Source organism: Thermobia domestica, chromosome 13 (assembly GCF_964235325.1).
Source record: "Thermobia domestica chromosome 13, izTheDome1.hap1.1, whole genome shotgun sequence".
Classification (NCBI taxonomy): Eukaryota; Metazoa; Arthropoda; class Insecta; order Zygentoma; family Lepismatidae; genus Thermobia; species Thermobia domestica.
This window is the reverse complement of record NC_137466.1, coordinates 88,025,707-88,097,436: the sequence shown is the minus strand read 5'-3', so window position 1 is coordinate 88,097,436 and position 71,730 is coordinate 88,025,707. Positions and strand designations below refer to the sequence as shown.

General features: G+C 35.7%; 3 protein-coding genes across 4 annotated transcripts in view; 2 read left to right on the top strand and 1 right to left on the bottom strand.

Moving 5' to 3' along the window:
* Nucleotides 1-18,082: 18,082 nt before the first annotated feature.
* LOC145668302 (serine beta-lactamase-like protein LACTB, mitochondrial) lies at nt 18,083-67,005 on the bottom strand. The gene is made up of 5 exons (XM_081736029.1): nt 66,445-67,005; nt 56,367-56,557; nt 50,167-50,419; nt 23,822-23,987; nt 18,083-20,033 (listed from the first exon to the last, which is right to left on the bottom strand). The coding sequence occupies exons 1-5, from the start codon at nt 66,776-66,778 to the stop codon at nt 19,436-19,438; spliced, it is 1,542 nt and encodes a 513-aa protein (XP_081592155.1). The 5' UTR covers nt 66,779-67,005; the 3' UTR covers nt 18,083-19,435.
* LOC145668301 (uncharacterized) lies at nt 31,570-40,743 on the top strand. The gene is made up of 2 exons (XM_081736028.1): nt 31,570-32,892; nt 37,729-40,743. The coding sequence occupies exon 2, from the start codon at nt 37,740-37,742 to the stop codon at nt 39,720-39,722; it is 1,983 nt and encodes a 660-aa protein (XP_081592154.1). The 5' UTR covers nt 31,570-32,892; nt 37,729-37,739; the 3' UTR covers nt 39,723-40,743.
* A 2,104-nt stretch (nt 67,006-69,109) lies between the features above and the next one.
* Nucleotides 69,110-71,730, top strand: part of RpS27 (ribosomal protein S27) — a 21,775-nt gene continuing 19,154 nt past the window's right edge. Inside the window, exon 1 of one of the 2 annotated variants that reach the window (XM_081736027.1) lies at nt 69,110-69,262. In XM_081736027.1, coding sequence (XP_081592153.1) covers nt 69,257-69,262 — 6 coding nt within the window. In that variant the 5' untranslated portion in view covers nt 69,110-69,256. Of the gene's footprint in view, nt 69,263-69,982; nt 70,034-71,730 lie in introns of those variants that run through there. The other variant, XM_081736026.1, reaches the window with a different exon arrangement.

The following is a 71,730-nucleotide window of genomic DNA, read 5'->3' as shown; positions in this document are numbered from 1 at the left end:
TCATATGTATGATTCGTGGCTTTTTGTAGCTAATGTTTCTCTGAGATCCTGACATTGATACCTTTATCTTTGTTACATATGCCCATATAGAAGGCTGATCGGGTTATATCCGACCGATCTTGCAATGCATCTGTCACCTTCAGAGCCATAAAGTCGGCGTGCCTCAACGTGTTAGTGCTAGTGAAATTCTGCCGAAAGTGAACTGTTTTTGGGAAGGGAACATCATAGTTCTTTTCCATGCCCATTTTTTCGTACAACCGAATAGTGAAACTATCGGCAGAGGTGGCATGTAAGGAAAGTTACACTGATAAAAATTAGAGTTTTACGCTTGAAACTAAGGAAACAAAGGTTATCTAATGTGGTAATTGTTGTATACAACAATTAGATCCTAGAGTCCCGTTTAACCGAATTTGATGGGAATGATGATGCTTCGGTTAAACTGAAATAAAAGCTTATTGATTTACTGTAAAGCATATCTGTATACAAATCTCAATTGGCAGGTGTTTGTTGACCTCTTCAGTTCAGAATGTGTTAAAATAAACACGGATGAGAAAGTGGGTGAGTACAGTCAACGCATACAATGAACTTAAACTTACTCTTCAATAAATAACTTAGACCAAATCAATTACTGTACTCTTTTATGTCACGCGCGAGTAAAGGCTTTTGTTCAGCAATTCATTTCGGCTAATCGGGGTTCAGTTAAAAGAGATTGTAGTTTATTAAGGAAGTTTTTCTCTTTTAGTTTGAAGCAAGAATTTTTTTTTTACCGGCATGACTTCCCTCACGAGCAGCCTCTAAGTATCGGGTAAATGGTTATCAGAGTAACAACAGTTACAGATATCGTAGTCCAATAAACAAATGGAACCTATGCAGAAACATTTCGCGAGGGTATCTGAAAGTGTCGCTTGAGGTACTTTGTGGAATTCGTTGACTGGCAGACAAGAGGAATCCATAATCCAACATGACATGGCCCAGAGATTAAATCTGGTGCGCACACAAGAACCGGGTTCACGACCTCCTTTCACATTACATTGTTGAACATAAGACGAATTTCCACGAACTGTACGAAAGATACCCCGCAGAGCCAAACTCGAAGAAACATGTCACATTGCATGAGACCTAATTATCTCACGCATAATGGTGACATTCGGGCTATTTCGTCCTCTGACATTTCTGGCAAGAGACATACAGAGTTCTACCGCCAGGGCCGAGTTTCCCGAGGAATACGGATTGCAGCTGGATACGGTTACAAGGGAAAGTTCGAAGTGCACAAAAATAAGATGAACGTTCTGTATTTCTAGAAATCCATAATCATCTCAATCGGAAAGAACTTTGTCGTTTGTACGGATCTAAGAAGAACCAGATGTGGATACACATCGACAAAACATCCATTCATACTCTTGGGTTTTATGATATATGTAGGGAATGGGAATTCGTGTTATTCCTTTTAATGACATTCCTGTCAAAAGTCCAATAGATTTCTGTGCAGCTGTTATAGTGATGTCTACGTACAACCAGTCGTGACTGGCCTATAGGAAACTTGCTGGAAGAAATGGGACAGAAGTCGTGCTCCAAAATAGTTTGTTCTAGTGGAAATTGCAATGTCCGGTGATAGCCCATAAAGTTGATGGTCGAACAGAAAATAGTGATGGCAGCAGGCTATTCCCAGGGTGAGCACATTTTGAAAATTGTTTGGATAAACCCGACGAACCTTTTACTGGCCAGAAAGGCATTTCCATGGCCAATCAGCGTGACCAATACAAAAGATGAAAATTTTATATTTCAAGAATCACCACACTGCACACTCTTCTTTAACGTCTGTATCTTTGGTTCCTATTTCCGCTATACTATTATTGGTAGTATACTATTCAGGATTGTAACCGCTCGCTTTTAAAACTAACTTAACTAAAAATGAGTTAACTCATGTTCAAACTCAAGTTTTTTTTTTTTTTTTAAAGCCAACGCTTAACATAAGAAAAACATATTTACAATGATGCAGATTGAGAACGATCTGGTTTACAATTGAAAATATTCGAGTTACTTTACAAAGAAATAATAATAATCAAGGAATTCATTTAGACAACCAGCGAATCTGTAATTACAGTACTAATGACCTCTATATATGTCTTCATCTTATGTACCTTAACACCTCATAAGCACTTGTCTGAAGTATTGTAAAGCTGTGTGAATTCCACGCCGTTACATTATGCCATTCGCTTGCCTTTGCTTCCTCAGCTCTTGCACCTCCTTGTGTGTTATGAAAAATATCCTTACCCAACAAGTTTAGCGAAATGACTATCTGCTAACAGAATAAATGTATTTAAAAGCATCAAGAGATTTGTTTGCCCGAAAATAAACACTATTATGCAGCCATGCTTTGTATGCTGGGCAACAAGATTAAATCTCTCTATGCAAGGTTTCAAGTACCATAATACATGCTTTAAAAATCGGTCAATCCATATGAAGTTATTTGGCATCAAAGAGGGTTGCTTCACTATTTTTAAATAGTATTACCATATGCCTTGGCAGCATTATATATTTTCAGCCAGTTTGTGAGTGGCGGTCATTTTTGTTGAGCACTGCGTGCCAATAAATGACTGCAGACGTTAGCATATGAGGTGTGGCAATTAAATAATGAGACTGGTATCATAAATATGATGTATTGCAAAGAAAATTACAATTGACTGTTATCCCCTTCCATATACTCCCCTCCCCTATCTATACACCGCTGCATACGTGCCTTCCATTGTTCAAAGCAATGCTATAGATCATCAGATGTCACACTGTTCAACAACTCTGCCGTTTTTCGGTTCACCTTTTGCACAGACTGAAAATGCGTTCCCTTCAATGAACTTTTCACTTTTGGGAATAGATAAAAGTCACAGGGAGCCAGGTCTGAGGAATACGGAGGATGGTCAAGCACAGGAATGCGCTTGGCTGCTAGAAACTGCTTCACAGAAAGGGCATTATGGGCAGGCGCATTGTCTTGGTGGAGGATCCATGCATCGTTCTTCCACAAATCCAGTCTCTTCTTCCTTATTCTTTCTCTCAGCTTGAATAGGACTTCTTTGTAGTAGGTCTGATTCACCGTTTGACCCTGAGGCACCCATTCAGTCATGATGATACCCAGTAGCGTAGCGTGATATTCCGAAAGGGGGATGCCAAAGTTAGTCATTTGTGCGATATAGTACTACTGCAAGCAGCAATACATAGCTATTCCGAATAGAAATATAGGGTTATACAAAATTTAGGAGGAAGCCCCCCTAATTGGAGGTCTAGTGGGGCATGGAGAAGCGAATGCGTGGATTACGTTAGAATTTAAAAACCAATTGTGTCAGCTCCTTCTTGTTACTACCGTTGTGACGAGAAAACTAGGCCCCACTTTTGTATGAACATTGTTTCCAGTATCGTTCCCTTCATTTCTTTCTCGTGGGCGGTTTTTTTCTCCACATACCACACGTCAATCTCGTTCTTTCAAAAATATATATATATATATATATATATATATATATATAGATATAGATATAGATATATATATATAGATAGATATATATATCGCCCCTAGAAATTTGTCATCTTGGGTCCGGAACTCAGACGCCCGTTCGTGAATATGGTCCTGATTGTATATATCTTTGAAGATGTAAATACAAAGCACTTAAACCAACTCTGGGGGCCTATTTCTGTATCCAGATACTGAAGTCAAGGGCGCAAATATGTCTTCAACGTTCGTGGGATGGGTAAGACTGTTTCCATAATCCTTTCCTTTTTTAACGATGTTCAAAATATTTATGAAGTTGAAAAAAATGCTGTGGAGGATTAGGGAAGCAGAGTTGTTTATAACATCGGCAGGAGGGTACATTTTAAGGCTTATTGTGGGGGGAGGGAAGAAGAGACTCATATTACAGTAGATGAATCAGATTTCTGAGGTAAACCTGTTGTACTCGTATATTATATACCAAATGATGTAGATGAAACAGTGGTACATATCATTATTACAACTCAGTGCCGTGAGCACATTCTGAAATTTGAATATATGCATAATAATAATTGACATGTTTCTACTTACGCATCCACAATGATCCACATTAAAATTTTAGGGCATTTGTTTTATAACAATACAAATAATGACTTCCCCAAAACTATGAAAGAAAATCAATCAGGCCTATATTTGGTGCAACAATACTCTTATCTGAGCAAAATTATGATTACCACAATAGCATTATAGGAATTGTTACAGGAATTAAACAAATAGTTGAAAATAGACTACTAATAATTAATGACAATGAAATATTAAAGAATACGATTCTTTTATAAAAATGAAACAAGTCAAAGGACATCAGTTTCGTTTGTGGCAGTCGGATAGAAATCATCATCACAATCTCAAATCGGATATTGGGGGGGACAAGATTGTAGGGAACATGCTCCCCTTATGTCCCCGAGATTTGTGCCAGTGACTGAAGGGCCCTGACACAATCTTTGCGAGTGACGGGGAGTGGTGGCTCTCTTGTCCTACCAGATCGGTGATCGTAATTCTACAGAATGCTTTATATTTATGCCTATGTCTTTGAGCTCCTTTACGATGAAGATTACAATTACGATGCATTTAGTTGTGATTAAGGCATAACTATTTTAATACTATTATTTACATAACCGGCATGCTTCAAAAATGCGTTGAACTAACCATTTCCGTTTTATTCTATTTCCTTTATATTAGGACTCGTACGTTCTGTTCAGAAACTATAGCTTAGTTCAAAATATATACAGTTGGAAATACTTGAATATGCCAGCGTATATCTAAAGCAAATGTAGGGTTGCAAGGGATGAGGAGGAGTGAGAAGGGAAGTATTGCGCATGCGCATTCAGCAGAAAGCAGACGAAAACCCCGATGCTTTCAGTAGGCCTGGAAGCCCGAGGAAAATAGCATACGACAGGAGGAAAAACTGAAAATGTGCATCTAAGCGACGCGCATGCGTAGGTTCCTCTTGTCAAAGTAAGTCGAGAGAGCGCGCCAGAAGATTACAGTGGAAATAATTGTGATAATTACAAGCAAACAATTTATATATAATGAGATACGTTACTTTTTCTTATTAACAGGGGATGCCGGGCATACCGGCGTTCTCTTACGCTACGCCGCTGATGATACCCCTGGTATTGAAAAAAAATGATAAGCATTGCCTTAACTTTGGACTTGCTCATTCGTGCTTTTTTCATTCTTGGCGATGTGGGAATCTTCCAGTGCATGGATTGATGCTTAGTCTTGGGGTCATACTGGAAAATCCATGTTTCGTCACATGTGATGACACGTGTTAGCAAGTCTGGTTTTGCTTTGAGTCGTTTCATGACGTCACAGCAAATGGTCTTTCGAATGTCTTTTTGTTCCTGAGAGAGATTTTTCGGGACAATTTTTGCACAAACTTTTGTCATGCAAAATTTGTCTTACTGTCTCTTTGTTAATGTTCGTCATGTCTGCGATCATCCGAATGCTCAGACGTGTCTTTCCGCACAAGTTCCTTAATTTTTTGAATGTTCTCGTCCGTTCTTGAACTCAAAGGGCGGCCGGGTTGTTCATCATCTTCAACCTCCTCCCTCCCTTCTGAAAATCGTTTGTGCCATTCGAAAACTCGCGCACGTGACAGCATTATCACCATACACCTTTTTAACATTGCACAACATTCCGTTGGTGTTTTGTTTAATTTCACCAGATATTTGATGTTAATGCTCTGCTCAACTTTGCTGTTCACCATGATTCCGGCACTACTACAGAACACTGTCCTCTTCATGCAAGCCTGCAAAGAAAAGAAAAGCTTTCAGAATCATGAAACAAACAATGGCTGCTCATGAAGGTTCAAGATCACCACACATCATTAGCTACCTCCCCTCCCACGATCCTGCGCAACAGGAGATGGGCAGTCTCGTTATTTAATTGCCACACCTCGTATACTTGTACATCTTAAGACTGGGCTATTCAAAAACATTGCAACAAACACAATTTTCTTCAGCACACTCTTTTTTAATTTTGCCTCGAAGTACGAAAAGCCTAATTTAACCCTAATAGGTGAAAATTACTCGCTAAATTTAGTATCGAAATTTAACAAATTCTACTTTTTAGAGCTGGGGTTTTTAACGAAGAGGTGATTTTTTTTTTTTACTATAATTTCATGTAGTACTATAGTTACAGTAACAACACAATTTTTTCGACAATTTTTATGATTTTCTAGAATTCGAAATTTTGTAATTTTTGCAATGTTTGATGCATACCTCCGATGGGACATAGAATTAACACCATATATTATATTATATTATATTATATTATATATATAATTTTAACTTTGATACTTGGCTCTGAACGAAGTTGTGGATTTTCAAAAATTCCACGGAAAACTCAACCGATTGTTTTTGAACTACATACTTAACCAACTAAAATCATAGAATACAGTGTTTTGATTTATTATTTCTATTTTAATGTTGAATAATGCTTACAACATTCAAATCAAGTTAATTTTGAAAATTAAATAAAATTGATCAATAACAACGAATAAAAATAAAATAAGGTATTAAAGAATTTAAAAATTAACAGAGCAGTGGAAAATATATTATTATAATTGAATTAAGAATAAGTACAGTAGATAGGACTATGTCTCTGCACGCTCATTATTAACCTTTCGGTTGGAAGTGGCAGCAAATATAAGAATAGAAAAAGAAATCAAACATTTGCAACCACAAAACAGATTGTGAACTAGAAACATTTGTTGGCCTCTTGCTATGGGAAGAATGCCTACAGCAGAGTAGGGGGAATAAAAAAGCGTGAAGTCAGTCAAGCCAGCTTGCAAAGAATAACAGGAGATTAAATGCTCAGTATAGAGAAAATGTTCGAATTCTGCAAATGAAACATTAAATGTATTACACATTTTCTTGTCCCAGAAGAATAATTTGTTAGTCATATCGACTTTACAACCTATTAGTTTATTTTATTTTATTTGTTTAAAGTCATAAAGTAATGATGTGATTACACAATGAGGGTTAATTTACACAAATTAATGGTTAGAATTTCAGGAATTGTATCCAATGTGTTGACTTAAAAGAATATTTTAATAGCCTACAGACATCGGCTTGTAAAACGACTAGTAAGCAAATGTATTAAAACGCAGGAAAAAACTTAAAAAGTAAAAGATAGCGCCTACCGCACTGAACTTTCTCACTCCAATTTCTTAAACTAAATAAAGTTATGTTGTATTTATTACTGAGACATTTATTTATGAAACACTAACAAAATTATAAGACGTTTTGAAAAAAAAGACCTTAGTTTGAAGAAAATTCATTCCTCGACTTTCCTAGAGTATTATTTATGATATATGTGTTTGTGAACTACCAACAAAATTGCACGACTCATATTTGAGGAAATGTATTTAAAAAAATCACCAAAACAAAACACCCCTTGTGAATATTTTCATGACCAGCAAATTTATGCATCTATAGAGCTATTAATAAATAGTCCAGCCAATATATACATTAACTCGGAAAAAATCATAACAAGCTGAAATTTTCTACATGCCTTTGGGAAGGTGTATACAAGAACATACTAAAAGTCCTGAAATATCTGGTGACGGGTTTGGCCGCCATATTGGAAAATGGCCGATAAAGTGTGTTTTTTCAACGCAATGACTGATTCTCACTTTAATAGCTATAACTCACGTTGTATTTGCACTATTGATGTTATTTTTACTTCACTCGAATAACAAAGGACTATTCTTACAGATCACATATTACATTTACCAGTTTACTTCATATGCGGGAAGTATCGGAGGGATTTCCCTCCTTCCAAATAGTTTTATTATTTATTAGTAGAGATGCAAGGGCTCGGAAAAAAACCGGCTTTTTTGGAAAAAAACTCGGTTTTTTCTGCTTTGCTTTTTTGCTTGGGAAATTTTGGGCTTTTTTCAAAATACTGCTTTAAATTGATAAAACAGACTTTGTATCGCTTCTCTATAACACAAAAAATCATTTAATTAGTGGTTGATGCTGATAATAATATAAAACATCGAAAATAAACTATGTATTTCGAAAAAATATTTCAAACAATTTTTCTTCAACATATTTACATTATGAATTCCACAGGATTAACCAATGTATATAATAAGAATTTTTTAACCTCCTATATACAAAAGTAAGCAGAGTTGGCAAGAACCGTGGTTGTTTTTGAAAATGCCAAAAACCCGTTTTTTGGGGGATGTTTAAACCAGGCTTTTTTGACTTAGATTTTTTGCTTTATGTATTTATATTACATATTCACAGAAATAAGTTTGTTTCGCCTTGATGTTATTATGCAACAGCGGGGTTATGCCGGAAGAACTCCCATAAGCTTAAAGAAGTGAGGTCAGTAAATTTCTTAAGTTGAGAATCTCCCGCCCTAGCCATTGGGAAAATCCCGTCATTACTTGAAATGTAAGACAATAACGGGAAATTCTGTTATTGCTTTGCATGTAAAATTTAAAGGTCAACGTACCATAATCAGTACGCTAAAACAGGTATTAAATTACAAATTTAGTACCGGTACGTAGATATCATTGAAAGTCTAATCCAAGCTAATGTTGGAAGCTACGTAGGCAATCGATAAATTTTGCCAATTGCTATCAATATATTTAAGCAATATTGGCTTCTTTATAAAACAACACGCATTTAGGCATGCAGAAATATACAATTTGGTTTGTTTCGTATATTTAGGCTTAACATCCTTACGAAATACCGAGGTTATCAAGGAGAAAACTTTCGCTTAAACTGACATCCGAACCGCTACTTGGGTTACGCATGAAAGAAGGTTTGTGGTTCGATCGAGAATTGAACATGGGACACCTTGATTAAAAGGTGAAAGGGAAATAAAACTATTGCAGGTGATTTGATATCTGGAAACGTTACCATGAAATTCACACGATTCGCATTTTTCATTCTTTTTATTTTTGTGGTTTAAACCAGTTATTAAAAAAAAAAAAAGTTGGTGTAAACCAGCCAACCCTAAAAGTAAACACTTCTTTTTAAAGAATACACAAATAACTAGCAAAATAGTATGTAGTATTTTTACTTCAAAATATTCCATACCCTCTTTTTGAAACAAAATAAAATTAAAATAAAACATAAGAGAAATACTTAGATTTATATGATACACTTAAAGGCTGCACATCTAGAGCTTTTGGTTCTGTATATTCTTGAAATTCTACAGTTAAGTTTTATAGAACCACCATCACAGTTTACCCAATCCTCAAATTTTCTGAATTTTTAACAAGAGGGATTCAACATATCATTACGGAACTCCCTCCCCCCCCAAAAAAAAACTACGGAATATATTTCAGTTAAGCTAAATACAACTCCACAACAAACATGACTGAGTGATTAGCTTTTGCACTTCTATCGGGAAGTCCGGGATTCAACCAGCATTCGACTATTCTGACAAAGCTTTTCTTCATTCCATCTGTGAATGTAGAAATAGTGCGTGTACTGTGAGTTGGGCGACTTCCTTTTTTATTGTTTTTAAATCGTTATTATTACTAATTACCAGCAGTGACGGTTTTGCGAAGGTTAGGGGGGCGGTCTTTCGGACTGAAGCCCGTTCCCCAAAGTTACGGAATGTCTGCAACAAACGAAATATCTATTATTTATGCCTTTACTCATAAACTTTAAGCTCCCGTCAAATAAAAATTACGAATGTTTAAAAAAACTAAACATTAGTAAGAAACCCTTCCCAAAATACTTTTCTAAATCCGCCACTGATTCTCAGTATAAAATGATTTTTAAAGTTGTATCCGGAAGATTATTGCTAAACATATAAACGAAACGAAATATTATGCCTGTACTCATAAACTTCAAGCACTTCCCAAATAAAATTAGGACTTTTTAGGAAACGAAACAATCAGAAAAAACCTCCTAAAGTACTTTTCTAAATCCGCTACTGATTATTTGTATAAATTGGTATTCAAGATTGTGTCCGGAAAATTATTGCTAAATCACTTCACAGCTACAGTATAACAGAAATATGGAAGTACGGCTTGACGGATATATTGAAAAACGTACGCTTTGACGGATAAATAGAAAAACGGGCAAGTTTAACTTTTGCGCTAGAAGCTAGAGTACTAAAAGCTCTTAGAAATGAAACACGGATGACAAACTAGAGAAGAAAAGAGATGTCGATAACTCAAAAGTTAAAATAAAGTTAAATAGCCTCTAAAATTACCCTCAAATACTACATTCTTCATGTTAGCTTTAATTCGTAAAACACGTGCTCCATCCATCTTGATGGTGAATTTCAGAGCGAAATATCACATTCAGGTCATGGAATTCTTATCTAACTATAGAATATACTATAAGAAAGCTATTTAGATAGAAAAATCACGAAGTTGAAAAAAGCCAAAATTTCCAAAATTCTAGTTTTTTTCCCAAAAAAGCCGGCTTTTTATGTGAAAAAAACCATCGATTCAAAAAAGCCGGCTTTTTTGCATCTCTATTTATTAGCCCAGAAAAAATCATAACAAGCTGAAATTTTGCACATACCTTAGAGAACGTGTATATAACCACATACTAAAAGTCCTAAAGTATCTGATGACGGGTTTGGCCGCCATATTGGAAAATGGCCGCAATATAGTGGTTTTTAAATGTAATAACTGTTTTTGATTTTGATAGCTGTAACTCACGTAGTATTTACATTATTGATGTTATTTTCACTTTATTCGAATAATAAAGGTCTATGCTTACAGAGTACGTATTACACATACCAGTTTACTCGACACGCGGGAAGTAACGGAGAGGTTTCTTCTTAAAAATCACCAAAATTTCCCTTCTGAACATTAGTTTTCTTATATATTAACCCAGACAAAATCATGACAAGGCGAAATTTTGCACATACCTTTGGGAAGGTGTGTATAACAACATACTAAAAGTCCTGAAATATCCGATAATAGGTTTGGCCGCCATATTGGAAAATGGCCGCAATATAGTGGTTTTTAAAGGTAATAACACGTTCTCACTTTAATAGCTATAACTCACATTATATTTGCACTATTTATGTTACTTTCAGTTCATTCGAATAACAAAGGACTACGGTTACAGACACTTACCAGTCTCCATGAGGGAAGTTACGAAGGATTTTCTTCAGATTCCTTTTTCTTAATCAGTTAACAATCTCGTCCTCTGAGAGTAGCAATTAATCTTTCATTAAATACACTATAATACACACAATATAACATCCAAGTTTCATTCAAATCATAGTGATAGTATCGGAATAACAAACAAAACTTCGTTAAATACTACAGTGAAACCTCTCTAATGCGGACAGCCATGGGGAATCAAAAATTGTCCGCTATAGAGAGGTGTCCGCCTTAGAGAGGTTTCAATATTTTATGACGTAAATTAGTAAACAAAGTAATGCGCAATTAGAAAACAAATATTTTTGCATGAATCATGTATTTACGAATATTACAAAAATTCATGAATGATCCTCCGCCACCCAATACTCTATGTTCGAGGCACAATATGGAAATAAGATATTATAGTTCTCTGCTCTTTACACTTGCTACTACTTACTACATTTTCGTTATGTTGTTTTAATTTGTGGGTTAATTGCAGTCCAGTAGTGTCTTTTTTCAGACAATATGTGTACCCCCGAGCCAAAAATACCAAACTTGTCTTCTGCTTGCTTACAGATTCTAGCGGAACAGTACCATAACGTGTCACTCCAAATTGTGGGTAACTGTCAAACACTTTTCTGTCTAAAACAGTTTGGGTGGGAGTGGATGCAAGCAAAGGACATGAGAGTGTTGTTAAACAGAGACTTCGTCTGGGTTGCTGAGAAGCCAGTTGAGGAGGCAAAATGTTAGAATGCTTCCTTAATGACACATGTATGAATTACTAAAAATGTATTTTTACTGCACTTTCCAACTTGTTTCTAGAGAAAGTGTCCGTAATACGGAGGTAAATAATACCTATAAAAGACAGGAAAGACTGTCCGTGTCCGTACTAGAGAGTGTCCGCTTTAGAGAGGTTTATCAATATGTTTTTTCCTATTAGAATGTTTGGGGATTACAAAATATGTCCGTTAGGGAGGTGTCCGCTTTATAGAGGTCCGTTGGTAGAGGTTTCACTGTACTACTTGACTACGCATAGAGCGAATAAGGCATTCTGTCAACTACATTCCCCCAACTGTTATGTTTACTTCTTCAACGTAGTTGTCACATCTCCAGAGAAGTTCTTTGTGAATCTGAAGGCCAAATCTAGATTTATTGGAATACTTTCTAATCATCTCACGGCTGCTGGCACCAGTGTTCTTCAAGCCTCTGGAAATGCACATACCCAGATTTGCGTACAGCGATAGAACTCTCTCTCAAAGAGCCACATCCAATATCAATTATTGGGGAAGATATTGATCTGCTTGTACTTTTGGCCTCATTAGAAAGTGAGGAAATATAAAAGTAACCAAGAATGTTCTGTCGCTTTTTGTGGAGGTCTGTGTGCAATTGGCCCTCACACCGTGAATTGAATGCGAATAGAGATAAGGCGAAGTTCAGTTGTTGGTGTGGGTATATCCAAGATACTACCTGGTTGTGGCAGTTCAGGTACACCGTGAACTTGCGTAAGGACAGAGTGAACATGAGATCTTCACAGAGTGTCATAAGGGCATGTATGCTGTTCAAGTTGAAACTGGGGTCAAATGTCGCTGCAGTGGGGCGGAAGATATCCCAGGCTTTTGGTGAGTGTGTCGTGACTACGCAAATAGTGCAGCGGTGGTTTAACAAATTTAAGGACGGTCACGAAACACTCGAAGACGCACCACGTGCCGGAATACTAACGTGTACAAAATGATCTTCAGGCAGCAATTGAGGCTAACAGTGGCCAGATATGTGAGGAAGTGGGATTACACGTGGTACAATTCAGAGAGTGGAGAACCATTCGGCATAACCGCAATCAACTTGGGATGCACTACAAGTTGAGTCTATGGGTCCCACATGATTTGACTCCGGGCCAGAAGGCAACGCGAGCAGATATCTTTGTTTCTTTGCTGTCTCGTCTGAGGAAGGAGCCATTTCTGGACAGGTGTTGACATGTGATGAGAAGTGGGTCCTGTACGAAGCTCCACGGCGCCGTCATCATTAGTTAGCATGCCATGAACCAGTTCCAAAACAGCCAAAGCCAAAACTGCACCAGAAGAAGGTCGTCCTGTGTTTGGTGGACTGCTGCGGCATCGTGCATCGGGAACTACTACCAGCTGGTCAGGGTATCAATGCAACTGTGTACTGTCAGCAGTTGAGCCGTGTTTAGGAAAAAAAACTCAAAACTCTGAAGCCAGCACTTCTGAATCGCAAAGGGGTCCTCCGGTTACAGGACAACACTAAGTCCCACGTGGCGAGGATGACGCGGGACACCATTCTACGCCTTAGATGGGATTGTAAGATCTGAGAAGATTACTGGTCGAGCTCTTGCGAAGGCTTCTCATATAATAATTACAAGTACTAAGACAGCGATGAAAGAGAGGAATGAGCCAATGCTTGATACTATATTTCATGTAGTATAAGCGTCTGGGTAATCTGAATATCGACGTGGTATTCCTCTTAGTCCTAAAAAATGCTGAGGGAAGAATGTGATATTTACTCCTATAAATATTACTAAGAATTGAATTTTTAGTCATGTATCCGCCATACTTCCTGGACATTGTACCGTCCGATTATCACTTGTTCTATTCCTTGGCCAATCACCTTAGAGGACGCCAGTTCAAATCTCAAGTAGAGGTGCAAAATACACTTGATACCTTCTTCGCTTCACAACCCACCACGTTCTATCCAAGCGATGGAATCCATGCCCTTCCATAACGTTGGCAGAAGGTCGTCTATGCTGATGGGGACTATTTTTCATCTTCCAGGTACGTCTTAGATGACATATCGATGTTCGAAGGTGGTGGGTGAAAAATTGACAGAACTTTCTTGGTTACTTTTATATTTCCTCACTTGCTAATGAGGCCAAAAGTACACGCAGATCAATATCTTCCCCAATAATTGATACTGGATGTGGCTCTTTAAGAGAGAGATCTATTGCTGTACGCAAATCTGGGTATGTGCACCTCCGGAGGCTTGGAAAACACTGGTGCCAGCAGCCGTGAGATGATTAGAAAGTATTCCAATAAATCTAGATTTGGTCTTCAGATTCACAAAAAAAAAAAAAAAAAAAAAAAAAAAAAAAAAAAAAAAAAAAAAAAAAACCTCTGGAGATGTGACAACAAGCGTTGAAGAAGTAAACATAACACTTGGAAAATGTAGCTTGACAGAATGCCTTATTCGCTCTATGCGTAGTTGGATGTTATATTGTGTGTATTATGGTTTATTTAATGTAAGATTAATTGCTGCTCTCAGAGGACGAGATTGTTAACTGATTAAGAAAAGTTTAGGGATTTAAAAAAAAAAATCCTTCGTAACTCCCATCATGTGTGTAGTAGATTGGTAAGTGTCTGTAACTGTAGTCCTTTGTTATTCGAATGAACTGAAAGTAACATAAATAGTGCAAATACAAATGTGAGTTATAGCTATTAAAATGAAAACGTGTTAATACCTTTAAAAACCACTATATTGCGCCATTTTCCAATATGGCGGCCAAACCCGTTACCGGATATTTCAGGACTTTTAGTATGTTGTTATACACACCTTCCCAAAGGTATGTGCGAAATTTCACCTTATTATGATTTTTTTCTGGGTTAATGTATAAGAAAACCAATGTTCAGAACTGAAATTTTGATGATTTTTAAAAAGAAACCCCTCCGTAAATTCCCGCGTGTCGAGTAAACTGGTAAATGCAATACGTGATCTGTAAGAATAGTCCTTTGTTATTTGAATGAAGTAAAAATACCATCAATAGCGCAAATACAACGTGTTATAGCTATTAAAGTGAGAATCAGTCATCACGTTGAAAAACTACACTTTGTCGGCCATTTTCCAATATGGCGGCCAAACCCGTCACCGGATATTTTCGGACTTTTAGTATGTTGTTATATACATCTTCTCAAAAGTATGTGCAAAATTTCAGCTTATGATTTTTTTCTGGGTTAATGTGTAAGAAAACTAATAGCAAGAAGGGAAATTATGGGATTTTTTTTAAAAAAAAATCCCTCCGTTACTTCCCGCATGTGGAGTAAATTGGTAAGTGTAATACGTGGTCTATAAGCGTACTCCTTTGTTATTCGACTGAAGTAAAAATAACATCAATAGTGCAAATACAACGTGAGTTATAGCTATTAAAGTGAGAATCAGTCATTACGTTGAAAAACTACACTTTGTCGCCCATTTTTCAATATGGCGGACAGACCCGTCACCGGATATTTCCGGACTTTTAGATGTTGTTGTATACACCTTCCCAAAGGCAAGTACAAAATTGCAGCTTGTTATGATTTTTTTCCGGGTTTAGCCCCCCCTTTTTTGTCTAATTTGACTGGACTTTAAAACATTTATCTGTGATTTATAAACAAAATCGCCTGATTCGTTGAGAACATTATCCGGGAAAATACTCTCTCTCAAGAGTATATTATTCGTTATGGATTTTTTTTAAAGAAAAAGAGTTAGTTATACCCTATGTCATATTGTCAGGGTATTAGTGAGTCATTTTACTTTAAGTGAATCCCAAAGTAAAGTCCGGGTAGGAAAATTTTTGTCCACGAGCTTCCACGTCGAAAATGGCCTGAAACAAGGAGATGCGTTGTCGCCATTATTATTTAATTTTGTGCTGGAATACGCCATAAGGAAAATCAAAGATAGCAACCAGGGCCTAGAGTTGAACGGCATTCACCAGGTTATGGCATATGCTGATGATGTAAATTTAATAGGAGATGATAGGAGAACAGTAGAAATAAATGCAGAGATATTATTAAACGCTTGCAGGGACATGGGTTTAGAAGTAAATGCAGAGAAAACTAAATACATGGAAGTGCGTCGGGACCGTAATACGGCAAATTGTGGAGGCGTTAAAATATTAAATAATACTTTTGATAAAGTGGATACTTTCAAATATTTAGGATCAATATTAACAAACGAAAATCATATTCACGAAGAAATTAAATGTCGACTAAAAGCAGGGAATTCGTGTTACTATTCGGTTCAAAATCTCTTGTCGTCGCGAATTCTGTCGAGGAATTTGAAGCTTAAAATATATAAAACGATAATCATGCCTGTTGTTCTGTATGGTTGCGAAACATGGTCGCTTACTCTGAGGGAAGAACATAGACTGAAAGTATTTGAGAACAAGATCCTGAGAAGAATATTCGGACCCAAGAGGAACGAGAATGGGGAATGGCGGAAGCTTCATAACGAGGAACTACATAGTTTATACGGTTTACCCAACATTGTTAGGGTCGTCAAGTCTAGGAGGCTTAGGTGGGCAGGTCATGTAGCTAGAATGGAAGAAAGTAGAAACGCTTTCAAAGTCTTGACTGGTAGACCCATAGGAAAACGGCCATTAGGAAGACCTAGGCGCAGATGGGAGGATAATATTAAGATGGATCTCGCAGAGATAGGAATACAAAGTAGAAACTGGATCCAATTAGCTAAGGATAGAAGTCAGTGGAGAGCTTTTGTGAACGCGGCACTGAACCTCCGGGTTCCATAGGCCATAGTGTTAGTTAGTTAGTTATCAGTGAGTCATTTACAAGTAGTATGCGCGTAAAAGAGTATGTGTGTTAGGAAATGACAACAATCTGTTCCGTGCTTTCCATCGTGTACACTACTGACACGTCATAACCCTCATGAGGGGAAGTTCTGTGGAAAGACTACCACGCCAATTATAGCCCTACAATTGAACACACTCCAAATAAATTTATTGTACAATAGGAGTTTGCAGGAATGAGAAAAAGGAAGATATTTAATATTTCGAATTTACATATAACAAATACATATATAGTTTTACATAAATCGTGGGACAAACTTGATGGCGCGTGGTCTAAAGAGTGAAACGAAGGTCGTGACTACGCAGACACAATATAGTGCGAGCAGGTGGCAGATAGACTGACATACAAAGAGGCGGCAACACCGCAGTCCTTTCATTTGTTATAAGTGCTTAAAGTTTAAAAGGAACTCGGAGCACCGACTTCAAACACCATAACGTTTACCTCATGCTTTAGTAACGTAAGATATTTTTAATTGGAAACTGGGGCAGTTTCATAAAACACACACACAAACACACAAAAGTCTATTACAATTCCCGATAGGAGTTTATGTGCTTCATGTTAAGCTGTAGGTCTTAGTCTCATATAGCCACTACGCTGAAAGGAACGCTAAACTCAAATCCAACCAACAAAGTATCTTACACAAATCTTTGTTGCCTTTTAATTGTATTTGAATGAATACTTAGCATATCTTAACAGTCCCACATCCTATTTATACATTCAAAAGATCTTTGCAGACATATCGAAATGTCAACCACTTGGAGTTCTACTTTCATTAGTCCACAGCAACTTATGTTTCTGACATCAGGATATCACGATCGATCAAAACTGCGATATGATTAAGACGATGATGACAGACGAAGATTAAGATATTAAAGCCAAATTATTCATAAACATACGGTTTCGTGCTGGTTAGATAGGAGAAAAAAACGTAGTATTTTCTCTCTGAATACTGTTACATCGTTGGCTTGCGTTGTTAATAGCGTATGAGAAATAATTTCCTCTAATTAAATTTTTTCTCACTAACTTAAAAACAATAAAGGTATCCAGAACTATTATTGTTGTTGTTATTATTTGGTTATTAAGAAAGCAGAAATTGTTTTACGGGAGAAATAAAAATGTTAAAACTTACAGGGAAAATGTAAAACCTGGCAACCTTGGTGTTCGCTGGCAACGTCTTGGCATGGCAGACACACCAACATGCAGTCTATACACACATTCTGTGGTGCGAATTTAGGTAGAATCGGACGATGTTCGATTCTAACTAAATTCGATATAGGATGTTCTTAAATATGTTCCACCAGTATATATGATCAAACATTGACGTTGACTCCTTTATCCTCCATCGATTCAACCCATAACAATAGGAATAATTGTAAAGCATCAAAGAAAGTGCACGGCAAATTTCTTTAAAGTTATATTTATTTAAAATATTTCATTGTTCAATAATAAAATATTCGATGTGAATCACTACATTTCACTCCTTAGGACAAATAAAGTGCATAAAACTGTATGCAATTCTATTGTAAGGAATAAATTTAATTTCAAAACCAACAAACATAAATATCATAACAATCAATAGTAAAATATTCGAATTCAAATTATTACAAAGCACAAAACATCTTCTGAGCAACCGAATTAGGCACTTTATAATTAACAATAAAATTATTAAAAAAATGGAAGCTGCTTCAATATGGTGACATAAAACATACAAAATATAGTAAAACTACCAATATTGTTACTTGTAAAACTTAAACAGTTGCCTGTTGAAAAACTCTAATCAACATAAGTTTAACTGTATAAACAAATATGTCATACGGAACACAGTACACTTTTTTTTTTTTTTTTTTTTAATTATGAAGTCTGCAATATTACTGCTAATAAAAACATTTAATATTAAAGGTTTCTTCGCAATCATACATATCGATCTCGAACATTCATATTAAATTTCTGTAAAATACGTCTTAAAATATAGAGATTCTCCATTTTAACCTTTGTAATATTTAAACACAACAGAGCATTGTGTTTCAGTCATACACAGATATGAGGAATGAATAATACAAAATTAAAGCTTTAAGTATGTTTGGTCAGTCACATGTACAAGTTAACTGTACTTTTAAATTACTACAAAACAAAAATACTTTTTAATGAAAGATTTTTATACTAAATAAAATATTTGATGAAAAATGCAAATTTGCATTTTTATTTGCACACTTGATTGCATGACACAATGTTTTCCCTCCTGAATACGTATTGGAGTTTTGATAGTGACCTGTCACTAATTATCTTGCCGATATGATTAGAAAGGAAGAAAGGAGAAAACAGAAGGCTATTTGTAATGAATGAAATGAAATGAGAAAAAAAAAAAAAAAACCCTACTTCCATGCCATTTTTAAAGAAATGCATTACCCTACACTCATTGCTTCTATATTACTAACAAATAAATAATAAAATATCCGATTTCTACAGTAAAATGACTCTGAAAACCAGAACAGACCTCTGAAGTACAATCCACAATTCATCATGTATATCAAATATTCAACATTTACATAATTACCCATTTATGTTACCGATAAAACTTGACAACTAGAAATAATAGATAGAAATTGCATTATACTAAGTTAGCTACTCACAACTTCATGTTTCATTTCCGAACAGGAAATAAAAACGTAATTGAACAGGAACATCCGCACTTTTGATTCTTCTCTTACACTAGACAAACGGTGCATTTGTTTTTTGGATTGGATTTGAATACTTTTAGAGACTTGAGGTTTCAGTTAATTTGGAAAACTCCTTAGCTATCTTAAAAGCTGTCGAGCTTAAACCAACATCGTTTATATTACAAATAATAGCAACTACGACGCCTTTTGGTGGATGTTCTATTCCCTGCGAATTCTTCGGAGGTAGTATAAGGAGTACACTGCTTGCACCCATAGCACCTCCTGTATGAGCTACGTGGAACGGTTGATCTGCGCCCACTCCATAGGGCATTCTACGTGGAACCACCACCCAACCCTTTCCGTATCCATCATCAATGCCAGTGTTCAGTTTTTTCGTTTTTGGCGTTTTTGTCCACAACTCCTTCATTGTCTCTGACTTCAAATAACCAGGTTTGTGTGTATCTTGGCTTTCCACTTGCTTTCTGGCGCCTGAGTTTTGTTTCTCTACGTAATCTCCCTCCTCCACAACGGGTATATGCTCATCGCTGTTCACATACTGGTAGCTGTACAGCATTGCATTTCCGAACTTCAACAAGTCACCAACTGTTGATAAGAATCCACCACCAGCCCACTTATAAGAATTGTCGACATAAGGAGCATTTACGATTTTTCCTCTTTTATCCTTAAGATAATACCTAAAATTAAATATAAACACATGCTGGAAACTCTCTGATTACCTGATTACATTATCAACATAAGAAAAATGGTAATTATGAGTAACTAATATATCTAAGAACATGGTTTCATACTCCCCATTCACATAATTCAAATCATTTTACTTATTTCTCAAGTGATCATTTAAATTAATGTCAATGGTAGTATAGGCCTAGTATACAAACGATTTCTGTAAGATACTTAACTAACTATGATGGTATTGAGCTAGATATATGAAATTTTGCACGCAGAACTTATAATGTTTGCCTTACTGGTATTTTGGTACAGGGAAACGAATTCGAAATGGACTAAAAGTAATATCTCAATAGAACTAGAATACTAAAGCGTGAATAATTTATCTACAGTTTATAATTGACACACATGTTTATGATGAAAGTTTTCTATGGGGATAAATGCCTGTCCTATAAAGTGTTAACAATGCTGATATCTCCGATCGTGCTAAATGTAGATTATCAGTATTTTTGCAGTATTTTTCATCCCTGAATATTGAAATTTCCTCCGGGGAAAGACTAAAATAATCACTGAGTGCTAACACTTGGAATCATTACTGATTGTTCTTCAAGCACTAAGGACAAGCCGAAGGGTATTACTCATATATTGATGATAACATGATTGAAAAAGTGAGATGTCTATTTTCTTGGATAAACAACCACTCAACAGTTTCGATCAAAATTTATGATCAACTGTGCATGTTCTCAGTTTTTGCCCGGTGAGTTCTTACAAGTTCCTTGACTTAATTTCAGGATAAAAGTGTCCTTCATTGATCCTTCACACCACACGTTTGCGAGTGTCATAATAAATTAACTTTTTTAAAGACGGGTTACGAAGGGTCAATGCTGCGTGCACCACTTTCGAAGTGAAGTGACGAGCATAAGCATGGATAGAAAGCACTTCACATTACCCTTCCTAAAAACGGCGAATACAAGGAAGGGATTGTTCTTTGTGTTTTGGAATTGGGATGAGGTATTTCTGACAAGTCTCCTAAAATTTGGATACAATATTACTCACCGAAACCAAGGGATTGTTTTTTGTGTTTTGGAATTGGGAAGAGATATTTCTCACAAGTCTCCTAAAATTTGGATACAATATTACTGAAGATTAGCACCGAAACCATAAGTGTTAATACTCCCAGTTACCACATTCACATTATTAGCCAGACTTGCCACCTTTACACTTCTTTCTCTTGGTCGTTGATGTGAGGCTTTTTTACCTTTGGAAGAGTCACTTCTAAAAGAGTGATTTTAAAATCAAAATCAGGATTTCTACAAGGAACAGCGGAAAGTGGTATGTTGTCGGGAGAAATAAGCAGCTCTATATGGTATTACGTAACATTTTTAGGTAAGTTTCACGAACCTAGCTCAATTTCTTCACTAGTGATACAGGATTGATGATTCAAACATGTAAAGGGTGGAACATAGGTCCCCGTACCTCTAGATAGTATTTAACTTACCACCTAGTGATCTAATGGATCTGTGTGAGCTCTGTTATTGTCTCTGCACAATTAGTTACGTTGCCAAGTCCTTCGTGACGTTTTACGTAACATCTCTAGTGTTATAGTTGGGAACAGCTGTCACAAATTCTCTTTGATTGATAGTGATCGTTGGTCGTTTGATTGATAGTGATTAGCAGCTACGTTCTCTTTGATGTATTCCCACGGGCTGTTGTTCGCTATGACCAAGTCGAGATTTCATAGAAACCGTGGTACTGTTCGAGATCTACAGTCAACCCGTCCTTTCAGAGATGATGATGTTCAGGGACTCACGCTCGAACACTCACCACTAAAAATGGCATGTTTTCGAAGGAAGGATGAAAACTGCTTCAGCGATAAAGCATATGCTACACACCATTCTGCGTATCATCATTATTAAGTTCACTGACGGGTTTAAGCCATTCTTCTTGTGGCAACGCAGTGTTGAACGTAATAGTTATATCCGTTTGTTGTCGATTCACGAAGTGACCACTCAATGGATTCGGTAACGAGAACATATGTGTTAAATTTCGTGACCGTTCGACCACTTTGGATTGCCTTTGACATTACAAACGCTCATTATTCCCAATCTAAACTATTGGTTTCCTTAAAGTGACCATTCAAATCTATGTTCGAACTATGCCATAATTTGTTCTATCGTCTCCTCTTTATACAGTTTTTCGTTGACCAAAACACTTACAACCGAATGCTCTTCAATCGAATTCTGCAATATTGTCCAATATTCTGCTTTCGTGACATTAAACTGTTTATTTCTTACCTATCATTGTTAGTAGTACCAACTGTTATTTAATTGTCCATCTGTAACTTATAGAGAAAAATTAAATGTTTTAAATGAAGTAGTTATGAGTAGTGTAAGTTACATAATCAAAATAAATACATAAAAGTAATATCTAGGGCTACGATAATTTAGAACTCAACCTTATACAAGCTTATATACAAGGTTCCTAAATTTCTTCCTACACACCAAATTACGCCAAAATAATTAGTGTTACTCACTTCACTTATAGTTCTCATTGTTTCTGTTGGACGGTACCCTTAACAATTTTATCTGTCGCTATTATATTTTATATATATATATATATATATATATATATATCATCAGGGAGGATGATACTGCATATATATCAGGGATGCAAATAAGCAACAGAATTTTACTAGGCCGAGAGAAAAAGCAACTTACCCACATCCCACAATAGAAATCATTTACATACCTTCGGTACGATATTTAAGTACTCGCCCGCACTGATGCAAGCGAGTGGTTATTTACATCCCTAATATATATATATATATATATATATATATATATATATATATATATATATATATATATACAGTGGCGGATCCAGGATATGTTCAAGAGAGGATCTAACCATAATTTGCCGCTTTATCCAATGTAAAGCAGGATTGAAGCCCATTTTATCCGGTGTATACCTGAGCGTCAAGGGGAACTATATCCTCCCTTGGATCTGCCACTATATATATATATATATATATAGAATTGAAGCATAATTTAAAAAAAAAAATGTGGTCTAAGCGAATGAACATCGACTTTAAAGTGAGAGAGTGTATGGCTATTCAGAAAGTGGGCTGGATCTCATAGTGAAACGGTGCAAAACAGTGGTTTTCAATATTTTAATACTCGCGGACCGGGAAACACTGGAAATATATATATAGACATATTGGAGAAGGTTTGTCAACGATTACCTTAGCTGCAGCGATTTCGAGTTATCTATGTAACGAAATCGATAGTCCCAGTCATATTAATTGGAATAATTCTCCTCATGTGGAAAGTATCTCTCTTCCAGCAAGACGATTGGATGAGAAAGAACAAAATCCAAATAGATCGTAAATGTGAACTTTGAAACGGTTACATAAATAGAACCATTTCCAATGGTTTGGTTGGGAGTTCAAACATTTCTTCTCAGCACGGTCTACAACATAAGTTTGATGTAAGGTTCGAATCACGTGGGTTTCAATAGAGGGTCGATCCAGGCAGAAATAAGGAATGCTACAACAAAGTCCTGTTTGTACATCAATGGTAATGAATCTAATTTCCAATATCGACCAGAATATATTTGTTCTCAAGGGAACGATTACTGTCAGTGAGAAATTAAAATTACTGATCAACATTTTCTCAGCTAATCATTTCTTATTAATTTTTTACTAAAACTGTGAAAGTCGACTTAGACTGACCTAAAGTGCAATTGCGTTTTTATCTACTTATACTAGAAAACAACCAAACACAATCACAAACACTACCTTGAACGATTGTAAATTATCGGGTTATTTTCGTCCAAGTATGTATTTTTCATCCCCATTAACTGAAAGAATTCTTTCATTAGTTTTGGAAACTCTCTCTTTGTTACTGCCTCAATAACTGCACTAACAAGCGTCCATCCGTGAGTGGTGTATAAATACCTGGTACCTGGAAATAGAAACAGAAGTTTTACATTCACGTGCTGAATTAACAGAACATCGTCAATAGGACGCATTGCGAAAATTTGTGCTGTTTTCCTCCTAAGCTCTGTGCTACGCGGATATTCTGTAAATTTTTAATGACATAAATGTTTCGTACTCCAAGTGTGTTAATTTTTAAAGAGGTATGATTGCATCATTTTTAACTTAGTCAATTTATATCTATGAAATATAAAAGAAAAAAATCAAGGCACAGCTGCATAGGGAAAAAGACTTAAAATTAACACTTTTTTATTGTCAGATTCGTTATGATGATAGAATTATTTTATAATAGCTAAAACTATCGTTCACTATAGAAATCTTTACATTTCCATAATGCTAATAATTAGGTTTTAGCGCAGAAATTTGCTATTCTTGAATGTCGGTATATTTCACTTTATAAAATTACTTTTCATTATTCTTGTCTTAAAAAGCAAGTTTTTTCTTCAGAGCTAAATAACATCTGGGTTGAAAAGTATGAAGACTGAAATCAAGTATATAAAAAGGAAATTAGAACATTTTGAAACTGAAATGGCGACAAGCTAGATATTTCATTATTATTATTATTATTATTATTATTAATAATAATAATAATAATAATAATAATAATAATAATAATAATAATAATAATAATAAGTAATGGTAATTCACACGAAATGAATGAGAAATACCATACTTTAAACTCTATCTATATACAACTATTTTTGTAGTCACCAGCAAAAGTGTATATTCACCTCACTCTGCGTGCTTATTTATTAATAGGTCAACAGGTACGAAACGGACGGACCATTCTGATTAGAGTTTTCAGTGACTTATAAGTAATCAGGGTTGGCAAAAACCATGGTTTGTATTGAAAAAAACCAAAAAACCTGGTTTTTTGGGTTTAAACCCTTTTTTTTTTTTTTTTTTTGGTTTAAATAATATGCTCTATGTATTTATATCACATCTGGACAGAAACAAGTTTGTTTCGCCTTGGTGTTATTATGCAACAATCGGGTTATGCTGGAAACGTTCATATAAGCTTAAAACGGAATCCAAACCGCTTCTCGGCTTACATTCGAGAGAAATTGTTCTCCATTTGAACACGAAGCTCGGACTAATTAGCTACAAATGCGACACGTCTGCCGACTCACTCACGTAGCACTCCTGATGAAAAGACGTTGTACTAATCTTTAAATACTAGTTAATATAATAAGAGTCATTCCAAGACAAAAAGATTAACAATTGTACAAGTGAAACCATTATACAGAATTACATATAGACAATTTCAAAATACTGCAGAGTACAGAAGAACTAATTTAGTCCAAGTTAGTTCACTACGACTTTTATTTGTCCAAGTTAAAGAAATACGACGACTTAATTTGCATATCAGTAAGAAAAGTGAATAAAGTTACGAAATTATTTGAGTCCACTTTGGCTCTGACCCATTTATACATACCAAAGATACTTTTGATTTCAATAAATGCCTCTCGTGGGGTTTGTATGACCCCATCCAAAAGAAAGTACGACAATTCGATGTATTTTACCAATAGTAAACATTATTAAAAATGAAACAAAATTTAGAATTTTCCTTTGATTGCAATTGCATAACAATAATAACAAACTATAAAAAAAATCACAAAAGAAACATTCATAAACTTTATATATATATATATAAAATATATATAAAGTTTATGAATGTATATATATATTTCACTTTATATATATATTGTAATATCCCATGTGAAGTTGTTTAAAAACAAATACATGCATCAAGTGTTTATAAACAACACCACGTGCTTCATCACGAGGAACTTCCACCAGGGGGACCTGCAATCACCTGCAGACGACATTTAGTCCCTCCCACGGAGCAGAAGACGAAATCGAAGCAGAAGCGCCACCGCCACCTAAGGGACGCTATAAATTGGGCAGAAGAATCCAACTCAGTACCAGTTTTCTGGTGACCCTCCTACTTCCCTGGGGAAGGGACAGGGCAAGAGCACCACCGACATAAGATTTTCACGTTTTTTTACTAGTATACAGATTAATAAACAATCGATTAAAGTATCTGTATGTCTCAACCTCTTGGGGGTTAGGCAATTACCCCCTACTGCCCCCCATAAATGATGCCCCTGGCAATAACTGTAATAGTTTCCCATCCTATTGTTGTCTAAAGTACAATACATCCCCTTTTGCAGAGGTCCGGTTAATTCGTACATTGTCCACAGATATAGGCACGAAGCGTCAACAGTTTTTACATAACAACAGTGGTAACCATAATATCTCTTGATATTAATATTTTATGGAATAGTTTACATTTTGTTACCATACCGTCATTTGGTAACTTCACGCGTCGTATCGAAGAGGCCCCCGACATTTGATCATTGACTACTCGGAGTGAAATTCTCATTTGGAACCAAAACTTTAAGCCAAAAATTAAACTTTTATATCAATTTGAATTGACTGGGTTCCGGTTAACCCCCTATTATGTTTAGTTAAGTGGTAATTTGTGACAGTTTCACACCATCAAAAGAATCTTTCACTTCACCGCCCCCGTAGAAGTCCGTGCTGGATCCGCCACTGGAATCAATAGACACTTTTCCTATTCTTTTTGTCTCATTTGGTTGTATAGGGGCTCCCTCAAACAAATAAAGAAGCGGTAATATTACAATCAAGGGGCGCTATATATTAAGAATTTCTTTAATTACCTACCCCTAACCACACAGAGCCATCTTCAGTAGAATAAAAAATGCTACGTGATATTCCAATCATGAAGGGGGAGAGGATGCTGTAAATATATTTCTTATTCATTTTGTCTGTCCTGCTTATCGGAAATTACTTTCTGTTGAGAGGGTACTGAAATGAGAGGGGCAAAATAAAACGTCGTGCCCCATCCTATATGGTTGCTCAAATTATTACTAAAGAAAGCACTTTAAACTAAGATTTCTAAGGTTACTACGTTATGTAAGGATGGCATATTCAGTATTATTATTATTATTATAAGAATGTCTTTGGAACACCGAAACTGTGAGACGAACCATGGTATGTAGAGGTTTAAGATGGGTGGTCATAGGATTTTTCTCTGTCTGATTCTCTAACGTAAATATTATATGCTGAAGGTAAGAAGCATCATCATTCTAAAATAGGCTGATTTTACGTAGAATATCAGGTACTTCAGTTCTCCTCCTTCGGGCTACTTACCTCATGTGCTAAATTCAAAACAATTTCAATTCAAGACAAATACACTGTAAAACTTTTCCGTAATTAAACATTAGGGAAAATTAAACATTTAACAGGGAAATCTGTTATCAAAATATCCAAACAAGTAGATAGAAGACTATTTAAAGATAAACATTGTGAAACTTTATAAAATTCTCTAAATGAGAATTAACATTTACTGGAAAACATTCGTTATGCACCAGCGAGCATATAGTGAGCAGTGACACAGGGGAAATAATTACTAAACTGTTTGCAAACAAAATTAAGGATACTAATGCAAGTGCGGCAACACTCTTTTTGGTATCGTCATGACTTTTACACATATGTTACAATTTGATTCTTTCCCAAATAAAAATATAAATAAAATAACCATAGTAATAAAAATGACAATTGCACTTCTATGGGGTTCGAACCAACTACCTCCGGCATTCAGACACGTTGCTTTAACTAACTGAGCTATTTGTTTTCTTACGTGAACTGAACCTGTTCTATGGTAAAGACGATTTTTCATTACGATCGTGCTACCAATTCGTCCTTTTCCATAAGTAGTTTCCACTATTTGCTCTATCTATACGTTAATACTTGGCATAGATTCATATATTTGGAGTTTGCAGATAATGCACGTAATAATACATATTAGAAATGTTTCGTTAAAAGTTTCGTTTGTAGATTTAATCCACATTTCTCTCAATGACATAGATGTCGCTGCTTCGTGTTGAACTGCAGAATTCCCTTGCGTTCTTGAAAATTTCCCACTTTAGTAGAGTTGGTAATTTTTGTGATTTCGGTCGATTTAAGGTCCTTCAATAGGTACTCACGCATCTGGAGAATTTTGTTGATGGACGAATGCGCCACGTAGTGGCACTTCGTGTAACTCACACAAATACAGCAAACACAGCAACGGTGCAGGTCAAAACTCATCCGGCCTTACCCCCTGGAGTCACAGATCTTGTCCCTGTGCAGAGAATGGTGGTAAAACAAAAATTCTTGTCCATTATAAACCCTCTGTTCGATGTGTAGCCTCTCTGTCTGTAAACATCGTTCTCTTGCGATGATTTACACTACAAATCAGATGTTATTGGCTCTATATGTAACACGGGTCATAGGAAAATTTTCAATGCATATAGACTTATTCAATATAAAAACTAATAGCAAAACGCTCATCTTTCAACGTAAATCACATTACACAGAGTTATACCTACGTATATGTGCAATTCTTATGTAAAAATGACTAGAATAGCAAAGGACCGAAGCACATGAAAGGCTCCAGCCAGTGGCGTAGCCAGAAAACTCGTCAAGGGGAGATTCAGAAAGCATTGCTGGAACGCAATTCTTGTATTCATATGAAATAACCAATAGTTTTTACTTTTACTACAGATAAGCTTTCCATTTTATTCTCGTATGAGTCTCCTTCTTCCCACCTATGTTAACTACATAAAATACATTACCCAAAGTTTGTATTATTATTATTATTATTATTATTATTATTCAAGAAAGCGTTGTATGTAATGTCAACCTCCAAATTATCCTTACATACCTTATTCAAAATAGTAGTACCAACTCTGGCGTATTTGGAGGGCTATCGGGCTCCAGTCCCCTCCCCGGCTCGAAAATCGTTAAAATTTGCTGGCACCCATAAGGGAAAATTAAGTGCTTATTGACATATTGTGCATAGCCCTACGTCCCCTAAACAAAATCCTAAATATGCCACTGAAACTTACTCAATATTTCTGATAAAATATCCTATTGTATAAAGTATACTCTTTTACTTTATGAGTTTATTTCGACTTTTTTCGTTGCATCCCTCTTCTAAAATTCACAACGACGCAATTTGAGTCATAATTGCAACCTGTATGTACAAAATTTAACAAAAGTAATAAATAAACTTATCCGTAAAGAAAATAAGTTAAAATACAATAAAACTCTGTTCATTTGGCTATATAAACTCTTCTATGTGAGGGGAAAATCGTTAGTAAAATTACTGTGGCAATAACAATTTCGTACTTTCAGTGTTCTAGAACTAAGCAGATCATAGTGTCTTATCGATACCAAGAAAATTAATATGAGATCCAAGTATACCTAAAGTTGTTCTTTTCTCCAAGATCATGAACCTTAGATTACCCTTTTTCTTTCTTTCCTTTTGTTTTCAAAACGTGACATTTCTAGTAACCAGAAGGAAAAGTACAATCCCAACGTTAGATTTTGTTGTACAAAAATCTTTGGAATAGATCGATCAATTCAAATGCTAGTTCCATCTCGATTTCTCTAAGCGAGGAAAATTACCTAAATTGGTCTAGAATAAAATCTTGCGGTGGCGATGAAGTTCTACTTATTGTCGTGCCGTGGAAAATTAGCACCCGGAACGAGAGTATACGACGGCGCCCTCCGTATATATGAGTGAGGTCGACAGACCAGCCGTGAAGCGCCATGTTTGGCGGGAAGCGTTAGAAAATTTTCAAAAATAAATCCTGCTTTTCATTGGTTTTGAGCCCTTTTTATTATTTTTTTTCTTCCATTTTATATATGTGCACGCGATGCGGACTGGTAGTTCACAGTCTCTGTCCTTGGTTAGCTGCCAGTCCTGATGGGCTTATCCACGACGATGGATTGTTGGAAGTGAAGTGTCCAAGTTCAGCTCGTGATTATACCCCAACAGAAGCGGCTACAAAATTGAAGAAGTTTTACTTACACATAGACTCTCTCACAAAGGAGCTGAAACTGGAAAGTAACCATAATTATTACTATCAAATTCAGGGACAGTTACGAGTGACAGGTAGACAGTGGCAAGGGTGCCGGTTTCTCCGTAAATTTAGGGGGGTATTCAGATGCAGAAGGTATATTTTTTCTATATATGAAGATTTTAATACAAATTGCACTCAAATTTATGCCAAAATATTGTATATTTTACAAATATAATAGGGGACCTACATGAGCTTTGGGGGCCCGGGCCCCCAGGATCGGCGCCTTTGGACAGTAGTGTGACTTTGCTGTTTGGACACCAAAGGGACTATCCATTGAACGTATCCGAAGAGATTATCATTTTTTGAATAAAGTGTTTCCAAAATTACAAACATTTTATATGTGTTATATTTTACCAGAGTTGCTGGATCCTCGAGTAAGATGAAGTCAGAAGATACAATTTCGTGATAGGAGGGATAATCTCAAATCGTAGAAGGAAACGTTGTAGGAGTACCAAATACACCCATGTAACTATGGGAAACTCATGCATTCTGCTGTGCATTTCTTCATATTTCTTTTTTTACAAATTATAGTATACCCGTCTGCCTCAAATAAGATTTTAAAAGGTGAAAAATAAACAACATAAAACTTTACAATTCTTAAAAAGTTATATCTAAATTTTCCACCACGAAACAGTTTACATTAAAAAAAAAAAAAAAAAAAAGTTGGTAGGCATATTTAATGTAATATTATTTGAATATCACATGTAGAAACGTTTGAACAATATTTTCATTTGAGAAACAAGTGAGTTTCCTTTCAAAGTGAAAAACTACAATAAGTAGCTTCCGAACTATGGGAATTCAATAATAAAACCGGAAGTAGTACATCTATAACTTTTGTTTTCAATAGAATTATCCTCGTGTTCTCGTTTGGCAGAATCCTGTTTCGCAGATAGGGATTCCAACTGGTTTTCAACGTTCAGTGTTGCCATGTTTCGAAGAACAGAAAATACGCAATGAGTGTACATTCCCGTTTTGCAGAATGAGAGATGTAGGTTTTTGGAAAATCTGTACTGCACCTGAAGCATTCCGATATCTTTTATTATACGCTGAGAAACGCCGATACTTGTAATACATGTAGAGAACTTGATCCTTCGTTTGGAAATTGATTCCATGGAAGCAAACGTCACGAGGGAAAGATATTTGCTCATTGATGACAGACAAAGGCAAACTCTATTCCGAGTCGCACCTCTTTCTTAGATGTACATTCGATGTGTTTTCCTTTCACGCGAAAGAGGAGGAAATTGAGGTGAATTACTCGTTGACATTTAGCTGCTAAGACACTTCTTCAGAACGGGAATGAGTAAACTTGGCAACGCTGTACACTGATTCTGCAAAAACACCGAGTAACCAGAGTGATAAGATAAAACATAGAACCTGTTCCTCCGACTCTGTATCCAAATCAAATCGCAATTACTTACCCGCTATCTTGCACTTCCGGTTTGAGTAAAAGAATATGCGTGAAAGTCGAATAAACTATTGGGACATGGAATCAGTTCCCAAACAATGCTTTTAGCTATTTTACCGTTTCTGTTCTATAGTGATGAAATGGGGGACCGTAAATGACAATTTCTAAAACTACTTGTTGTTGTATGAACGTATATTTACTGTTATTTTTTTTCTTTTTCTTATTTTGTTTATCACCTTCGATGCACCTCCCCTCTTAGCAGTACTTACCTGGAATGTCACTGTATATAGTGTATATAAAAGATCGGGGTTCGATTATAAGTTAGTGTATTTTATAGTTGTTATATTATTATTTTTGGAAGTCAATATTAATATTGTATAAAAGACGAATCTTTATTCTTTAAGCTATTGATAATGTGCCAGCCAAGAACAGGATGTAGGGTCACTGAAGGGTCACACATATGTGATGATAGTGTATGTACTTTCAAAATACTCTCTTTTGTAATGGTTTCTTTTTCAAGGAAGTATGATAATGTACGCGCGTGTACATCACGCAGTGAGAGCATGGATTACTAAGTCCAATTTCAAAGTCTGTATGATAGGTCTCCACGTGCGTCCACGTGTCGACCTAAACTCATGTGATGATTCGATCTTTGTGCTTACGATAGTTTTATATACTAGTTGCTATACAAGGCTCGGCACATTTCGGGAAAGCACGTCGATATTACTATTCAACTCTTTGCGGTCTGTATCTAGGATTACTGTATCTAGAATTATTGAATCTTTGTCCATAGTAACTTGTTTTATAACATCTTGTATTTTAGTCTATCTTATTAACGACATTTTTACATCGTATATTCTTATATTTTATCGTATCTGGTGTCTTGTTTTCTATCTAAAGTGGAACTTTAGTAATTTTACTGAAAGAACAGTCAGTGAGATTTTGTAGTTGTTTGTTGTGGAACTTGTAACTTCTAATTTTCTTATTAACTTCAATAAACTTATCACGCCTACCAAAAAGAGATCCTATTTTATTTGAAGAAAAAGAAGAACCTGCGCGAGACGAAAACGTCAATCATACAACAGGAAAATAAAGTGGTGGCAGCTAGGCAGGATCTCAACCGAAGTACTCGAAGTTCGATTCCAGTGCACGTTCCACAGTTACTACGTTGAACATTCATCATTGTAGTCAGAGTTCGTTCTTCGACACGAAGCTGATACGTTTTAAAATATCGTTACGTCCAGATACAGACCGCACTGCGTCGACAACACCTTTTTTACTGTGAGTGCAAGAAGCTTGCCTGTACTAGGTGTAGCGGATACCTCGGCGTACACACCGTTCCAGTGTTCCAGTTTTATTGCATCCAGTTCCAGAGATCCAGTAAGCAGTACCATTCTCAAGTGTGGCTGGTCCCAATTGAGCAACATTCCAAGCGGAGATCTTGTGGAAATCCAGAGGCCTCATCTTTAAACCAACATCGGAAAAGTACCAGGATCGACGCCAGCAGCACCCCCCATCACAGGAAATTCAAGGTTGATTACAATTTTCATTGCTTGTTTGAACTTCCAAAATTTAAAAGTGTTACGCCTGGAGATAGAAAAGATTTGTTCTTTGGTCACCGCGGTTGTTGTTTACTTGTGAAGTGAATAACGTAAAATCAAGACAAGAACAGTCTAGGATAGAAGGCTTTAGTATTCACCGTTCCTCTAGGGAAGGATTAAAATATTTCATTCGTTTAATCTTGGGAATACTTGGCAAAACAGAAGGTGTAAGAAAGGTATTGTCGCTAACAAAATTTTTTGTAAATTTAAATTGTATAGTTTAACGTAAGTACTAATTGCCAATGGCTACCACTGGTAGTGCTGATTCTTCTGATACAGAAGTAGAGTATTGTAGTGTGTCAGAAGCACTAAAGTTAAGTTCAGTACCATTTTCGGGAAAAAGAGAAGCATTAGAAGAATTTCTGTCTAATGTAGATGCTACTTTTGAATTGATTGACCCAGCTAAGCATAGTACCCTTTTGAAATTTGTTAAAGCAGAAATAACTGGGGATGCTAGATCTAAATTATTAGTTAGAAAAACCACTACTACGTGGGAAGCTGTTAAACAAATATTAATAGAAAATTATTCCATTAGACGAACTATTGATTTCTATGCTTGCCAGCTTTTTAGTGCTAGACAAACCAAAGCTGATTCAATTGCTTCATGGGCAAGTAAAGTAGACACTCTTCAGAGTCAATTACGCGAAGCCGTTGCTCGTGTTATAGATGCATCTAAATTGCCAGGAGCTATAGCACTTGTTGAAATTTTAGCTAAAGCAAGTTTTATTCAGGGGCTAACAAATGACAAAATTCAGATGATTGTAAGATCTAAAAGCGATGATGATACATCCTTAGGATATATTATCGAACTCGCTCTAGAAGAAGAAACACAGATCACTTCCCACACTTCTCTCCCCTTTCCAAATGTAAATAGTAAGAAAGCTCAAAAGAAAGTATTAGTATGTTACCAATGCCATAAGCCTGGTCACACCAAAGCTCAATGCAAATTACAGAAAAGAAAGGAAAGAGGAAATTCTTCTAATCAGTTTATGAAAACGGTACATGTTTGTGAAATTTGTCCTGAGATCGCCGCGAGAGGCACAGGATGTAATAATGGTAATTCTCCTGAGATCGCCGCGAGAGGCACAGGAGGGGTTAATTGTAATTTTTCCGAGAGCGCCGCGCGAGGCACGGAAGGTTATAGCAATTGTTTGCATGTTGCTAGTAAGGTAAATACTAGTGGAAATACTAGTGGAGTAAATACTAGTGGAAAAGAGAGAATTTGTGATAAAAAACAAAGTTCTCTGCATTTTTAATGAAGTAAAAGCCTGCAGTAGTCAGATGTGCTCAAGTTGTAATGGTCAGGGAAACAGCAAATGGATGTAAATAAGCAACCTGTTTGCATCTCAGATAACACGAAGGGTTGCATAGTAACAAATCAAGAAGAAGGTACTATTACGGCATTCATTAAAGAATTGCATGCTGATGCAACTTTTCTCTTAGATACAGGCAGTGATTTAAGTCTTTGGCAAATCCATGCACTTCCATGCAGTTTTAGAAAGAATATCGATACAACACAAACTGTGACATTGAAAGGATTAAACAATGTTAAAACTAGGTCACTAGGTACTATTTATCTAACGTTAGTGATAAAAGGAGTAGAATTCTCACATAAATTTCACGTTATTTCGGAAGGATGCTTATCAGAAGGCAGACACATTCTTGGTCGTGATTTTTTGAAACAAAAAATTGTTTGTTAGAATTCCATCCTCCTCCTCCTCCTCCCTTGTCAACACAAGCTTGCCAGAAACTTGACCTTAAGGGCAGCGATAAGCTTATACTACCGTTGACATATAGTATTCCAGCTCGATCCGAGAAGTTAGTTTTTGTTCCCACAAACAGCACAGGAATTGGAATTGTAGAAAAACGAGAGATTAAACCGGGTGTTTTTCTTTCTTCTTGTTTGACAGTAGCGAAAGAAAATAAATGTATAGCTAGTGTGTTAAATGTGAATTCTTCAGTAGAGAATATAACTTTAAATCCGATAGACTTAGAGAAATTAGAAGAAAACCATGTTTTAAATATTCAGTGTGAAAAAGACAGGGTCCCACAAAAGTCAAATTCAGAAAGTTTAACTGAGCGTTTAAAATTACTTCATAAGCTATTAAGGTTAGGTCATTTACCACCCAAAGAAAAAGAAAGTATACTTGAACTTTGTGATGAATTCAATGATGTTTTCTTTCTACCAGGAGACAAACTAACTGCTACAAATGTTCTTGAACATGAAATTATTATTGATCCTAAACATGTAGGCAAGATTGTTAACAAAAAGAATTACCGAGTGCCAGAATGTCATAAGGAAGAATTAAATAGACAAATAGAAGAGTTGTTAAAACAAGACATTATAGAAGTTTCTACTTCTCCTTGGAACAGTTCTATTTTCCTTATTCCAAAGAAACTCGATGCATCAGGAAAACAGAAATATAGACTAATAGTCGATTATCGATCTGTCAATGATTTATGTGTCCATTCGTCCTTTCCGTTACCTAACATAGACGACATTTTGAGTAATTTAGCCAATGCGCGTTACTTTTCCAGTTTAGATCTCCATAGTGGGTACCATCAATGCTATATTAGGGAAAAGGATAGACCTATAACTGCGTTCAGTACACCTGAAAATCATTATCAATTCAAGCGACTTGCTTTCGGTCTGGCGACAGCACCGGCCACTTTTCAAAGATTGATGAATACAGTGTTAGCAGGGCTGACAGGTACGAGTTGTTTCATCTACCTGGATGATTTAGTGGTCTTCTCTAGTTCTTTAGAAGAGCATAATAGTAGATTACGTGAGATTTTGCAAAGATTTCGCAAAAGCAACCTGCAGTTAAGTGTAGATAAGACTGAATTTTTGAAGCCAGAATTAACATACTTAGGACATGTCATTACACCTAACGGAGTAAAACCAGATCCAAGATTAGTGGAGAAAGTTCAGAACTTTCCTGTTCCTCAAACTAAGAAACAAATTAAGGGATTTCTAGGACTTACTGGATATTATAGGAAATTTTTAAAAGACTACAGTAAAATTGCTTTACCCTTAACGTCCTTATTAAAAGAAAACGTCCAGTTTTCTTGGGGAGTCAAACAACAAGTTGCATTTGATTCTCTTAAAGAGAAATTGACAACTCCTCCAATTTTGCAGTATCCTGATTTTAAAAAGCCTTTTATAATCACATCGGATGCTTCGGCATTTGCCTGCGGAGCTATTCTCTCACAGGGTGAAATAAACAAAGATCTTCCAATTGCGTATGCTAGTAGAGTTTTCAATAAAGCAGAGAGATCGTACTCAGCGACTGAACGGGAACTGGCGGCTCTAGTGTGGGCTAGCAAAGTTTTTAGACCGTACATTTACGGAACAAAAGTAACTTTTGTCACAGATTGCAAGCCACTAACGTGGGTTTTTAGAGTACAAAATCCAACATCTAGACTTTTAAAATGGAGAATACTTTTAGAGGAATATCAATACGAAATTGTGTATAAGAAAGGAAGCTTAAATACAAATTCTGACGCCTTGTCATGAATGTATTCTTTAGATGTTATTGAAGAAGAAGATAGGGTATCAAATTGTGATTCACAACAGAAAGAAAAAGCTGAAGCTTTAGACTTAGAAACGAAAAACAAAATTTTAGAAGAGTTTCATACTCAAATTCTAGGTGGACATATAGGAATGAATAGGTGCTATGAAAAGATTAGGAAGTACCTTTCCTTAAATAATATTGACATTAAAGAATGGCCAAAACTGAAGGAAGATGTTGAAGATTACATAAAAGGGTGTGAAATATGTCAAAAGAATAGAAACACACAACAAAAGGTAAAAATGAAGATGGTAATAACGGACACGCCGAGTACAGTTTTTGAAAAGGTCTCTTTAGATTTAGTCGGGCCTCTCCCAGAAACTTTAGAACACAGAAACAAATATTTATTGACTGTACAAGATAACCTTTCAAAATTTGTTATTGCAATTCCCATCCCTTCTCAAGATGCTGATACAATCAGCAAAGCCTTTGTCGAGAATGTAGTGCTAAAATTTGGCATTCCACACAGTATATTGTCTGATTGCGGAAGTAATTTCTTAAGCGATGTCTTCACGCGTATTTGTAAATTGTTACAAATAGAAAAACTACATACAACCCCATACCATCCGGCATCGAATGGTAGTATAGAAAAATTCCATCAGTCTTTAAAATTTTTCTTGCGATGTTATGTGGCAGAAAATCAGAATAATTGGGACGAATTAGCAGCATATGCTACTTTCTGTTATAATACCACTCCTCATAGTTCCACTCAATACACTCCCTTCGAACTGTTATTCGGGAAACCTGTAAATGTACCAGGTGTATTACAAAGAAAACCTTCTGAAGTTGTATACAATTACGATGATTATGTAAAACAGTTGAAACACAAATTGCAGGAGATGCACGGATTAGCTAGAGCAAACCTCATTGACAAAAAGGAGAACAGTAAAGAATATTATGATAGAAACGAAAACGAATGCATTTTTCAGAAAGGAGATAAAGTGTTATTATATGATGAGTCAGTCCGCCGCGGCAGATCAAAGAAACTTGACAGTCTGTGGCGCGGACCGTACGATATAATTCGAACAAAAGGTGTAAACTGTACCTTAAAGGTTGGCAAACAAGAGATGACTGTGCATGCCAATAGATTAAAGATGTATTATTAAGTGACTCAAATTCATGTTATCTTGAAAAAAAAAAAAAAAAAAAAAAAAAAAAAAGTAAGGAAAGTAAAATAACGTTTCTATATTTACAGGATTGTTCAAAATGATAGGACTTAAAGCTATTCTACTGGTTTCTCTTATATGTAGTAGTCTAGAGCTTGGAGCACGCATAAAGAAATTTGAAAATACGGCAGGTATTTATTATGACTCTTTAGGAGAGGTTCAGTTATATAATACTTACTGGCAATTGGTCTCTTACGTTAACTTAACTAAGCTAGATATAAGTTTTCGTAATTTGGAAACTTACGTAGATAGGACACAAAACCTGTGTAGACACTCAGTGGTGAAATCAAATAAAACAAGTTGTGCTACAGTGTTCGTAAATCAAGTTTTGACTAAGGTATCTGATATCAAGGAGGTTAAGGAAATAATAAAAGAAGTAACAAAAATTTCTTCGCAAGAAAGTAGAAGAAAACGAGGGTTAATAGATGGTATTGGTCACCTTGCTAAATTTCTATTTGGCACCTTGGACGATGAAGATGCCAATTATTACACTCAAAAAATCAATAAATTAGAAAAAGAACAGTTAGATTTCTTGAAATTGAGTAAAGAGCAGATGACTATTGTTAAATCTACCCTACAAGGTATTAATAACACTCTTCATACAGTAGAAACTAACGAAAATATTTTGAGTCAAGGTTTAGAGCATATAAGTAAAGAGATATCAAAAAGAGAGAGACATTTAAACGAAGCATTTTTAGATTTAAATTTAAAGTATACAATAAATGAACATATCGCAAAAGTTGAAAGGTATTTAAGAGATTTAAAGGATCAGTATGAAATTGTTTTGCAAGCAATTTTAAATGCACAGAAAGGTGTATTACAGCCTCACATAATCACTCCTTATCAAATAATCCAACATTGGAAGGCTAGTCAAAGTGACCTCCATAGTGCGTTATCTTTACCAATTGGGACAAGTACTAGGAATAGTTACTTGTTATTGAAAATAATTAATTTAGATGTGTTTATCAATAATGGAATATTAGCCTATGTAATTCGTCTCCCTTTGACAGATTCCATTCGTTATCTAGTATATAAGTTAACTCCCTTCCCTACTAAAATAAAGAATACAACAAATAAATTTGTTTTTATTCAACCTGAAAAACCTTACCTTTTGGTTGATTCAATTAAACAATATTACGCAAAAATGACTGAAATTGAGTTCAATAAATGTAAGATTCTTAAACAAGATTGGTTTTTGTGTAAACAAACGTTTCCTATCTTGTCTAGTCATATAAATCAAGAGTGTGAAATGAAATTATTACAATATGTTCATTATGTTCCCATAGATTGTAATAAACATGTGATACAAATTGATCATTGTATATTCGTAACCTTAAATAACAATGAGTGGATTTTTGCTGCTCCACAGGAAGAGAAAATGACAATATTATGTAATGGATTTGAACCTTATGATTTAATTCTAACAAATTCAGGTATTATTCATCTAGATAATAATTGTAAAGCTTATGGTTTGAAGGCGATCCTCCAAACACAAACATGGTATGAAACCAATGTTACAGGTAAAGACTTTACTCCGAAATTAAATCTTACTGATAATTGTTGTGAAATATTAAATTCTCATATATACCTGGAAGACATGCAAATTAACCTACCTATTCAGCATGTAATTAATTCGGTTAGTGACTTAAAGGTAGCAAGCCATAAAATTCAGGAAGTAGAAAAGAAAAAAGATGATGAACAATGGAAACTACTTCATTCTGAAAAGGTAACTCATCTCTCTTGGTTTTCATATTTTGGTACAGTTCTGATAGCTCTAATATTAATATTTTGTTGTTGTTACCGATGTAAATGTTTTCGCTTTTTCAAAAGGTATTTTGATGATGATAGCTGTTGTAAACAAATATGCATTAAACCTTTTATTATTACCAAAATAAATCAAAAACAAGATACCACTGAGCCTGTAGTCATGTCAAGAATTGCTGAGCAGCTTACTGAGATTACAGATGAGTTACAGGTAGCTGTTCCCCCTAAGAAAAGTCCTAATCTACGTAAGGAAAGGTAAAAAAAAAAAAAAAAAAAAAAAAAATCTTTTTAATGTTTCATATCAGACTGTGAATTTTCAGTATCCAAATTCGCAACCAAATTCGCAATTTGATATGAAAATTCAAAAAAGGAGGGAGGTGTTGTATGAACGTATATTTACTGTTATTTTTTTTTCTTTTTCTTATTTTGTTTATCACCTTCGATGCACCTCCCCTCTTAGCAGTACTTACCTGGAATGTCACTGTATATAGTGTATATAAAAGATCGGGGTTCGATTATAAGTTAGTGTATTTTATAGTTGTTATATTATTATTTTTGGAAGTCAATATTAATATTGTATAAAAGACGAATCTTTATTCTTTAAGCTATTGATAATGTGCCAGCCAAGAACAGGATGTAGGGTCACTGAAGGGTCACACATATGTGATGATAGTGTATGTACTTTCAAAATACTCTCTTTTGTAATGGTTTCTTTTTCAAGGAAGTATGATAATGTACGCGCGTGTACATCACGCAGTGAGAGCATGGATTACTAAGTCCAATTTCAAAGTCTGTATGATAGGTCTCCACGTGCGTCCACGTGTCGACCTAAACTCATGTGATGATTCGATCTTTGTGCTTACGATAGTTTTATATACTAGTTGCTATACAAGGCTCGGCACATTTCGGGAAAGCACGTCGATATTACTATTCAACTCTTTGCGGTCTGTATCTAGGATTACTGTATCTAGAATTATTGAATCTTTGTCCATAGTAACTTGTTTTATAACATCTTGTATTTTAGTCTATCTTATTAACGACATTTTTACATCGTATATTCTTATATTTTATCGTATCTGGTGTCTTGTTTTCTATCTAAAGTGGAACTTTAGTAATTTTACTGAAAGAACAGTCAGTGAGATTTTGTAGTTGTTTGTTGTGGAACTTGTAACTTCTAATTTTCTTATTAACTTCAATAAACTTATCACGCCTACCAAAAAGAGATCCTATTTTATTTGAAGAAAAAGAAGAACCTGCGCGAGACGAAAACGTCAATCATACAACATTGTTGAATAGAGTTTACCTTAGGAGAACCTATTCTTGCGACAATGAGTACATTAAAAAAAAAAGAAAAAGCTTCTTTCTTTCCGTTTTTGCACTATGACGACCAATATTGAAGCCGGAAAAGGTTATTATTTATTTATTTATTTATTACCATTTACAATTTGAGCATAGGGTTAATGGAGAAGTTGATACCTACTGCTGGGATACTGAATCAAAGGGGAAAATAAACTGCTTGCCATTGTCTCGTAACAAGTTTTGCTCTTTAGTCAATAGAAAACGGAAGAAATTGGTCATATATTACTATTTACGGTTGTCGTAGGGAGCAGTCGTTCTTTCAGAAAAAATGTTCCGGGGGGCACTTCTGGTACTATTTTATTTATTATTATATTATAGACGTATTATTTTGGTTTCGTCCGGAAGGCACTCTCAGAGTTCCGGGAGGGGCAGTGTTCCCCATAAAACATGTCTGGAAGAAAGACTGGTAGGGAGATGCGAGTGAAATTTTATCTTTTCTTGAGACGAAGAATCAATTCTACAAAACCGCTTCTTGCTATGTTACCATTTCTGTTCTATGGCGATCAAATTTGAAATCGGAAATTGTTAATTTCTATCACTTCCGGTTTGAATAGAGAATGAACAAAGAAGTTGAAACCTATTGCTGAGACACTGACTCAATTCCAAGAAACCGCTTATCGATATTTCTTACGGTTCTTGCTCTGATACCTGTTGACAGGTGGACGGATAGTCATTCTATAATACCCATGCTTACGCATAGCATAATTCGGAAGTCTAAACCGTATTTTCGGTTGGGAGGTGGGTGTGGCTTCGAAGACATTTGAGCGAGGGGACATGAATAATTCAAACAAAGCCTCCGTAACGCTATTATTTCAAAGGTGAGCAGATTTTTAAAATAATAATAACTCACTTCTGTATGTTCTCTACTCTTCACTATTTACTTGTCGAATGAAGAAATGATAAAAGAAAAAAGGATTTTCAGATTGCCGTAGACGTGAAAAATGAGTAAATGTACTAAACTTCCTCGGAACAAACACATGGCAGACAGTGTCTTGACCTGTTTCTCCTAAAAACAGCCCACCAGCTGTGACATCCCTCGACAAAGAAGGAAATTTCATTCCCAGACAGGCCCATGCGACTTCTGTGAACTCCCACTGTTTGCAAGCTATGAACAGAACATCTCGATAACAGTAAAAGACAATTTGTTGAAAACATGTCAAACAACTGTTTGCAGACACTAGCGTCATATTATATTTTACCTCATGGTAAGAGCGAGGAATGACTCCTATACAACTTGTGTAGATTTTTATACTGTTTTTATATTATTGAATGTGTCCATGTCCCACAATGAGGTAATCGAAATTCCATGTGGATCATGCACTCAGCAGCGTATCTAGGATGTTTTTGTGTGTCTGTGTGGGTTCTTAGTAGCGGATATACACAAAAATAACCAACATAAAAAAATATAAACAATTACAAGCATCAGAGTACATAATCGGAAATCTTTGAGGGGGCGGCGCCGCTGAGCCTCCTTTCCCTACGCCACTGCATGCACCAGATAGTGTAGTAAACGAACATGGTTTTCGCTTTCAATATGAAGTGTATACAAAAATGAACTTCACAATCCCGTATCAATAATGCAATAGATATTCTAGTAGGATAAGCGCGTAAGTACGGTAACTTTCAACAAATTGCCAACAAAAATAATATAGTTCATTTTTCAATTATAGAAGCTTCTAAAAATGGTAATAATGAAGTAATCGCAATTTCGTATGAACCATGCACTAGATGTTGTAGCAGTCAATGGACGTGTGTAGTGTGCCAACATTTTATATCGTAGCCTCCTTTTTACTAATAGAATCCTCACAACAATGGAAAAAAATACGAAATGGCAATTTTCTCGTACATCATGCAATAAATATTGCACTAGTGTGCATGACTTAACACTAATTGAAAAATTTACAACGGAGATATCCTGCATCATATTGTAAACAATGAAATGAAAACAGCAATGGAAATAATGCGGAAATCAAAATTTCATATGGAACTAGTACATACGTCTACGTGATTTGACATCCATTGGTGAATTACTGACTGAGATATAGTGTCCAGCGTTTTCAACAATGGAGTGCTCACAACAATGGAAATAGTTAGGAAATCAAAATTCTCCACAGAAAATGCACTAAATGTTGTACTAGTAGATATGTCTGCGTGATTTGAGATCTGTTGATGAATTACTGACCGAGATATCGCGTCCAGCGTTTTCAACAATGGATTTCTCACAACAATGGAAATAATAAGGAAATCAAAATTTTGCACGGATAATGCACTAGATGATGTATTAGTATATACGTCTCCGTGATTTGAGATCCATAGGTGAATTACTGACGGAGATATCGTGTCCAACGTTTTCAACACTGGGGTGCTCACAACAATATAAATAATAACGAAATCAAATTTTTGCACGGATAATGCACTAGACGTTGCATTAGTACATATGTCTGCTTGATTTCACATCCATTGGTGAATTACTGACTGAGATATCGTGTCCAGTGTTTTCAACAATGGAGTGCTTACAACACTGGAAATAATAAGGAAATCAAAATTTTGCGAGGATAATGCACTAGAAGTTGTATTAGTACATATGTCTGCGTGATTTCACATCCACTGGTGAATTACTGACTGAGATATAGTGTCCAGCATTTTCAACAATGGAGTGCTCACAACAATGGAAATAATTAGGAAATCAAAATTCTGCACGGATAATGCACTAAATGTTGTACTAGTAGATTTTCACGCTATACATTATTCGTGTGCCTGTTCGCAGCGCCAAGCTTTACCGGGGTTTGAGTCCGACTGGAGTCGAACCTCGGTTCAGCTGAAAACGCTACAGATGCGAGGATTCGTCCGCTGGGCCGCCTGAATATTACTCCCCCTCCTACTTCACTCCTAGACCAACCCCTCAGTATCTGTGAATGCTACGTAGCTTGGTGTAGTCCTGTTTCCTTGGTCATTTGCAATAATTTCTACCTTCCCATTCTGGAAGACTCCAACACAGGAATATGTGGTCCCAAGATCGATGCCTACAGCTGGTGCTTTTGCCATGTTTATTCTCTTTGGTATGTATTACAGACAAAACTCGATGATAGTTTTCTCACGTTCCACACACTACAACATCTTGTGACTGAATATTCCTGTGTTGGAATCTTCCAGCATGGGAAGGTAGAAATTATTGCAAATGACCAAGGAAACAGGACTACACCAAGCTACGTAGCATTCATAGATACTGAGGGGTTGGTCTAGGAGTGAAGTAGAAGGGGGAGTAATATTCAGGTGGCCCAGCGGACGAATCCTTCTCATCTGTAGCGTTTTCAGCTGAACCGAGGTTCGACTCCAGTCGGACTCAAACCACGGTAAAGCTAACCGTGAAAAATGGCGCCGCGAACAGGCACACGAATAATGTATAGCGTGAAAAATAGCGCATCGAAGAGGGACTCGAATAATGTTTACTGCAACAAAATGTCGCATCGAAATTGGGATTCGTGTTTTGGAGACAAAAGTGACGTTGCAATCATTGACCCGGTTCACTTACATTAGATTATTTCACATCAAATTAAATATTTTTCCTTCCTAATTACGAAATTATGGAGTGTGGCAACACTCATGGCATTGAATTTCCATTTCCGATAGTTTGAAATTTTCCTATTTATAGCGGACACAACAGTTTCAGCGGAACAACCCAGAACAACTTTTCAAAAAAACTGTCTGCTGCCTAATTTTTGCTTCACGTCCTCTGGGTATTTGACGCACAGAAGGGAGGAAAACACAGGTCAGAAAAGAAGAAGAAGAAGAAGACTTTACAAATGATGGTTTACACACTAGCCTTTCTAAAAACGACAGAGGGTGAACCCTCTGAACGTCGTAAAAAAAGTAAAATAAAAAGTATTGACTACAGCTTAGAAATGGTTTTGTTTTCTTTCTGTCCTTTGCCTGGACTTGACTAAAAAAAAAGAAAGAAAATTAGAAGACAAAAATGAACGGGACACCGAAAAGGCAGGTAAAAATAAAAAGTAACCTAGTAGCCTTTGCACTCAGCGAACTTGGTTCTGAAGTACCTCCAACGCTAGGTATTGTCAGTTATTGATATGTCTCCGTGATTTGAGATTTCTTGATGAATTACTGACCGAGATATCGTGTCCAGCCTTTTCAACAATGGAGTGCTCACAACAATGGAAATAATAAGGAAATCAAAATTATGAACGGATAATGCACTAGACGATATATTAGTAAATATGTCTGCGTGATTTGAGATCCACTGTTGAATTACTGACCGAGATATCGTGCCCAGCGTTTTCAACAATGGAGTGCTCACAACAATGGAAATAATTAGGAAATCAAAAGTTTGCCGGATAATGCACTAGACGTTGTATTAGTACATACGTCTGCGTGATTTGACATCGATTGGTGAATTACTGATTGAAATGTCGTGTTCCGCGTTTTCAACAATGAATGGTTGTAAGAATGAAAATAATGACTAAATCGAAATTTTGCTCGGATAATGCGCTAGTTGTTGTATTAGTACATACATCTGCATGATTTGAGATCCATTGGTGAATTACTAACTGAGATATCGTGGCCAGCGTTTTCAACAATGGAGTGTTCACAACAATGGTAATAAACAGGTAACAAATTTTTGCACGGATAATGCACTACATATTGTACTAGTACATACGTCTGCGTGATTTGACATCGATTGGTGAATTACTGATTGAAATGTCGTGTTCCGCGTTTTCAACAATGAATGGTTGTAAGAATGGAAATAATGACTAAATCGAAATTTTGCTCGGATAATGCACTAGTTGTTGTATTAGTACATACGTCTGCGTGATTTGAGATCCATTGGTGAATTACTAACTGAGATATCGTGGCCAGCGTTTTCAACAATTGAGTGCTCACAACAATAGAAATAATTAGGAAATCAAATTTTGCATCTATAATGCACTAAATATTGTACTAGTACATACATCTGCGTGATTTGACATTGATTGGTGAATTACTGATTGAAATGTCGTGTTCCGCGTTTTCAACAATGAATGGTTGTAAGAATGGAAATAATGGGTGATATCAATAAAACGGAGAAGTTACTCATTACGCCCAATTTTGAAGTAGTTACTCGCATTGGTATCAATAAAAAGAGAACTGAGCACTAGTCGTCTCGGCTGATCTCGGAGAAGCCCCGCCCTTTTGAAGTAACCACACCTCTATTCTCGAGCCGAGTAACTACTACGCGTTTGATATCAATAAAAATCAAAGACTCCTCTGTGATGCTAGTAACTTCTCCAAATTTGTGGAGCAAGCTAAATAGGTGGCTCCGTGCGAAATATGGCAGAGTATATGATTGTTTTACTACGTAGAAAAACTTATAAACTGCATAGAAATGTTGGAAATGGAGATTACAAAAAGCATTATAAGTTTATGAAAGAAAATGTAGTGATTAGCACAACATTTTTAAAGGAGAATCAACCGAAATTCGGGGTGGTGGACTACGTAATGATGAAAAGATGCGAGGTTTCTTCAAGGGCGCCGATCCTGTGGGGGCCAGGGGGCTCGGGCCCCCCAAAGCTCATGTGGGCCCCCTATTGTATTTATGAATATACAATATTTGGCATAATTAGAGTGCAATTTGTCTTAAAATCCTGATATATACCTTCTGCATCTGAATGCCCTCCCCCCAAATTTACAGAGAAATCGGTGCCCTTGGTTTTCTTGCGTTAGGTGAGTGATCCGGAATTCCACGTCGGAATGTCAGGGGATTCTGGTGTGGCTCAAAGTACTGTCTATGACTACCTGAAAATGGATTGTTTCCGGAAGTGTGCGTAATATACAAACAGCAAAGGCAAAGTGGCAAGAACAATATACATTTCCGGGTGCTATCGGAGCACTTGACTATACACAAGTGGCATTAAAGAATCCTAGTATTTTGGAGAGTAATACGTTAATAGGAAGAGCTATTTCGTGGCTAAGTGGTTAGCGTACATGCCTTTGGCATAGGAGACCCGCGTTCGATTCCCAGTAGGAGCTCATGTGGTTTGGATTCCACGTTAATCAGTGGGTTCTGTCTCATATAGGCACGCTACTGAAAAGGACGTTAAACTAATAATCAACTCAACTCAACGTTGATAGAAAGGGTGTATACATGAGAATGTATTTTGTTTATGTCAAGGCGAAAGGGGACACGTATGGTATGGAAAACGCAATCAGATGGACGTGATTTATGACGTGGGTGGCTGGACTTTTTAAAAAAGAAAACAAAGGAGCCAAGTGTCTGATTTCGTTCTTAAAGCCAAACAATCTACAAAGACCTTGGACAACACGTGATATGCGCTTGTCGTGTTAATCTTGATATTGCTGGATTCCAATCAACATCCATCAGCTCAAATAGGTTCATTCCCATGGTTTCAGTATTACTTTCTTCTTTCCCGTTTTTTTTATTTTTTCTTCTTTTTTATTTTTGTTTTATTCTCGCTCGAATATTAAAGATTCTCTTTTGAATTTGTGTCTCAGTCGTAGATGTATTTGATATTTCGTTGCATTTCACTGTAATTACCTTCAAAGTTTCGGCTTTCCTTCGTTTACTTTCTGGTAGCTGTGACTTTGAAAGTACCACTGGAAACTCTTTTAGAATATCCACAAATGCACTTTGATTGAAGCTATCGTTGCTACTTGCCCGTTTCATGGCTTTTAAGATACTACGCCATAGGTTAAAAACAACGAAATGACTGCGCGATGAATGGGAGAAATGAGTAATCACTTCTTTTATTGATACGACTCAGTGCTACATGCAGAGGAAGCGCGAGTAAACGTTCATAAATCTGGAGCAGACTAGACCTGAGTAGTGGCTTGTTTTATTGATACGAAATTGAGGGAGGAGATTACTCCAGGTGTAGTTACTCCGATTCTTGAGCAGGACTTCTCAAGAGTAGTTACTTATTTTTATTGATATGACCCAATGACTAAATCGAAATCTTGCTCGGATAATGCACTAGTTGTTGTATTAGTACATACGTCTGCGTGATTTGAGATCTATTGGTGGATTACTGACACAGATATCGTGTCCAGCGTTTTCAACAATGGAGTGCTCACAACAATGGAAATAATTAGGAAATCAAAATCTTGCTCGGATAAGGCACTAGATGTTGTATTAGTACATACGTCTGCGTGATATGGGATCTGTTTGTGAGTTACTGACTGAGATATCGTGTCCAGCGTTTTCAACAATGGAGTGCTCACAACAATGGAAATAATTAGGAAGTCAAAATTTTTCACGGATAACGCACTAGATATTGTACTAGTCCATACGTCTGCGTGATTTGAGATCCATTGGTGAATTACTGACTGAGATGTCGTGTTCCGCGTTTTCAACAATGAATGATTGTAAGAATGGAAATAATGACTAAATCGAAATTTTGCTCGGATAATGCACTAGATGTTGTATTAGTACATACGTCTGCGTGATTTGAGATCAATTGGTGAATTACTGACCAAGATATCGTGTCTAGCGTTTTCAACAATGGAGTGCTCACAACAATGGAAATAATTAGGAAATCAAAATTTTGCTCGGATGAGGCACTAGATGTTGTATTAGTATATACGTCTGCGTGATTTGAGATCTGTTTGTGAGTTACTGACTGAGATGTCGTGTTCCACGTTTTCAACAATGGAGTGCTCACAACAATGGAAATAATTAGGAAATCAAAATTTTTCTCGGATAATGCACTAGATGTTGTATTAGTACATACGTCTGCGTGATTTGAGATCCATAGGTGAATTACTGACGGGAGATATCGTGTCCAGCGTTTTCAACAATGGAGTGCTCACAACAATGGAAATAATTAGGAAATCAAAATTTTGCACGGATAATGCACTAGATATTGTACTAGTACATACGTCTGCGTGATTTGAGATCAATTGGTGAAATACTGACTGAGATATCGTGTTCCGCGTTTTCAACAATGAATGGTTGTAAGAATGGATATAATGACTTAATCAAAATTTTGCAAGTATAATGCACTAGATAATGTTGAGCTACGATAATGTTCTAAGTTTGGTTTTATTATTGCTTTAAATAATGTAGTTATTGTGTTTCAATCTTTTTTTTAATTTTCTATATACTTCTATTGGCCGAAGGTTGCGCCATCTAATGGCTCAGCTTCAAACTACTTAGAAGTATTGAAGAACCTTAATGTTTTTTGCTTCTAATTTATTTATTTTAAGCTAATATCTAACACAAACATTAAAAACGGGTTTGTTATTAACCTTTCCTGCTGGGGAAACCTTCCGGAATTTTGAACATATAAAGAAAACGGAGATATTTTCAAAAAAACTTAAAAATAAAGAGATGCGTCATTTATTTTGCTCAAAGTGGTACATTATACTTATATTTTAAAAATAGTACTAACTAAAATTCTTGATTGATTTGAAGTTAGAGTCTGCTCAGCACTGAGGCTATATGAGACGTAGACTTAAACTTAACGTGCAATCTGAACTACATGAACACCCACCGGGAATTGAACCCGGATCTTCCACTGACCGTATAACGACAAGAGTTTTTAAAATTTCCTTAATTGTATATCCAGTACTAATAGAAATAGACATATTAGTTTTTATTTAATAACTCACGGTTACCAAGAATATTTTGTTGTAATTCATCTATATGCTATTAGAACTTGTATAATCTTTACCTTAATAAATTTTATTAACTATTATATATATATATATATATATATATATATGATTTATGCCTATTTAAGATTCTCTACTATAGTATGTGCTATGAAATTAACTTAAATTTTATTTATTTGCTTATTTATTTATTTTTTACTGATGTTCACCCTAATAAGGACCACAAAGGCAGACCTCGAGGACCACTTGTGATCCACTGACCATAGTTTGAGAAACGCTAATTTAGTAGCACATTATTTCAGCCGTCAAGCGATATACTATCTATCTAACGATGAGTGTTTTCCACTCTAAAAGTTGTTTTGTCGAATGACAAGGTATGGGATACCTACATTTTCCACTGGTAACTCCAAAAATAATGCGATAAAATATTCATTGTTGATAGACTTAAAATGAGCACAATAACTTCAGAAAGGTCTTCGTAGTCTTACATGGAAATTGTCTATAATATGGCAACACTTCTTGTTATGACTTCACATCTTAGTTGAAAAAAAATGGACAGAAGATAGTTTAGAATTAATTTATATATATATATATATATATATATATTACTACACAAGTAATAAAAGATATTCTTCATGCTTGAGATGTATGCCATACAAATATTTAGATAGTTCAATCTATCATTAAATTAAGAGGAAATAAGTTTCCAAACATATTCTTACCTGGTTCAAATACCAAATTGTCGTCTTGAAACAATTTCAAAGCATCCTCCACACTTTCATATTTGTCTTTAATAAAAAACTCTGGTATAAGCTCTTCCAATGGCTGCGATTCCACACTTCGATTCGACGACTCTTTATCTGTATTCTTCATTCCTTCTTTCTCTTTCTTGCTCTCTTCAGTTTCTTCTGGTTTCTTTACATAGTGTCTTATCCCTGATAAATGGCTAACAAGCATTCTCGTTGTTATTGAAACCTACAGACAAAGTAATGGACAGTATATACGACAACTGAACATTAATAATTATCAACAAACCTTAATAATTTAAAGACCAGTCTCCGCAAAGGGGAGGGGAAGGGAGAGAGAGAGAAGAGAATATAGGACAGCATAGAAACCTCTTATACATACTATGAAACATCTTTTTTTACATCTAATATCTTCCATAAAAATGAAAGTAGAAAATAGTCAGAATCGAAGTTTCTCGCCATATACTCACGCTACGTCTTCTGATTTGTCCATCACCTATAAATACGACCATGAACTTGGTATGTAGGTAATTTTGTGATGGACAAACACCGCGTGCGTGGGTTTTCTCGGGATTCTCCCGTTTCCTCCCACTTTCTTCATTCCACCATTTCATTCATTTCTCATCATCACCGTCTCTTTTAGCCTAGTCGGCATAACCGTAGGACGTAAAACTTAAAAATTTCATTTCATTTTTTTAAATTTTTGATATGTAGAAAAGTCACAACACAAGTATGAAAAAAAAAAAAAAAAAACCTCGAGATCACAAACGTTATGAATTTTTGACTCTCCTCGTATGTTTTTCATTTTGAATACTCCAGACGTATTACGTTATATTGGAAGTACCTGAATTGTACTGGTATATAAAATAATAATGTTTTATTGTGTAAGATTATTTATGCTAATATAATAAAATTCTAAAGATGATGTACGTTATTTTATTCAACAACTACTAAATCGAGCTCAGTGAAATGACTTCTATGGAATCTTAGGATGGCTATACAGAACCTGTTTTCATGCTTGGATTACAGACAGCTCACCAACAGCGTAAGGAAAACAGTGAAAACGTAGTGTGCGAAAACTGAATAGCTGTTTTCATTTAACTCATTTGATTGCCTATTTTTTCCCATGAAATTGGATGAATTTACGCTTTCAAGTTAAATTTAGACTCCAGGAAAAGCTGTTCCAACAGACCAGCTAATCTGATACGTACTCCTGAACTCAAGATTCAAAAGCTGATCACTATAGAGCTACGACATCAGTACTTCTTTCTAGGGTTGGCAAAAACCATGGTTATTATTAAAAAAGAAAAAAGTATTTTAGTTTAAACCACGTTTTATGGTTTAAATAATTTACTCTATGCATTTGTATCACATATGGAGAGAAATAAGTTTGTTTCAATTTGGTGTTATTATGCAACAATCGGGTTATGCTGGAAGGGGTCACATAAGCTTAAAGCGGAGTCCAAACCGTTTCTCGACTTACATCCGAAACAAATTGTCCTCCATTTGAACTCGAAACCGGGAATAATTGGCCACAAATGTGATACGTCTGCCGACTCACTCACGAAGGACTCTTGATAAAATACGTTGTACTGATCTTTACATACTCTTAACATGATTGTCAAGCTGTCAAGTCATTTGAGAAGGACCAAAAGAAGTAGTTGCACAAGTAAAACATTATACAGAATTGAATATGGACAATTTCAAAATATTGCAGAGTACAGAAGAACTCATTAAGTCCAAATTAGTGTACTACGACTTTTATTAGTCCAAGTTAAAAAATACAACGACTTAATTTGCGTATCAGTAAGAAAAGTGAATAAAGATACGAATTATTTGAGTCCACTTTGGCTCTGACCCATTTATACATAAATAGATACCAAAGATACTTCTGATTTCAGTAAATGACTCTCGTGGGGTTTGTATAACCCCCCCCCCCCCAAAAAAAAGTACGGTATTTCGATGTATTTTATCAATAGTAAACATTATTAAAACGAAACAATATTTAGAATTTTTCTTTTATTGCAATCGCATAACAATAATAACAAACTAAAAACTCACAAAAGAAACATTCATAAACTTATAAAAAAAAAGCTGCTTTTTGTAGTATAATCTCTGAGTAATGAATGGGGAATTTAGGTCTGAATATAATACGAATAATATGCGGGAGTGACACGCGATAATCCACAAATAGAAACTTTCCCGCAATAACTCAACATTTTTCGTTTTTTGGTTTAAACCAGGTTTTTTTCTTTTTTTCTTTTTTAACAGCTGGTTTAAACCATACTGCTTTCTTTTGCAACTTTCGAAATGGGTTCTGCAACAAATGAGTGACGGTTAGTTGTATGATTTTCTAACATTTGTGAAGTTTTCAACACACCTAATCATCAGCGTATGAAACTGGGCTTTCTGCAAGTAAGACTTTTAATTATCACAAAAGTGATATCGTGTATATTGCCAGGACATCAAACAGTAACCGAAGAGTATTACTCATATGTTCTTAGATTAACAGCGAAGAGAACTACTACTCACTGAGGAACGGGCCAGAAAAGTCTTGAAACAGTTTGTGTTAAAATTGACACAAAAATGTTTAGTTAAGATGTCTTTTTAAATATTGCATACGCATAATGTATAGTCCGCAGCAAAAAAACCTGCAACATGAGCAAGTGAGCTTATTGCGAAATGACGAAGTCTTTTGCTCCAAAATAAGTGTGCAGGGGAGGACGCCGAGGTTTCTCCTGGTGTGATTCGTGCCACTTAGACGTTATGTTGATTCCCTGCACTGTTAGGTGTAGTTTCACAATAAACTTACATGCTCATGTTGCAGGTTTTTTGCTGCGGACTGTACAATCGATTAGCAAATATTTTCAAAATACTGTTTTTTTTTTTTCCCTTTTGCACATTATACTGTTCTTGATACATGGTCATTAACTTCAACAAAACAGTAAATGACAAGTACCAATGTAAAAAAAAAAAAAAAAAAAAAAAAAAAAAAAGTTGTAATGCGAAATGGCGGTCAATGCCAATGTTTTAGCTAATAAATAGTTCTCGCATTTCTTTCTCTTCGATACCTCTTCTTAGATTATTGTGCACATCCTTTCAGGATCGTGGGACGTAAAACTCAAAGATTTCATTTTTTTCCTTTCAGGACTTTTTCCTGTTGCACTGCAAATTAATAAAAAAGCAACTCGAGAACTACCAGGGAACACCCAAATTATTATTAATATTACTTATTTTCTTTTTCTGTGTCTCTTACGCTTAGGAATAGGGTCACGACTTTTGCATTCGATAATCAGCTTTACTTCACGTTATAAATCCTGTACAAGATTAGAAATAATGGGAAACACACTAATGTGTTTAACAAAAAATACAGTGGCTTCAATAATAATGTAATAGTTGTAAATTTATCACAGTAAAAACCACAAGGGTGGGTCAGAACTCGTAATGGTTCTGATTTTTCTTTTTCTTTCTTTTTTAAACTACTATCTACCCTAGATAGCATGGTTGATAAATGTAAGTTGATGGACATTGCTCCTTTAGGAAAATAGAAAGTGATACTCTCTTGCCTTCTCCGTGCTTAGAAAATATTTAACATACAAAAGCCGTTGCTTGATACAGTATTTATGAAGCCCTCACACCAGAGATGTTCACCCTCGCGAGGGTGGCCCTCTCGAGGGCATCCTCACCCTCATCCTCGATGGCGAGGGTGAGGGTGCGCGAGGGCGAGGAAAAGCTTCGACGAAAAGGGCGAGGGTGTGCGAGGGTGAGGAGAAGCTTCGACAGCGAGGGTGAGGGTGCGCGAGGGCGAGGACAAGCTTCGATGGCGAGGGTGAGAGGAAAAGCTTCGAGGGCGAGGGTGCGCGAGGACGAGGACAAGCTTCGACGTAGAGGGTGAGGGATCGCGAGGGCGAGGACAAGCTTCGATGGCGAGGGTGAGGGTGGGCGAGGACAAGCTTTGACGGCGAGGGCGATGGACAATTCCATTCGCGAGGGCGAGGGTGAACGAGGGCGAGGGTGAGTGAGGTCAAAGTAAAATGAACATCTATGCCTCACACTACACTGATTTTTACGAATCCTGTAGTTCAGCTCTTACTTATAGTTATCTTTTTTTTTATTTTTCAAGATTTTAAAATTATGCCAAAACATGTCAGATTCTGAAACCACTTTCGAACCAAAATTTAGTCAAAATATATAACTAAAGCAAGTTAGGGCTGATTTTCTATGGTTCGCCATATTTCGATTACTTTTTTCTTAAGAACTTCACTACAGCATGTTCAGCATGTTGGTAGGTATATACTACAAAGTAAATAACAATCACTACTAACATTGAAATAACTTCGATGCTACTTTTGAATAAATCCAAGTATTACTTGTTGAATATGTGTAAAATGTTCTGAATGGGTTGGAAACCCCATGGGTGATGATATTGTTTAATAAGTAATAGATTTTCAGCAATTTGGAACTGACATTTTATGTCTTTGTAGTTCCTGCTGATTTAAGATTTCCACAAATGGAATTAAATTGAAGTAGTAATTTATCGTAATACTCTAGCTTGGTAGTTTCAGCAATGACATTTAAAATTTTCCGGTATAAGCAAGTAATATAACAAGTTTTCACAATATTACGTTACACTCATACACATTTTCCCCCTTTGTCCTTGTTTCCTTAGTAGTTAACAGCAATTTCTTATTCCATGTAGCTAATCCTAGAATCATTAATTTATCTTTCGTCCTTGGTAATGCAATACACTTAGCAGCAAAAAAGTTTGGAACTCAAATTTTAAATAGTCTATGGAAGTTGAACGGTATATCAGGTAAGCGTAATTTCGGTAATTTGTAAACGTATTCTTTTATTTATGTGTCTAATATTTAATGCATTATTAACTACTGTTTCGTGTTCCCTGATACCTTTCTCAGCAGATCTGAGCTATTCACTTCTCAGAGTTTCACCTTACACAATTTTGTTAATGTGTACGCGCCTTTGACGTGGGAGACCCGGTTCGATTCCCGGCGGGAGCTCATGTGGTTCGGATTTCATTTTAATCAGTAGGTTCACGTCTCATATAGCCTTGTTGATAACGGGACGTTAAACTCAAAATCAAATCAACAATTTTGTTAGTGTGATAATGCAAATTTCCGTAAGATGGGTTGCGCGTGAGTTGCCTGGATCTGCTGAGGAAGGTGTCAGGAGACATCGAAACAGTATAGCTAATACCACGTATTGCACTTTTGACGGTTGGTGAAGCGAACCCCATTAATATATATATATATATATATATATATATATATATATATATGCATGAAGGTAGAACTTGCTCTGCTTAGTAAGCATGTTTGCTACTGCGAACAAAGTTAGCGGAAATAACACTGTTAAATGTTAAATAAAATGTTTATAATAAATATTTACTAAACTTAAGAAGGATAAATTTTTTCGTAATCGGGAAACCAATTACTAGTTATTCAAATTTCAATGACAAATGGAAAATTAAACGACATAATACAATGATAACTGAAATTGTGAAGAATAAATTCAATCCCTAGAAATAAATGAGAATATATTATTTCCTATAATTAAATTGTACGTGCATACGTCTGTTAGAAAAATGATGTATTTCTTTTTTTCTGCAGTGAAGTTAGGAGTCAGTGGATGCTGAACTAATTCTTGATATTATTTTGCTAATGACTTGCAAATTACGATGTGTAGTTTATTACAGATATTCAGAGAGATCTCTGTCGATATATTTAGCATTTTTAAACATAATTTTGTGTGAACTGATTCACTGCAACAGAAAGAATCTAATAAACCCCAGAATTGCCAGTGGTTCGAAATTTTGTCCCCGGTTAAATTCTTTTGTTTCTTCCAAGGATAACATATTGTATTAAATTTATGAGTTCACGAACATCTGAGGGGAAGAGAGGAATACAGCAGCACATCAATCAATTTGGGTCTTATTAGCCTGTTATTTGTTCTTAATAGATTATGCCGCAGGAGATGGCAATTTTCGCAACGTATTTTCTTTCTAGAAACTAAATAGTACGTTTTAGCTTTATTTAAGCAAACATTAGAGTTACTGATACATGCATATCGACAAATATGTACACTAAAACATGGCTGTTGTTAACCCAGAGCGGATATAACTTAAAACTAAGCGAACTACCTATCTATCATTTACTTACATCTTTCCCTTTAAATGTCTTTTTGGGAAATTTTGACACATATTCTTGTACAGGTTTATCTAAGTCTAACTTCCCTTCTTCCCAAAGTTTTGCGACAACTGCCATTGTTATACTTTTACTGATGCTAGCGATTCTCATTACGGTGTCCGGATGGCAAGCTACATGATTCTCCACGTCGGATAAACCAAAACCTATGAAAGAAACAAGAGTGTATACAATATTCTTGAATAACTTCCATATTAATGTTATTTACAATTTATTCACATTATTACATTAATTTATGTACAAAATTACATTAATGTCACGAAATGGAGTGAATAAGTTATATAAAGAAATAAAGTAGTACCTAACAGAGACTCTCACATTGTTCCTGTCCACAGGAGAATCGTTAAATTAAATTCAGATTATTCATAAAGAAATCACCGAAAACGGAGCGCACATAAACAAGTAGGTAATGAATAAGCTTCAGTTCAACTTTAGAATCCTTGCACCAAAACTGCTAAATGTGTTCATGAAGTGATTTGATCTTCATGTAAGTGGCTTTAACTGGTGAAAAAGTCTTTAGAATAAGTGGCAGAAACTGCTCAGTGAAACACTTAAGACGCAATCAACGAAGCAAGTGTTACAGTAAATTCCTAGAAGGTTAAAAATATATTAAATAAATAATGCACAATTAACTTGGAAAAATTGTCATAACTTCTCTGAAACTGAATGGAATTAACAGAAATAAAATAAACTCAAAAATAACATTGTTTTGCCAACTAGTAACAAGGTTAATAAGTTAAAAAATATAATTGATACATACAATTTAACATTTAAACTGGCTTACCCAGAAATGCATCATATTGAATTTGGTACCCAATCGGTTCAATCAGAGCCATTAATTTAGAATCAAATTGATGTAAAGGAGGCTTCGACAAACAATGAGCTTGCATAATCAACAATCACTTCGTTTTTAGGTGTAGTTTATCATCAATTCCACATCAATATTTTACCTATTAATAAACCAAAATTGACCAAAGCACCAATCCACTTTCATTTCTAACTTGATTCCTTTTTCTTAATATTTAGTACTTTTAACAATTTTTATCAATTGCCTTCTAGTCCTTTTCCATATTTCCAGACAATCGTCTACATACCTACAAAAGATTACAAAATTCTGTCCTCCTCCTCCTCTCATTTTATATTCCTATTTGTTCATTACTTCCAATGGTACACACAACTATTCTCCCAAATCAACTTTAGGGCTTTTATAACCTTTTCCTTTCTCTACTTGCTTATAATATTATCTTTTATTTCTTCTTCTACTGCCTTTGTGACGTACTCTCTCTTAATGCTAGAGAACATTGCTTTTACATCTACACTGAACAAAACTGTTTTTTCTTTCCTGTTTCCTATCTGCTGTAACATCTCTTCACCACTTCTATGTTTTCATAAAAAAAATTAATAAATACAAAAAAAAATAAAATAAAATGTGAGATTAATTGTTTGTGTATTGAGTGATGCTGTTCACTTTCCTTAGGACTATGGACTGTGCAAATGTATCACCGACTGGTGGTCGCGAACCTACGGGGCCCCGTGCAGGTATGCCACCAACAATCACTCCCCGGAAAATGGAACTCAAATTTGCCCAAAGAAGATGATTTCAGAGCCTCTTCCATCACAACTCGCAGCTCAACATCCAGCCCTGAAGTCTGTCATTCGCAACCCATTGTGAGAAAGGTTGCGAACCACAAACTACCGACACAGGATGTCAACCTCCCAGTTGAGTTGGCAATGAGGACTACGGAAATCTGAAGTTACGTCTGTAATGGCCTTAACACAGGAAAAAATAAATCCACAATAACTTCCAAACAAAATTTTAGCGCAACGGAAATTATTTAAAAAACTAAGAATTTTGAGAAAAGTGAAAGTTAATTTTCTTCTTCAGAATTCGGCTGCATCAATTTCCGGTCGTACTCAAAAAACTTCTGAATCTTTTACAGCTGTGATTCTTCATCTTTGGAAATGAGAACATTTTCGTGTACTGCTATATGCATTTTCAGTATACCATACACTTTGTAAACATTACTATACTCTTGACTACTTAAAACTAGAGTTGGATTTCCCATTTTCCACTTTGAAAGAAAATATTCAGTTCACGGCTTGTACATTTTATTTACATAATAACTTAAAATTTTATATAAACTTTGCTGAAGAAAGTATAAAAATGAAATTTTAGTCAAACAATATTCTCCTTGGAATTAGACATTACTAGATTTTACAGTCTAAATTTTCTTTGGTTTGAACAATCTTATTTATCATGTAAATTCTGTTTGCAAATTTTCAAATTAAAAAAAAATACTTAACTCACTGTATTATATATCTTTCAGGAGTCTCTTGGGTTATTGAAGAAATTAAATATATATGAAATTAAATATATATTAAATATATATGTATATGAAACAGACTGGTTATACAACATTAATAAAATTATCCAATCACATTAATTTTATTTTATTCTGAGGTAGTCTAGATTTTTCATTTACTTTTTCATCTTTATTGTTTTGTATCACTGTCAAATTATATGGTTACTACCGGCTGGAGGGTTTACGCATTCTTTGCAACCTCACACATGTAGCACGGTTCTCTCATTTATACCATGTTCATCCTTTCTACTGACACAGGTTTCCCATAAGACACAGCAAAACATAAGAGAAAATCACATGAACTGAATCTAACCTAAAATACCTAACCTATCCTAACCTAACTAAACTAAACTAACTTAAGGGGCCGCGGTGGCTCAGTGGTAGAGCGTTCACCTCTGGTGCTTGGGGTTCCGGGTTCAAACCCTGCTCCCGCCAAGTGAACTTTGTGGTGGACAAACACCGTGTGCGTGGGTTTTCTCGGGGTTCTCCCGTTTCTTCTCACTTTCTTCATTCCACCATTTCATTCATCTCTCATCATCACCGTCTCCTTTTGCCTAACCGGCATAACCGTGGGACGTAAAACTCAAAAATTTTATTTCATTTCATTTCATAAACTAACTTAGCCTAATAAAACAACACATACATTGTCATTAAAAGAAATCACTTTCTAGCCACCAGAATTTCTCAAGAACGTATCGTCATCAAACCAGCTGTTTCCTTGTAATAAAAGATTTTTCGACTTAAACACTACGAATTATTTTACTCTCTAGCAGGGTTGGCAAAAACCATGGTTTTTATTGAAAAAACCATAAAACCCGTTATTTTTTGTTTAAAACTTTTTTTTTTTTGGTTTAAGTAATTTGCTCTATGTCTTTTTATCACATTTGGATAGAAATAAGTTTGTTTCGCCCTGGTGTTATTATGCAACAACCGGGTTATGCTGGAAGGGGTCACATAAGCTTAAAGCGGAATCTAAACCGCCTGTCGGTTTGCATCCGAGAGAAATTGTTCTCTATTTGAACTTGAAACCGGGACTAATTGGCCACAAATGCGATACGTCTGTCGACTCACTCACGAAGAACTCCTGGTAAAATTACAAGTATGTAAAGTTGTATTGATTTTTACATACTTGTTAATATAATTGTCAAGAGTCATTTCAGAAGGACAAAAAGATAAACAGTTGCACAAGTGAAACCATTATACAGTATTACATATGAACAACTTCAAAATACTGCAGAGTACAGAAGAACTAATTTAGTCCAAGTTAGTTCAGTACGACTTTTATTAGTCTAAGTTAAAGAAATACGACGACTTAATTTGCATATCAGTAAGAAAAGTGAATAAAGATACAAATTATTTTAGTCCACTTTGGCTCTGACCCATTTATACATAAAGAGATACCAAAGATACTTTTGATTTCAATAAATGCCTCTCATGGCGTTTTTATTACCCCCCCCCCCCCAAAAAAAAGTACGTACGGCATTTCGATGTATTTTATCAATAGTAAACATTATTAAAACGAAACCATATTTAGAATTTTCTTTGATTGGAATTGCATAACAATAATAATCAAGTATAAAAAAATCACAAAAGAAACATTCATAAACTTATTTTTAAAAAATTTGCTTTTGTAGTATAATCTCTTTGAGTAATGAATGGAATATTTAGGTCTGAATATAATACGAATAATATAAATGAGGGAAAGGTGATAATCCACAAATGTGTGTTCACCAAGATTTTACGAACATTTTTCGTTTTTTTTTTTTTTTTTTTTTTTTTGCTTTGTTTTAAACCAGTTGAATTTTTTTGAAAAAAAAAATAGCTGGTTTAAACCACCTTGGTTTAAACCAGCCAACCCTGCTCTCTATCAAAAATAAGGATTTATTTAACTACTAGAATATAATGCGATTGACGATACCAGAATATTGTGGTCAAGAAACGAGCTGTCAACGGAAATCTCATTTTATCCGTACGCTGAAATGCACACATAAAATTCCCCTGAGTAGCGATATAGAAAATTAATGCAATGGGAATCCACTCAGATTCTGTTTTCTTTTGCTGTTTCAAAGCATATTTACCAAATGAGCAGTACTCTTGTCACCCAAGACAATAATTTCTATGAATTACGTACCCTAAAACAAGGTTCAAATTTTGGGTAAACTATGTACGCAAGGTACATACGTTTGTAATTATTATGACAACCGATACGACTAATATGCCCCCTCCCCCCCTCATTGAGTGTTTCTTACAGTCACATCCAGATATGTATATGTGTAATTCCTGGGGAAAATCTTTAAACCTATTAGCACATTATAGTAATTTCAACTATTTGTGTAGAAAACACAATTTTCACTGTCACTAAACTAAAAATTTTGAAGGTTAGATACCGAACTGAATTTTTCCTGCCCCTGTAAAAGTGTTAACATTACCACACTTACTTGGTCAGTCTTCTCGAAGAAACAATTTTTGTAAATATAAATCCATTAGATCTTACCAGAGGATCCTATTCGTAGTTTCAAAATATCAATGATTTCTTCATACAACAATCAAGTCTCGCCTTCATGGCGGACTAATTAACTTCTTCGATGACGTAAATCGCCGCTCATAATTTTAACTCCACTGTCTTGAGAGCATCCCACAAGGAATTTCACTCACTTATTCATATTTTTTGAAGTTATAGAAGTCCAAAATATCACTTTAAAGTATCGCCACTATTAAACTTTTCACTTTATTAGGTTGTATAGACCAGTGCTATTCAACCAAGGGTACGCGTACCCCTGGGGATACGCGAAGATGTTTCCGGGGGTACGCAATGCTGCTTCTAGGGGTCTGCTGGAAATGTTTGCTGACAGTTCACTGCAAATGAAATTCGATAACTTCTCAATGACTTTTGTATTTTTTCCCGAAAAAGTACAATGAAGTTAGTGATCATGCTATTTCACAACTTCTTCCATTTCCATTAACATATTTGTGTGGACATGATTTCTCTGCCTTAACATCAACAAAAGCGAAGCACAGAAAATGCTTGAATCCAGAATCAGCTCTGATTCTCGCACTCTCGAAGATTCGATCAAGAATCGAGGAGTTGGCGCCCCGGAAACAAGCTTAGTCACCTCAATAAGAGGTTAGTTCTAAAGTTACTTTTAGTTTTTAAATCTTTAACATTATCCTCAGTGTACGTATCCTCATGCTTACTATACTGTTGTGCAAACGCCATTTTAATTACTTTAATCATTTTCAAGTTCATTCTGTGTCAGTGTGTCTTTTGCATTGCTATCTTCACATGATTCTAGATCCTTCTTCCCTCTGTATCTCCTGTGTTTTTCGGTGTCGGCCCGTAAAACTTTGGATTTCTCACTTTTCTTCACTCCTCTATCGATTGCACATTGTTTGATTCGGCAATGCTACTATCAATATAAGATGTTCCCCTGTAAGTACGTTAATTCGTTTCCTGAACAGGGATATACTATTGTCACTCGTAATAAGAATTGTGGTACAGTTTATGTGGTTTGAGTGGATGAAGGTAATTAAGTAATTGAACGTATGCCTCTGCAGAAAGAAGGCTGAGTAGAGTAGTTGTTAACGCATACGTATATCTAGCCGAAGTTCTGGGTTCGATAATGCAATGCAGCCGTGTATTCTTTCACCCTTTGAATATCATACAGATACACATTTTAAAATTTATGTACAGCATTATTAAAAAATTATCTAATTTATACTGAAACCAAGTGCCGGATACGTGCAGGTTTACTTTTGGCGCGTGACTCGAAATAATTGCAGAAAAACTATAATTCCTTCACTAATTTCCAGGGTTGTTAGAACTTTCCCTAGCCCAAAATTCCCGTTTTCTTTCTTTTTTCTTTTTCTTTTTTTTTTTGTAAAACCCACAATAAAACCCAAAAAAGCCTACCTCAAAAAATATACTTCAAAACATGCATTAAATAATAATCTAATATGATTATAATTTGTCTTTAATCGTACTTATTAGTACGTACCTAGTATCAGAATTGACTTAAAATGTGAGTTTGCCACCAGACTAAAGTACTACTGAAAACAAAAAAGTTTAGAAATCAAGCATATCGAATTTTGTTTGCATTTGATCAAATACGCTGTAACAGTGTTCAACTGTTATCTATTATATAAAAATGAAAAGAATCTTGTCTGTGGTCACACCACGCACCTCGAACTGGGTATTTAATCATGTTTTACGAGGAAACGGGTGGTCAAGTATCTCACAATCTTTTCAAGTTAGAAAGATGAAACCTTTTACATGAACTCCTCATTAATACTAAGTGGACCCGTGCTCTAGCGTCAGTGGCGTATTTAGGGGGGCTTCCGGGCTTAAGCTCCCCCCGGAAATTTTACTTACTATAGTAAAGCATATGAAATATCTTGCAGAATTTTCTCATTTTCAGGCAAAGCCCTCCCCCCCCCGAAAGTTAGCAAAGCCTTCCCCGAAACAAAATCGTAAATACGCCACTGCCTAGCGTTATTGAGAATTTGCATTTTAAGTGGGGAAAGGGAAGCACTTTCTACAATTTGAAAGCGATGTTGCTTGTTGTTTCTGATCATATCACGGGGAAACGGTTAAGTACTTTGAAATTAGATTTTGAACATACAGCAGTTAATAGACAGCCTGAGTTGGGTTTTTTATCACATTACTTTGATTCAAGGGTGCATCCTAGGGGAAGGGGATAGAGGGGGTTCTAAAATCATATAAAAAATACAGTATGTCACAAGCCCGTTAAGTTAGGAAGTTGAAACTCGGTATATAAACTCCTTGTTTAAAATAAGTTGGCATGTATCCCAACGTTTCTAAAATTTTCGATTTAAGGGGAGGGAGAATTTTCCATAATTCATTTTTCACATTTAAAGCAATGTTGCATGTTGTTTGTGATCGCATCACGGGGAAACATTTGAACAGTTTGAAATGAATTATATAACATAAGTTGTTATTTTTATTGTGTTACTTTGCATAAAGGGCGCATGGTAATGGAAGTAGAGAGGGTTCTAAATTTCAACCAAAATTGTAATATCTCATGAGCATATCAAGTTAAAAGATGAAATTCTGAATATAAATACGTTCTTAAAGAGCGTATCCTAAGGGAGAAAGGGGTTCAAAATTCATGCCAAAAACAGAATATCTTACGGAGTTTTTTTTATTACAACACTTTCATTGATACGTATCGTAACAACGAGAGGAAGGTCAAATATTTTCCATGAAATTAATTCTCCCCATGCAAAGAGTGAGCATTTCAATTAGTATGGAATAAGAAGTAATGCGACTACATTTCCTTTGTTTATGAAGTACATTCTTGTATCTTAATATAAACAGATAAGAAAATTTCTTTCTCCATGTGTCAGTTAATTACAAATCGTGAACGTTTCAATTTAAAAAAAAAAGGAAATTACTAAAGATGCACCTCTATCTTCTCAACACTAACGGTAATCAGATCGTGAAGCTCCTAGTTCTTCTTGTTTATGTAGTCGAGCATGTGAAGAACAATGTAATTACTGTATGTCACAAAAGCCCCTCAATCGTAAAATCTATTGTAAGAAAGCAAATTGGCAACTCAGAAACAAATTCATTTCCAACATTTCAGTTATTAAAAAAATACTTATTTCTTTTAGAAAAGCAATAACCAATCAATACAGCCATTTTTATCTCTGGCTCATGAACTTGAGGTACTATCTCAATATTTGCCTGGCGTGCTTTGAGGGAAACTAAAAGAATGTTTAGTCAGAACGGATGCTCAAGGATTTTAATCCTGAGTATAAGGGGCGATTTTATTCCCATTCTGTATTACATAAAATTATCCATCACTTTGTTAAGCTAGAAAATCGTGTATTTCCTTCTTTCTTGAAATAGAAATATAAGTGACTTAGGTTAGGAATTAGATTTCTGGGCTTCTGGCATCTATGACCATGTGAGCGCGTCACGTATGAAGATGACGTCCCTAGCCGATCACACTATCCGAGGAAAGGGTAGGAACAAAGGATTGGAGTCGGTCTGGGACGTATATGTTAGGAACCATCCCGGCTTTTGCCTGGTGTGAATGAAGAAAACCCAGGAAAATCTTACTCAGGATGGCTAGCCTGTAAAAGCTTTTATACTTCCGAACAAGTGTCCTCACCGTGGAATAGAAACAAGTGTCAGTGGTGCAAGATGTCACACAAAACGCGGATGGGCTTCACGGATTTCGCGACATTTTTAAGTTTAGTTCAATTTCTCATGATTATGCAACGGGGCTAAGGAGACTGTGATAATGAGATGGATGATAGTGATGGCATGACGAAAGTGGGAGGAAACTGGAGAGCCCCGAGAAAAGACATGCACACGGTATTTGTCTACTACAAAGCGCACTTGGCGGAGGCTGGGATCAAACTAGGAACCCGCGCCAGAGGTCAATCACTGCAGCCCGACGAGTAATTTCATAGTTTCATTTATCGAATAGAACGTGACTGCTCATATGGTATTTTAAGTGGGAATATGGCATTAAATATACCTGCAAAATTTAATAAAACCCAATATTGACCAATAAAATCCGATTTTGCCCAATAAAACCCAATGAGTTGGGTTTTTCACAACCCTAATTTCCTTCTTATAGCCTCCTGAAAGATTTGCGCAGGGCGACATGAAAATATTTCACTTGCATATATAAAATTCAAGAGAGCCACCAGAACTAACTGTTGAAAAATTACAACTCTCTCCCGATTTGCTTATAAATATGGCTTCCGGATGTATGGCATAACACTACAGTGCTAAAACACAAACCGAACCGTGCTAGATACCCACTAAAAAGCACGAACGCTATCTAACGGAGTCAGAGAAGGGCAAAGCTGTTGGGCACGCGCGACCTCGATTGTGGGTATAAGCGTAAGCGAGGATAGCGAAGATACGAGTTCCAATATCACTTGCCATCGTTTCATACTACTAACGCTCCACTTGTGAACATAAAATACAGATTTTGTACACTGTGCACAAGTATACACCCGGTGGAAAATAATATCTAATAGAGTCATTTTTCATAAGCAGTCACTTATTTTACCCTTACATCGTAAAGCACTTCTAATGATTTTACACTAGTAACCCTACACTTGCAAACCTAAAATACAACTGTATTACTTTGTATAAAATTATGTCGCTTACAGAAATGTGGGTGCAGTTTTACTATACGGATCCAGATTGTAAAATGTACGGGAAAATTTTGGGGAAGTCTTTAATTTGCCCATTTTTTTGTCGAGAACAGAACCCAACGAACCCCTGCGGGGCTTCTAATCCGTTCTTACTCCTACTGCTACCCCTACCCCTACTCCTATTACTATTTATACTATAGATCTGTATAGTAAAACTGCACGGAAATGTGTTCCTTATAAATATGTCTTTTTACGCAAAGTATTCAATTTTACCTCTAAATTTTCCAAAATGTAGTGCGCCAAACTACACCAGCACCGATGGACATTCTCAACTTTATTTATACCTTTATAAATGAAAACATGCTGCTGGACTACAAATTTGTATAGCATCAGAGCAAGATGAAAGTTAACCTCACTACCAGTGTAAAAAAAAACAGTAGATAGTTTATTTTTTAGCTCATACGCAGTAAAATGAAATTAACCATATTAGTTCATGAATACTAAGCAATTACTGTACGAATAATTTATCATACCTTCTTCCCACAAAGTTTTTCCATTGACACTAACTCCAACCACGATTCCTGGTGCTCCGCTTTCATTTTTAATCCTTAATATAAACTCTTTTGCTTTAGTAATAGCTTGTTCTAAATTATATTTCGGTTCAGTTTTGTGAAGACCTGGAGACTTGTAAGATATTACGCTTTGGCTTAAATTTGAAGTCTCAATAGGCAGCAGAGAAGGATCAACAATAACTGTTTCACTCACATTCTTCTCATGTGCAAATAATTTTCCAGTACCACCTTTTAATCCACAAATAACTGCAACTCCTCCACTAATTACACTTAAGGTATAAGTAATCGTTCTCATTATAAATCTAACAAAATATCATATTATGTTGAGAAACTTCTTAAAGCAGATTATTTTTACAAAATATACAGTAAAATTATATATGGACCCAAACTGTTTCTATTCTGCAATGATGATCTTAACCCCTCAATATTTCTTATAAAAATAACTATACGTGATTAAATAACTTTTAAATATTTACAACTCGGCGATCTCGCTATTCATTACTCAACTGTTAGTTGAATGTTTTTTTTTTCGGTAGCAAAGTTTTGCTTCTTTTTCTTCTTGAGTACTTGGAAACAAATTACGAAAACACTGTGCCGTACCGCTGTTCTTGGGCCGTCGCAATGGAAATCTGCCAAGTACAACGCAATGTAAAATATGCGAAATTAATTATAATGCCTTGTTTTAATTTTTGCATTAGAATGAACGCAGCCCATATAGCTTGCTCAATGTTTTGCGTCGTCGTTTTGACATAGACATTCTTATAGTACGAAGATCACTTAAAACTGAGTGATGCGTATTTGATGCTTGGAAACATATATTTCATATCTTTCTGTTGATAAACAACCACGGCCATTTGCCGAAGAGATTATACTCGTTTCTGCTAAATTTGATATATAGCGATTACAAACGCTAGGACTATAGTAGAAAACGTGACGGGCCTTATGCAGCGTCGTTTTTAAATATTATTAGAGTCATACTAAAGGTCTGACGACTGCAGAAAACATATTTTAGTAGAACGCTTTAGTATGGCACATTTCACGCTTCAGAACGAGTCTGTATAAGGCACGACGTGTATATGCTGTTTTTTATAGTTTCGATTGGAGTACGATGATTATAGATGTCCTATAAGGATTAAAGCATAGCGACCAGGAATTTTAAAGGGCAGTTGAGTTGATTGTGAGTTTAACGTTCCGGTCAGCAGCGAGCCTATATGAGACGTGGACTTACTGATTAACGTGGAATCCGAACCACATAAGCTCCCGCCTGGAATCGAAGCTGGGTCTTACACGCCAAAGGCGTGTATGCTAACCGCTTAGCAACGAGGGAGCTCTTTTAAAGGACAATATTCGGAGCATGTTTAGTACAAGGGGTCCAGAAGCATGTAAAAAAAAGTATGAAATTTACAGGAGAATTGAATGATGCAAGTATTTAGACGTAACATAACGTAACCAAATCTAACCTAACCTAATATTCGTAGAAATGAGCGAAATTCTATGGGCCTTATGCAGAGTTGTTCTGACGATCGATTAGTGTCACACTAAAGTGTTTTACTAACATATGTTTCCTGCAGTAGTCATGCCTTTAGTATGACGCTAATCATACGTCAAAACGACTCTGCATAATGCGGTATATTTTTTTTCGAAAACTATGCGGGAATCCTACATCAATATAACACAAACTAAACTAAACTAACCTAACCTAACCTAAACTAACCGTATGTGAACAGATATTACCAATATTGTAACATTTTTTTTTAGAGAAAATGGCTGGACCCCTTCTGCTATACATTGGAACAATATTCATAGATACTTCAAAAGATGTTATAAATAGAGGATCTGCCCATATGTATCGGCATCCTATTAAATCGATTAAGCAAAAGAAAAAAAAAGAGCATCGGCACGTCTGATTTTCTACTCTTGTTTCCACCATCGTCTGATTGGCTAGTTTCGTTTCCGCCATGATTGTTGGCTCAAAACATTGCGATCTTATTGGGCGGAGTGGGCACAGTAGGGGTAGTGAAACTGTGACGTTTGGTTTTAAGATTTTGTTGTAAGGGCAGATTCTCTATTTTATAGGATCCTTGGATACTTCTTAATCTTAATGAAGATTTTTCTCAAGATCTGTGTTTTGCGAAAGAATACGAAATGTAGCCCTAAAACTGAGTCAAATTTTAACTAAAACTGTCAGATAGGCAAGACTCGTTTTATATCATCATACTACCCTATTGGAGACGGAACTTTTTAAGTTGCAGTTTGCGTCAACAAAACAAAATCTGAGCGTTAGTTTGCAATAATAGCCCTTGCAGTTATAATTGATTTCCACACGTTTCATGTTGCTTTCCTCTTCACAACTTTTGATATGACTCGTATGAAATGACTCCCAAAAGGCAAATTCGCTAAAAGACATTTCGTGGGAAGAAACTATACGGCCTATATATGGTTGCAATTTGGTGTTATCACTTATATGATTTTTTTTTTTTTTATGGTAGTAGTATATTATATCTACCGAGAGGATATCACATTTACACTCACCGATTAGTGGCTCCCAATTTGTTCAATTACACATTCTAGATGTTCATATGCATGAAGAAGAGACATATTGCTACAACTTGAGTAATAATAATTGGGATTGCATAATATTGAATTATTAATCGCAATTTCTCATAGTACCATAAGCTCCTGTGGATTTGTACTCATGCATTTAGTCTTGTAAACCCCGTGGAATCGCGAAGTGAACTTCCCTTTCCGGTGGAGCGATCTTGTGGGTGAAAACATGCCTGTGAGTATAATGTCGGAAACATGTGCCATTATTTTCCACAATATTCGTGTTACAGTGTTGTAGGAAACATTAATTGAGTTATAACAGTAACGTTGCAGAATCGCATCTGATATTTACGTATTTAGTATGAAAGATGTTGAGATTGGGCTACTTACCGCATGCTTGAACATCCAATGTAAACATGTTGGATCATGTTCCACGTTGATTTGTTGTGAATCTTACTGTACTATTATGATTGTTTTTCATTGATTGCTTCTGAGAGAGAGTAGTGAAAATATTTAAAATTCATTTGTGTCTGATCAGTTGTCTGGGCAAATTAAGTACAGACATCCTTTGAATATGGACGTAGAGTGCGTAGTATGCTTATGCGATGTTTTGTGCTATAGAATTCAAGCTTACCTTGATACATAACTCTTCTGTTTTGAATAATAAGCATTGATATTTCTCAGTATCAATAAACACCATTGCCTTCTAATACAAGATTAGACTTAGCTCAATAGAACATAACTCCTAAAGTACTGTTGGCATGTATTTTAGGAGAAATTACGAATTGATGTTCTTGCAAGTATTCAGGATGGACATAGAGGAAATTGGCTTTCAATTCAAGGATATTTTAATTGGAAGCACTTTATTTCCCCAGGGGAGTATTGTAGAGAAACCTTATTGCAATCTTAATTTTAAAAAATCCCGTTTGAATGCAGTCGTTGCCTTTTGTTTTCCCTGCGTTGTTAGCAAATGGATGCAGAAAGCGAATGTGTGGGACGTTTTTTTGTAAGTTTAGTTAAAATCTAATTCACTAAAGACGACTAATATTTAATTGAATTGTGTATGTAGGCGACTAACTTTTAATATTAACGTGAAGCAGTACATGCAAAGTTACATAGCTATATTACAATTACATTGTACTATAGAAAGAACGCATACAATACATGTATTTAGTAATATGAACAGGAGAGGTATTTAACTTGTTAACCTATAAACAGTGGGTTTATACGGAAACGCATAATCTATTTTTCTGTCTAAAATAAAATGTTACTCGAACGGAGCCTGGTAGTTTCTGTTTCGTGTCTTTTAGTCCATTCTGAGATATGAGATTTGAACTAAGTTACAAGTCATATAAACCCTCCGAAATAAGTGTAAATCATTCCGCGTTTAACAAGTTTCAGCTATTATGGGTTAAAGTACTTGTATATCCGTGAAATGTCGGAAACGAACATCGTATAATGTATCACCCGTTCGGGGCTCTGCTGCTGCAAACTGGTTTCATTCTTGCTTTTAGTGGCAACATATTACAAGTTCGCTTGTTTGTTGCATATTTTTAATCGGTTATGCTTAAAAACCAATTCGGGTTAACGGAATAATTACTGTTGGCCTATATATGAACCAACGTTTTGGTATCAGTTTGCCGGGAAGGTTCTAGAATACAGGCCCTCCCATATAGGTTAGTAGCTAGGTTGGTTCCTTTCTGTACCAAATTTAATATTTAATTCACACAATATTGCTGGGCGAGCGTTAGCGAGAGAAGGCGGGTTAGAACCCCGCAGGACACGTCGTTTTCTGTCTTAATTACAGCTAAATGGGAAGGGGAATCTGTGTTCGAGAACCCTGCCCAGTTTGCCGGCACATATCAGTCTGTACGTAGTTATCAGCTTATACTCCCAAGGAAAAACACTAAAATTTATTAAGGTACTAACTAAAGTAAAATAGCTAATTTTGTAAAGTTGCCCATTTTCATAACCGAGGCTATATGAAACTATATAAACCGTGAGTTTACCCTTACTATCTGGAGCATCTGGTATTGTTCTGATAATTCACTTTTGGAACCTTAAAAAATTCAGTGTTATATACGAAGTGTTACATGTTATGCGTTTCGAGTTGTTTTCAAAGGAAATAGCTGAAATGAGAGCTAATTTTTAGCAGGAGGGATCCAGCAATTGTTTCAAAGGAGAAAAAAAAAAGTTACAATTTCGGCACTTTCTGTTTACATTAGGTTAGTTTGTTACATTATGTTAGTGTAGGGGTCCAGCATAATTTTCCAAAAAAGATAGAATTTCGATTATTTATACTAATATTATGTTAGTTTAGAGTAGGTTAGCTTTGGTTACTTTATGATAGGTCTAAGTACTTGCATGGTTCATTTCTCCTGTAAATTTTATGTTTTTTACGTGCCTCTGAATCCCTTCTGTTAAACATAGCCCGAAATAAGTTTATTTTAAATAATTTAAAATGCTGTGACTAGGCATTCTTTATTTATTGAAGTTTAGTGCCCTTTTCAGCGCCGAGACTATGAGACGTGAATGTATAGTTTATGGTGAAGTCCGAACCACTGAAATGCGATCAAAGGTTCTAACAGGAATGAAACTGGGGATCCCGTGTACCAAAAGCGTGCACGCTAGCCACTATACCAGCGTGCGGAATTGGGGGCAAGGTAGAGGAGGCATTCTGTCGAAGACTTAGTTCGAGTTTAA

Coding starts and splice junctions, on each gene's coding strand:
- LOC145668301 (XM_081736028.1), top strand. CDS start 37,740: ATGATAGGACTTAAAGCTATTCTACTGGTTTCTCTTATATGTAGTAGT.
- LOC145668302 (XM_081736029.1), bottom strand. CDS start 66,778: ATGAGAACGATTACTTATACCTTAAGTGTAATTAGTGGAGGAGTTGCA. Junction 56,558..66,444: donor AAAAACTTTGTGGGAAGAAG/GTATGATAAATT, acceptor TTTCTTTCATAG/GTTTTGGTTTATCCGACGTG. Junction 50,420..56,366: donor AGACATTTAAAGGGAAAGAT/GTAAGTAAATGA, acceptor CTTTGTCTGTAG/GTTTCAATAACAACGAGAAT.